General features: G+C 38.5%; 1 protein-coding gene across 3 annotated transcripts; it reads left to right on the top strand.

The window, feature by feature from the left end:
• Nucleotides 1-15,947: 15,947 nt before the first annotated feature.
• Nucleotides 15,948-63,763, top strand: SLC35F5 (solute carrier family 35 member F5). 3 transcript variants are annotated; one of them, XM_033231717.1, is made up of 17 exons: nt 16,076-16,379; nt 17,023-17,074; nt 17,206-17,296; nt 17,445-17,586; nt 21,745-21,888; nt 25,991-26,053; nt 28,517-28,598; nt 29,444-29,631; nt 36,808-36,889; nt 38,047-38,134; nt 39,902-39,966; nt 42,056-42,160; nt 46,008-46,167; nt 48,346-48,436; nt 58,657-58,811; nt 59,927-60,020; nt 62,918-63,763. In XM_033231717.1, exons 2-16 carry the CDS (start codon nt 17,050-17,052, stop codon nt 60,000-60,002), a joined length of 1,557 nt encoding a protein of 518 aa, XP_033087608.1. In that variant the 5' UTR covers nt 16,076-16,379; nt 17,023-17,049; the 3' UTR covers nt 60,003-60,020; nt 62,918-63,763. The 3 variants fall into 3 exon arrangements, with proteins under 3 accessions (XP_033087607.1, XP_033087606.1, XP_033087608.1); XM_033231716.1 differs by lacking the exon at nt 17,023-17,074 and having other exon boundaries at nt 15,948-16,379; nt 63,072-63,763; XM_033231715.1 differs by lacking the exon at nt 17,023-17,074 and having other exon boundaries at nt 15,948-16,379.
• Nucleotides 63,764-72,089: the final 8,326 nt, after the last annotated feature.

The raw sequence follows: 72,089 nt of genomic DNA, 5'->3' as shown, positions 1-72,089 counted from the left end.
CCTATTTCTGGATTCCCTAGATGCTCTTCACAAGTTCTCACATATAAGCCTTCTTTTAAAAGGTGGTTTATTTTTATTAAAATTTTTATGAGGTTAAATTAGCATAACATAATATCAACCATTTGAAAGTGAACACTTCAGTGGCATTTAGTACATTCATAATATTGTGCAACCAATACCTCTATCTGGTTCCAAAAGATTTCATCACGGTAAAAGGAAATCCCATACCCATTAAGCAGTTGTCCTCTTCCAATTCCCTCCCCGTATTCCCTGGAAATCACCAAGTTATGCTACTTATTGTGGATGTTTCACGTAAATAGATCATACAGACTGTGACCTTTTATGTCTAACTTCTTTAACTTAGCATAATGTTTTCGAGGTACATCCATGTGGTAGCAGATAGATGTACTTCATTCCTTTGTGTGGCTGAATGATGTTCCATTGTATTTATGTACCACAATTTGTTTATCCTTTCATCCACTGATGTACACTGATGTAGCTGCTTCCGCCTTTTGGCTATTGTGCATAATGCTGCTATGAACAGTTTGTACATGTACCAAGGCCTTCTCTTCCTGGATGAAGCCACTGTCTTCTGGACGACCACAGAGTCTACCTCTTGGCATCGTTATTGCTCTCCTGGGCACTCCCACCAGTGACCTCGATGGTACCTCGTGGTTCCAGGTTGTGTGGTTCTCGTTTTGTGATTTGGGTTGTATTCTTTCAGAATGCTGTCAGTTCCTTAATTTCTTACAGAATTTTCAAAGGAAGCAGCCCTTTCTTTGTCACTTTCCTCTCTCCACTGGTCTTCAGTGAGCCTGAGACGCAAGGAATGAGACCAACACAACGTTTTACATAGAATTGCTCCTCTTTTCTAAGGACCAAGACTTTCTTACAGGTCACTATTGCTTCCTAGTTCTTTCTTAGGATGAGTCATTTTCCAGCAAAATCTCAGTCTTCCTGTGCCACAGGTGCCAGTTTACCAGCCAATCCCGTAGAATTCTTAGACTCAAGCTAGAGCTCCAGCTACATGGGGAAATAAAGGTTCACAATTAAGCCTTCAGTAAATTCACAAATGGGTACATCTTGACTTGAGATAATTTGACTATAATAAATGTCTATTTATGTATTCGGGCATGTTTTTTGGTTGTGGTGGTGATATAGTTTGGATATTTTCTGCTTCAAATCTCATGTTGAAATTGGATCTCCAGTGCTGGGGGTGGGGCGTGGTGGGAGGTGACTGCATCATGGGGGCAGATCCCTAGGACCTGCTTGGTGATATGAGAACTGCTTGTTAAAAAGAGGTTTGCCTTCTCTCTCTCTCTTCCTCTCTCTGCCTGTAATGTACTGGCTCCCCTTTGCCTTCTGCCATGAGTAGAAGCTCCCTGAAGCCCTCACCAGTTGCAGATGCTGGTACCATGCTTCTTGTACAGCCTGTAGAATTGTGAGCCAAATAAATCTTTTTGTTTGTTTGTTTTTCTTTGACATAGGGTCTCACTCTTCATCCAGGCTGAAGGGCAGTGGCGCGATCTTTGTTCACTGCAATCTGTGCCCCTGGGCTTCAAATGAGTCTCCCATCTCAGCCTCCTAAGTAGCTGGGACTACAGATGTGTGCCACCATGCTTTGCTAATTTCATATTTTTTGTAGAGACAGGGTTTCACCATGTTGCCCAGGCTGTTCTTGAGCTTCTGAGCTCAAGTGATCTGCCCACCTTGGCCTCCTAAAATGTTGGGATTACAGGTGTGAGCCACCACGCCTGGCCCACCTCTTTTCTTTATAAATTACCCAACCTCAGGTATTCCTTTAGAGCAATGCAAACAGACTAAAGCAGATAGTTTAAAAATGTCCAGAAACTCACACCCGTAATCCCAGCACTTTGGGAGGCTCAGGTGGGTGGATCATGAGGTCAGGAGTTCGAGACCAGCCTGACCAACATGGTGAAACCCCATCTCTACTAAAAAAATACAAAAAGTAGTATGGCGTGGTGGCATGCACCTATAATCCCAGCTACTCAGGAGGCTGAGGTAGGAGAATTGCTTGAACCTGGGAGGTGGAGGTTGCAGCGAGCCGAGATTGTGCCATTGCACTCCAGTGTGGGCGGCAGAGCAAGACTCAGTTTCGAAAAAAGGAAAAGAAAAAAACAAAAGCCAGAAACTCGACACTGTTTGCTACAAAAAGTGGAGCCTCATTTTTCTCCTCTTGTATATGGGCCATTCTCAGTGACTTTCTTCTAATGAATAGAATATGATGGTTTGACTTTTAAGGCTAGATCATAAAAGACACTGTGGTTTCTTTCTTGCTCTCCTTCTTATACTTCTTGCTCTGGGGAAAGCCAGCAAACCACCATGTGATGGAGATACTCAAAAAGCGTGTAGAAGGGCTGGGCACGGTTCTTCATGCCTGTAATCCCAGTGCTTTGGGGGACTGAGTTGGGAGGATCACTGGAGGCCAGGAGTTTGAAACCAGCCTGGGTAACATAGCAAGACTTCCATCTCTAACACACAAACACACACACACACACAACCAACTCAGCCAGGCATAGCAGTGTGTGCCTGTAGTCCCAACTACTTGGAAGGCTGAGGTGGGAGGATCACTTTAATCCAGGAGCTCGAGGCTACAGTGAGCTATGATTGCACCACTGCATTCCAGCTTGGGCAACAGGGTGAGACCTTGTCTCAGAAAAAAAAGGTCTGTGGAGAAGCCCAAATGGTGAGGAAATAAGACCTTGTGCCAACAATCAGCAAGGAACTGAGGCCTTCTGCTGACAGCCATGTAAGTAAGGCATCTTAGAATCAGATCCTCCAGCCTCAGTCAAGCCTTCAGATGATAGCAGCCCAGACAACATCTTGACTGAAACCTCCTAAAGAGACTCTGGGCCAGAACCACTGAGCTACACCCTGAATTCCTGGCTCGCATACATTGTAAAATAATTTTTTAAGCTGTTAACTTTCAGAGTGATCTGTTATACAGAAAGATACAATATTTGTTTCTTGAATGAGCTGGACTTTGTAGGGCACAAACAGAAAATAGTGTTATTCTTTATTACTTTTTCTCCTATAAACTTGTTTGCTCTATTTGTTCTTTGCTGTCCCAGGATGAAACAGTAGGAATTTGCTTAACTTTTCTGAATAACCTTAGATATTAGAAAGTCCATTTTAGTCTAAAAGTTATAACTTCAAACTCTTATTCAATTGAAGCTACACTCCTCTGCCAGCCAAGGCCTATTTCAGGCCTAAAAGCCTGCAGTTGGGAAGAAAACTTGGCTCACCTCTTTATTTCACTTCTTGCTCTATTACTTTTCCCCCACTCACAAAGCTATCTCTGATGCTTCCACGGATAGGAGTCAGAGTAGAGAAAGGCCAGGTAAGAATCAGAAAAGGCCTTAATTGACTGCTTTGGCTATAATCTGGCTTTTGTGCCTTCTGGAAATGGTACAGTAGTATGTGGGAATTGGCCTGTACTGACTCACAAGAGCTGACAGTTAAATGAGTTAAATCAGGTATTTTTGCAAGGAGGTTGTTAAATCCAGCCATCATTATAATTAAAAGGCAAGGCCAGGCCTGGTGGCTCACTCCTGTAATCCCAGAACTTTGTGAGGTGGGTGGATCACTTGTGCCCAGGAGTTTGAGACCAGCATGGGCAATATGGCCAAATATTAATATAAAAATTAGCCAGGTGTAGTGGCTGGCACATGCCTATAGTCCCGGCTACTCGGGAGGCTAAGGTGGGAGGATTGCTTGAGCCCAGGGGACAGAGGTTTCAAGAGCTGAGATTGTGCCACTGCACTCCAGCCTGGGTGACAGAGTGAGATCCTGCCTCAAACAAAAAACAAAAAACATCAAAAACAAACAAACAAACAAAAAACAATGAAATTACATATAAACTTATAATTAAATAAATGTATTCAATTCAAAGGTAATAAATACTCATTACCTCCAAATTATTTAACTACATTTACGATTACCTATGCTCTTATCTTGAGTTAACTTAACTGTAGCTGCAGAGTGGAAATACTCTATATAATTATGTCCTATTGTGCATCTTTTCTCAACTCTGTGTTCAGTGACATCACATTAGTAACTTGAAGTTGGCCTTGGTGGGAGTCAAGAACCATGGAATCATAACACAGGGGTCAGAAATACTTCATATATGGGCTGTTTTCCTAGAGATCTGATTGTGAAATCTTTACCGGAATACCAAATGCAGATTTATGTTCTCAGGAATGCTTCTGCTGGGAAATATGGTATATTCCAAATACAGATCTCTGTTTTCACAGAATGTTTCTGCTGAGAAATATGTTTCCTGGAGTTCACTGGACATGGGTCCTGTCTGGTTCTCCTAGCCATTGAGTCATTCTCTGTTAGGGGTACTGCATCCCTCTAGGCAGCCCTAGTGGACAGAATTCCTCATGTCATAAGAAACCCATTATGGCTCTTTCCTATAAGATCCACTTCTGGCCCATGAGAAATTAATCTTCATTTGCCCTGCCTGGAAGTACAGGCTGTTTCCATCCAAGTTCCATTTTCTTACCCGGCTGTCAGAGTAGCAAGCCTCCTGTATCCTCTAGCTGTAGCCTCACCCCAAGACTGGGGCACCAGTGTTCCTTAAACTTGAGAGAATATATACCAAGATCTTTGCATGCTCTCTCGAAGTGCCCACCTCTCGCTTTGCTTGGCTTGAGAAGGGAAGAAGCGTACCACCCAAATCCCTGTGGGGATGTTGATAGGGATATTCAGATCATGTGATAACTCTTCAAATAAATTCATACTTACCCATCTCTTCAACTCCTCTTATGGATTCTTAGTCTACATATACAGGCTGGATATGCATGGTGTGCTGATGGTAAAGCTGGCTAAGACACATTTTTTGTAAGTCCCACATAGATAGTCTAATACCTCACGTTACACTTTGACTAGCTTTGCCTACTATTTTTGTTCTGTGCTTTCATTATTAAGCAAACAGGCTTGGTGCCTGATGCACATGGAAACCAATAACCATGGCACTGGCTTTTGAGAAAAGAAAGGCTTTATTGCATACTGGCCAGTAAGGAGATAAGAGTCAAATTCAATTTCATCTCCCTGATTTGGAGTTTGGGGCAAGTTTACAGGCTCAGAGGGCAAGGGAAAGGATTTAGAAATGTTGGCTTGGCAGGGTCTGATTGGAAGGCTTCAAATTTGACCATTTACCAAATGGTGGCATTCAGGTTCAGGTCATGCCCCAGTCTTGTTGGTCTGAGGAGAGAAATTGTTCGTTCCAGGTATTGTTGAGGTCAAAGCTTTTTCTACTGTGCATTCCCAGGCAACATGACCTTTAGTTTTTGGCTCTGTTATACCTATAAGGTAACTCAACATTTTATTATCAACAGAGTAGACCTAGTTTGGGCTGGTCCTGCCACTATACTTTGAGGGACTCTATTCAAAGCAGAAGAAAAGAAAAGTCATATCTAATAACATGTTTCACATATCATGGCCTCAGTCTTTGTTTTTTCCAAATCTTTTGCCTTGGGGCTTAAGGCAATCTGGGATGTTCACTGGTCACAGGGGTTGGGGAAGGGTCCCAGGGACTATGAGGCTCAGGCTGAGTTGTTCACTTAGTGACAAGGAGCAGATAGGCATTTAAGTACTGGTGCAAAACTTCCCCTTTACCCTCTGAAGGTTCACTGAAAAATCAACTCACGAAAGACAGGTTAATAGATGAAATGGCATACAAATGTATTAACATGCACTAACCTGCCTGCCATTTGAGTGGCCTATGCCAGCGGACTACAGCATGGTAATGTAAAGAATCACAGAGTGATTACCCCAAGCAGAAAATAGGACACAAAAGCTTATAAAACCTTTTAAGGTTACAGAAAGAATGGAAGGTTTGATTGTGGCAAAACAGGTTTTGGTGGCAAAATAGGTTATAGATGGGGAAGAAGACGACTGACTAGAAAAGATGGTCTTGTTATGTAGAGGAAATCTCACAGATAGCAGCCCTCAGAGAGAATAGATGGTAAATGTTTCTTGCAGATTTTTAGAGGTATCAGAATCTCAGTTAATCTTTCTTAGATCTGGACAAGAGAGGACCTCAGAGAAAGCCTGGCTATATCAATGCAGATTTTCTCTACAGATGCAACTCTCCCCAAGAAAAAGACAGCTTTTCAGCTGTTCTCGTATTTCCAGCCCTTCTGAATAGCCATCTTGAAATATGTTAAATAATTCTGTTTCAGGGTGAAATATTTTGGTTTCACTCAATGCAAATTACAAGAAAGAGCCAAGATTGTACTGGGTGAGTGGTATCAGGTATCAGGAGCAGAGTACAAGCCAAAAGATATTGTTCAGATTTGTGTCTCCACCTACATCTCATGTCAAATTGTGATCTTCAGTTGTACAGTGGCCTGGTAGGAAGTGACTGGATCATAGGGGTGGATTTCTCCCTTGTTCTTCTCATCATAGTCAGTGAGCTGTCACGAGATCTGGTTGTTTAAAAGTGTGTGGTACCTACTAGAAGTTCTCCCTCCAACTCCAGCAATGTAAGACATGGCTGCTTTCCCTTTGCCTTCCACCATAATTGAAAGTTTCCTGAAGTCTCCCCAGCCATGTTACCTGTACAGCCTGTGGAACTGTGAGTCAGTGCAACATTTTTTTCTTTATAAGTTACCCAGTCTCAGTAGTTCTTTATAGCAATGTGAGAATGGACTAATACAGAAAATTGGTACTGAGGAGTGAGGCATTGCTATTAAGATACATAAAAATGTGGAAGTGACTTTGGAACTGGGTAATAGGCAGAGTTTGGAACTGGGTAATGGGCAGAGGTTGAAACAGTTTGGAGGGCACAGAGGAAGATAGGAAGATGAGAAAAAGTTTGGAACTTCCTAAAACTTGTTAAATTCTTGTGACCAAAATGCTGAGCGTGATATGAACGATGAAGTCCAGGCTGAGGTGGTCTCAGATGGAGATGAGGAACTTACTAGGAACTGGAGCAAAGATCACTTTTGTTATGCACTAGCAAAGAGGTTGAAAGTATTGTGCCCCTGCCCTAGAGATCTGTGAAACTTTGAACTTGAGACTGATATTAGAGTAACTGGCTGAACAAATTTCTAAGCAGCAAAATGTTCAAGACATGACCTGGCTGCCTCTCATAGCCTATGCTTATATTCATGAGCAAAGAAATGACCTAAAGTATGGAAAATTTGCAGCCCAGCCATGTGTTAGAAAAGAAAAAACAATTTTTTGAAGAGGAATTCAAGCTGGTTGCAGAAATTTGCATAAGTAAAGAGGAGCCTAATGTTAATAGCCAAGACAATGGGGGAAATGCCTTGAAGGCATTTCAGAGACCTTCATGGCAGCCTCTCTCATTACAGGCCTGGAGGCCTAGGAGGGAAAAATGGTTTTACAGTCTGGGTCCAGGGCCCCACTGCTCCCTGCATCCCAGCCGCTCCGGCTTCAGCTGTGGCTGAAAGGGCCCCAGATACATCTCAGGCCACTGCTCCAGAAGGTGCAAGTCACAAGCCTTGGTGGCTTCCATATAGTGTTAAGCCTGCAGGTGAACAGAGGGCAAGAGTTGAGGCTTGGAAGCCTCTGCCTAGATTTCAGAGGATGCATGGAAATGCCTGGGTGTTCAGGCGGAAGTCTGCCATGGGTGCAGAGACCTCATGGAGAACCTCTACTATGGCAGTGCAGAGGGGAAACATGGGCCTGGAATCCCCATGCAGAGTCCAAGTGGAGCCATCTTCCAGAACCCAGAATGGATCCATCGACAGTTTGCATCATGCACATGGAAAAGCTGCAGGCACTCAATGCTAGCCCATGAAAGCAGCCAAGGGAGCTGTACCCTGCAGAGCCACAGGGACAGAGATGCCTAAGGCTTTGGGAGCTCACCCCTTGCATCAGTGTGGCCTCAATGTGAGACATGAATTCAAAGGAGATTATTTTGGAGCTTTAATATTTAAGGACTGCCCTGCTGGCTTTCAGACTTGCATAGGGTGTATAGCCCCTTTATTTTAGCTGGGTTTTCCCTTTTGGAATGAGTTTATTTACCCAATGCCTGTACCCTCATTGTATCCTGGAAGTAATTAACTTGCTTTTTATTTTATAGGTTCATAGGCAGAAAGGACTTGCCTTTTCTCAGATAAGATTTTGGACTGTGGACTTTTGAGTTAATGCTGAAATGAGTTAAGACTTGGGGAACTGTTGAGAAGGGATGATTGTATTTTGCTATGTGAGAAGGACATGAGATTTGGGAGGGGTCAGGAGTGAATGATATGGTCTAGATTTGTGTCCCTGCCCAAATCTCAGGTGGAATTATAATCCCAGCGTTGGAGGAGAGGCTGGGTGGGAGGTGATTGGATCATGGCAGGAGACTGCCCCCTTGCTATTCTTGTGATAGTGTGTGAGTTCTCATGAGATCTGGTTGTTTATTATTTATTTATTTATTTATTTATTTTTGAGACAGGGTCTGGCTCTCTCACCCAAGCTGGAGTGGCATGATCTGGGCTTACTGCAACCTCTGCCTTACAGGCTCAAGCAATTCTCTCATCTCAGCCTCCCAAATAGCTGGGTGATATGGTTTGGCTCTGTGTCCCCACCCAAATCTCATCTTGAATTTTATTCCCATAATTCCCACATGTTGTGGGGGGCACCTGGTGGGAGATAATTTGAATCATGGGAGTGGTTTCCCCCATTCTGCTCTCGTGGTAGTGAATAAATCTCACAGGATCTGATGGTTTTATTAGGGAATTCCACTTTTGCATCCTTCTCATTTTCTCTTGCTGCTACCCGGCAGGAGGTGCATTTCGCCTCCTGCCATGATTCTGAGGCCTCCCCAGCCATGTGGAACTGTATGTCCAGTTAAATCTCTTTTTCTTCCCAGTCTCAGGTATGTCTTTATCAGCAGCATGAAAACAGACTAATACACTGGGACTACAAGCATGCGCTACCATGGCTGGGTAATTTTTGTATTTTTTGTAGAGACAGGGTTTTGCACTGTTGCCCAGGCTGTTCCCAAACTCCTGAGCTCAAGTAATCCACTTGCCTTGGCCTCCCCAAGTGCTAGGATTACAGGTGTGAGCCACCACGCCTGGCCTCTGGTTGTTTAAAAGTGGGTAGCACCTCCCCCATTGCTCTCTCTCTCCTACTCCAGCCACATAAGATGTGGCTGCTTCCCCTTCAGCTTCCACCAAGATTGAAAGTTTCCTGAGGCCTCCCCAGCCATGTTACCTGCACAGCCTGTGAAACTGAGTCACTTAAATCTCTTCTCTTTATAAGTTACCCGGTCTCAGGTAGTTCTTTATAGCAATGTGAAAATGAACTAATACACCAAAGATGGGAGATGAGGGAACAAGTTAGAAGCTGAGGTCAAGACCACATTGGGAAGTAGGTGTGGCTGTCAATGAGCTCCTCATTACCATGCCCTAGTTGGCTGGCATGGGCCACTCAGCTGGCAGGGGGCTTGGTCAGCTGCTTTAAGGCATAGGTTGGGCATAGACAGTGCCATTTTAAATTGCTCAGCAGCCAATCAGATGGGCCTTTCACTTTCTTTTCCAATTCCCTATCAATTATGCCTTCAACAGTAAGATACAATAGGAAGTGATACCCAAGTGAGACTATTTTCAAAATCACCATTGATTTGGTTTGCAGCATGGTACACAGTACCAAGTGATGTAAACCAAAAATAAAATTCCCTGATCAACTGAATCAACCCCTTCTCTCAGCCAAGGACATTCCAAAGTTAACCAGAAAAACTATTTCAGGCCATGATGGGAAGTGAGGGTCAGACATGATTCATTATACCCTCCTCCCCTTGGAATTCAGGCACAGCTGACCAGCATTAACACTAAAATAGAGACCTTAAGACTGATGAAACACATTTTTTGTAGCAATAAGGCACCAAATTTCAGCCTAACTCTAGTATGGCATCACATGACAGATAGTGGGCCTTGAAAGAACTCAAAGTATTTTACCCAAAATATATTACCAGCATTAACACTAAAATAGAGATCTTAAGACTGATGAAACACTTTTGTAGCAATAAGACACCAAATTTCAGCCTGACTCTAGTATAGCATCGCATGACAGATAGTGGGCCTTGAAAGAATTCAAAGTATTTTACCCCAAAATATATTACTGTGACGGAGGATACTAGAGAAGTGCATTAAATTTTGATATCTTTTAACTTAGCAAATACCTGCCTAATTTGATAATCAGTTTTGTCTATAACATGATTTCCCTAAGGGCAGGCCCCATGTCTTTTGTAGTACTTCCACAATACCACCACACTGGTAGACATCAAGTGGACACTCCATACTTTTATTTTGAGACAGAGTTTCGCTCTTGTTGCCCAGGCTGGAGTGCAATGGCACGATCTCGGCTCACCACACTTCTGCCTCCTGGGTTCAAGCGACTCTCCTGCCTCAGCCTTCTGAGCAGCTGGGATTACAGGCATGCACCACCATGCCTGGCTAATTTTGTATTTTTAGTAGAGACAGGGATTCTCCATGTTGGTCAGGCTGATCCCAACCTCAGGTGATCCACCTGCCTTGGCCTCCCATAGTGTTGGGGATTACAGGAGTGAGCCACCATGCCCAGCCAATACTTTCTAATCTACTGAAAGCTTTTCTCCCTTACTTAAATGCCCTGAGGTTTTCATTACATACAAATTAAATACTCTCTTGCCTAGTTTCCAAAGCACGCTTCAGTTTCCCCAGAACTCACCTGACCTGTCTTATTTCCCAGTGCTTCTCTACATATATGCCAAACCAGTTTTACTCTTGCCTCTGAACACACCTTTGTTTTCTTGTTCATCATGGTTTTACTCACTTGGAAAAAAATCCTTTTTCCCCCGTATTAAAATCATGCCCGTCACTGAAATCAAGCTCAGATTTCACCACTTTTTAAAAGTCTTCTCTATCAATATCTACCTGAATAGGTCATTCCAGGTCTCTGGTCCATCCCTTCATGGGCATGGCAATAAGTGGGGTACATAGTTGGCTGAGGCAAAATTAATATAAGTAGAGTTAATTTGGACCAAGCTTGAAGATTGCAACCAAGAAGCATAGATTCAAGTTGCCTTGAATATACGCACTGATTAGCAGCCATCTTCAAGCAAACACTGCCTAGGGATGCTTATTCTATGGAAGTTTGGAACTTTTATTCAAATATCTGTGAATATATTACTCCTCCAACTTGCCAGTAAACCCCTTGAAACTTACGACTTGATTGCATGCAATAACCCTTAATACCTTAGCTATCTCAGAACCGCCCAAGTGTATGACGTTCACTGCAGCATGATTTACTCCATAAAATGTAGTAAGGTGGCCAGGAGTGGGTGGGCTCATGCCTATAATCCCAACACTTTGGGAGGCCAAGGTGGGCAGATCATTTGAGGTCAGGAGCTCGAGACCAGCCTGGCCAACGTGGAGAAACCCCGTTTCTACTAAAAATACAAAAGTTAGCTGGATGATAGTGGTGCACACCTGTAATCCCAGCTACTCGTGAGGCTGAGGCAGGAGAATCGCTTGATCCTGGGAAGTGGAGGTTGCAGTGAGCCGAGATTGAGCCACTGTACTCCAATTTGGGTGACAGAGTGAGACCTTGTCTCAAAAAAAAAAAAAAAAAGTACAGTTCAAATTCAAAATAAGTCTTTTATATACAATACTTTTTAAAAATTGTTAACCTCAATCCATTTAACTACATCTTAGAAGGAAATCAAATCAACAAATATTTGTCCAGCTGATCATGTACCCAGCATTCTGGTAGGTACTGCAGAAAATAAGATGATATAGAGTACTCTTGTGACAGACAGAATATAGAAATGGACAATGACCAGAGCATATATAAAAATAGAACTCTGACCTACAACCTCTCCAGGAGCTAGTCCAGAAAGACAAAAGCTATTTCTGCATTAATCAACCCAGGACTTGATCAACTGCCAGTTTACTTAGTTTTTGTCCTGTTTCCAACTTAGGACCAACCAGAGAAAGCCAAATATGTATCCCCAACTGACCACATAGGATGCTGTGCTTCCACTTAACCTGCCTCCAGCCAACAACATCAAATCAGGGCATACCTGAAGTCTTTCCTTTTTTCTCATTATAAAACTTTCACACTCTCCTGCCTGCCTTCCAGTCTCTGACAAACACAAGTGATGGTGGCTGACTGCTTTGCCACAGCAAGCTTTGAATAAATATCCTTTGCTTGTACTCATTTGAGTGTTCTCCATTTATTTCTGCTCTTGGAATTACAGAATTATTATAGGTGGTTTCAATTATTAATTTATACCCCTAAAGACTCAAGACATAGTCATTTGTAATTTTACTAGGGCTGGAATTTGAATTGTACTATTTGAGACTGATATATGGCAGTTAGTGACTGCCCTGTACACACATACAACTTTGCTTTTATATTCATACTGTGACACATGTACCTTACTGGGGAAATTATATTCTCTAGAGTATATTTTGGGGGATTTTTTTGTTGTTATTTTTATTTTTTGAGATGGAGTCTCGCTCAGTCACCCAGGCTGGAGTGCAGTGGCGTGATCACGGCTCACTGCAAGCTCTGCCTCCTGGGTTCACGCCATTCTCCTGCCTCGGCCTCCCAAGTAGCTGGGACTACAGGCGCCCACCACTACGCCTGGCTAATTTTTTTGTATTTTCAGTAGAGACAGGGTTTCACTGTATTAGCCAGGATGGTCTTGAACTCCTGACCTCGTGATCCGCCTGTCTTGGCCTCCCAAAGTGCTGGGATTACAGGCGTGAGCCACCGTGCCTGGCCGGGAGGATTATTTTTGAAGGTGTCAGACTTAACACCTGATGTATCTTAAGGGTCTACTATTGAGAAATTTCAAAAGAGTGATCGACTTTGAAGAGTAAAAAGGAAATTTAAAAAATTAAAAGATCAAGCCCGTGGGACTTAGAAAAAATAGTGCTACTCTGTTGACCTAAAAGGAAGAAGCTGAAGCAAAATTAATATAAGTAGAGTTAATTTGGGCCAAGCTTGAAGATTGCAACCTAGAAGCATAGATTCAAGTTACCTTGAATATACACACCGATTAGCAGCCATCACAAGTGAATCTTATTCATTTATTTATTTTGAGACGGAGTCTCGCTCTGTTGCCCAGGCTGGAGTCAATGGCATCATCCTGGCTCACTGCCACATCTGCCCCCAGGTTCAAGCGATTCTCCTGCCTCAGCCTCCTGAGTAGCTGGGATTATAGGTGCATGCCACCACGCCAGGCTAATTTTTGTAGAGATTGGGTTTCACCACGTTGGTCAGGCTGGTCTCGAACTCCTGATCTCGTGATCTGCCTGCCTCGGCCTCCCAAAGTGCTGGGATTACAAGCATGAGCCATTGCGCCCGGCCCACAGTTGAATCTTTAAAGGCAAAAAAGGGAACAAGGAGTGAACTGATAATACGTTGTGTACAGAAATTCTTATTGGTTTATGGAAATAACATTTATTAGTGATTGGTTACATTGTTAGGCTATAGGATGTGGGTTATAGTGTCTGATGCGACATTAGGTTAATTTATAGCTACTTGTGGCATAAGCAAGCAGTTTCAAGAGATGAATACATAGCTCAAGGGAGAAGTAGGATGTGATTGTTGTCTCCTTTTAATGTCCCTCTGGGCCTGACAGTTTAAAATAACTACATTCCTCAGATAAAAATAATTTTCTTTTCTCACTTTAAATGACAGAAATGGAGACTTCGGAAAGGAATTAAGTATAACAAAAAGATCAAGAGACAGCAGGATGTTCAAGTTCATTGAACAAACATTGACTGGCAGCTAGAGAATAGTAGACACTATTCTAGATGCTGAGGATAATAGTGAAGAACAAAACAGACCAAAATCCTTGCTCTTGGGGAACTTACATTTGATATTACACAGTTGAAGATTTAGCCTTGGGTAAGACATAGACATAAGGACAAAAAAAGGAATGCCTGAGATGCTCAGGATGGTGCCACAGCACAGAAACACACTAGGGCCTATGTTACAGCAGTCCCGTGGAATTTCTCTTAAATAACCCAGGGAAAAGATATTAATGGAAGTTAAACTAGGTTTTGAGACTAGCTGAAGACAGTCTGCCAGAATTACTTTATCCGTTACAAGAATATCCACAGCTTGTCCTTTAACAGATGGTCTGGAAACAGGTGGTAATAATGGTAACTTACACAGTACTATCATTTACAATATTTTAATTCAGAAACTCATATTTATAGAAGAAACTGAGGCACAGTAGAGAGTAGAATAATCCTCAAGATTACATAACAAATTGTAATCAGATTAAGAATTGGTATCTAGCTTTCCTGACTCTTAAGATTCTGAGAGATATTTATAATGCTATTATTTTTTCAGACTATACATCAAATATTAGCATAAAGAATTCTTAGGCGTCTTACGGGCTGATATCCTAAAGAATGCTAACGAAATACAAAAAGAAACTGGTGCTGGAATAATATGATTAATGTCTGCGACGAAATTTCCCCTAAGTAGTCATACCAAGTAGTTGGTTAAGGTTTTTTTTTTTTGCTCTGCACAATAGGTTTCTTTTTTTTTTTTTTTTTTGAGGCGGAGTCTCGCTCTGTCGCCCGGACTGGAGTGCAGTGGCCGGATCTCAGCTCACTGCAAGCTCCGCCTCCGGGTTTACGCCATTCTCCTGCCTCAGCCTCCCGAGTAGCTGGGACTACAGGCGCCCGCCACCTCGCCCAGCTAGTTTTTGTATTTTTAGTAGAGACGGGGTTTCACCGTGTTAGCCAGGATGGTCTCGATCTCCTGACCTCGTGATCCGCCCGTCTCGGCCTCCCAAAGTGCTGGGATTACAGGCTTGAGCCACCGCGCCCGGCCCACAATAGGTTTCTGAATGATTTATTAGAGGTGTTTGATGCTTATAGTTTATTTGAAACTGATTCGATCAATTAAAATGTTTATTGGCATTGTTTTATTAGTCGCTAGAATATGCATTCCACTTCACTGAAACAAGACTTAAAAGGTAAGAGGTACACTACATCGTGACTGTAAGAGTAAGAAAACTTAATTTCTTCACACGATCTGACCAAGATGTTAAATTACAGAACGCTTTAGTCTTGTTTTTGTCTTCTAGATAGAAATCAGGATGCTGGACAAACCTTTCCCATGGAATAGTCAAAATATTTAAGGAACAAGTCTATATACAGTTTAATAATCGCCAACATTTGGCAGGGCGTGGTGGCTCACGCCTATAATCCCAGCACATCGCGAGCTCGAGGCGGGCGGATCACTTAAGACCAGGAGTAGGAGACCAGCCTGGCCAACATGGCGAAACCCCGTCTCTACTAAAAAATATAAAAATTAGCCTGGCATTGGTGGCTTGCGCCTCTAGTCCCGGATACATTGGAAGCTGAGGCTGGAGAATCGCTTGACCCCGGGAAGCAGAGGTTGCAGTGAGCTGTGATTGTGCCACTGCACTCCAGCCTGGGTGGCAGAGTGAGACTCTGTCTCAAAACAAACAAACAAAAAATTGCTAACATTTGTGAGGTTCTTTTTATGTGCCATGAATTGATCTAAGCCCTTCACATACGTAAACTCATGCAATCCTGGCATATACACAAAAACCGAATGTGGCAGGTACTATCATCATGTAGATAAAGAAACCGAGGGCCAGAGAAGTTGAAGTAGCTTGCCCTAGGATGTAGTTTGTAACTCCTAGAGCTGAGATCTTGTTTATATACAAAAGGTTTCAAGAATCAAAAGTACTCTAAGCCACTTTGCGTTTCGGCTGTGCAGAAAGGGATATCCAAAGTTTCAGGTTCGCAGTTTGTGAAACGGAGCTGCCAGCTTTCGTTCCAAGGCGGGCGGAGGTTTGGCACTCCCTCGTCCAACGCTCTGCCCCAGACACCCACGCTCGCTTTCCTCTTCTTCCTCCACCTCGCCCTACTTCCTTCCTCCTATCTTCGCTCTTCTTTCGCCTCGCCGCAGTGTATCCTAGCTCGGTGCGAGCGCCTCGCATTACTTCCCTAGCCTCTGCCACGCCACGCTGGATGCGCGCCCACGCGCAGTCCGCCGTCGCGCCTCTATGACGTGCCACCGCTTTCGGCTGGGGGGGCGGGGCTGCGCGGAGGGCAAGCCGGGGGCGGGGCCGGGGCCAGAGCAGAACCCCGGGTCTCCGCGGCCATCGCTGACTGAGCTGTCCCTTCCCCTCACCCGCTCCACGCCCTCCTGGGCCGAGTGGAGTTGGGTGGTGTCAGCAGCCTCTCCCTGAGGGGCACCGCGGCTTCAGGAGCTGGGCCTCCAGTGCGGCGCGATGTCAGGCGCCGTGACAGCTCTGTGAGTCCGAGGCCGCAGCCGTGGCGCTGGGCGGCTGCGGGGCCTGGCCGGTCCGCTCATGGTGCCGCCACGACGCCATCGCGGGGCAGGAAGGCCAGGTAGGCAGGCAGGGAAGGGCCCCGACATCACCGGAGCCCAAACCGGGACGGAGTGCCCACCAACAGCACCACCTCCTGCCCTTGGTGGCAGCCGGAGCGCCTTGTCCGAAACCGTGAAGGTCTCCAGGGGTGGAGGGAGCGGGAGCTGACAGGGGCGCACCGAGTCCTGCGCCCACCCCTGGCAATTGAGGAAGCCGTGCGTGCGCCCTCGCCTCGGCTCCTCCGGGAGGCGTCACTGCCTTAGCTGTCTTCCCCGCTCCAAAACAGAAGGAGGATTCCTTTTCCCAGCTGTTTCTTTTAAAATGACTGGATGTTTTGACAGAGGTGGGTGGAGGAGCGTGGAGAATCCTTTTCTTTTACCACTTGAGGATATTGGAAAGGTGCCTTCAAGATCCACAACAAATCACTTACTCTCGGATAACCAAATTCCACTCCAGGAGATCAGGGACAGAAAAGACACGTTTAGAAACAGTGTCTAGACGCTGTCCCCGGGGATGGATTCCTCTGGGTGGAGAGGTGAATGGAGTTCTGTGTTTGTGAAACTCAGAGAAGCTATTTTCTAGTAGTTAACTATTCTTAAATGTGCCTTATGTTGTATATTACTCCTCCTCCCTGCCCGCCCGGTATCGCGTATCTCTCTAAGGATAATCTGAAGCGTACAGTGGATACCATGAAAGTACTGAGAAAGGTGGCAAGTATGTTTAACACATTTTGGTCCTTTTCTTTGATTTGCTTTCAGTTTGAAGGTGAAGAGTAAAAAACGATGTGATGAATCTTACCTTGAGTTACTGACGTTTTCTTAGCGTAATTTCATGGTTGTTTTTAGGGGTGCTGAGTTCTTCACCTCCTTTTAGACTGAGATCTGCCAAGTTTTCCGGCATTGCTCTTGAGGATCTCAGACAGGCTCTTAAGACCAGGTAGATTCCACATGCTTATCCGCTATGTAGCTTTCACACTGAACATTAGCTAACAAATGTTCGATGTTTCTGTTATACTAATTTTCTGATTTTAATGGTTATTTTTCTAAAATCATCTCTAATGTGATCTGTATTTTCTAAACAACAGACTGCAAATGGTGTGTGTGTTTATCATGAACCGAATGAATTCCCAGAACAGTGGTTTCACTCAGCGCAGGCGAATGGCTCTTGGGATTGTTATTCTGCTGCTTGTTGATGTGCTATGGGTTGCGTCCTCCGAACTTACTTCGGTACGTACCTTTGGTCCAGGAATGATGTTACCTTACAGCCACAATGTTACTGTTAATCTGCAGTAACTCTAGCCATTACAATCTCCTGCTTTCTCAAAGCAGTATCTCATATACTATCGAATTTTTAAAAAATATTGAATGATTGCCACTTGAAGTTAAAACTGAAAGGATGATCTTTTTTATTGCTTCATACAGTTTTCTTGTATCTTTTAGGGAGGGTTACTTAGAGAGACTATGCATATTTTCTTATATTTGAAAGTGTTACTCTTGGCTTTTTTTCTAAATTCAAATTCTTTCTGTGACTATTATTTTTAGTGAAATAACTATCAGGATGCAAAACAATGTCACCACTTAGTAGAAAGTTCAGCGTGCTTTTGGACAAATGAGTAAAAATAATGAGTTTTCATGTGTAGGTCACTGTTATGCCCATGAGTGGTTGCATCCACATTTATGCTTGCTGACTCAAACCTTATTATGAGGTGCTTGGTATACCTCATAATTTGCCTACAGTTAAGTTGTATCTTTACAATTTCCTTGAGTTAAATTGTATCTTTATTGACGACCTATTGGTAGTAATGTGGCCTTTTGAATTTGCAAGCTAGTTTTTCTTTCTACTTGTATACTTTCTTGTGCTTGGTTAATGATCCCTATAAAAAGCAACTTTTATTTTCAGAAGTCTGCATTTCAACTTCTATGTTGCAATTTTAAGGCGAATATAGAGCAGGAAACTGGCATTTATAAAATGAATCTAACTTTCAAAAGAAGCAGTTTAATACTCAGGTCTTCTCATATTGTAGCTAAGTAAATATTGACATTGGCATTGTATTCTATGAGTATATAAGTTTTTTTTTTTTTGAGATGGAATCTTGCTCTCTTGCCCAGGCTGGAGTGCAGTGGCGTGATCTCGGCTCACTGCAACCTCCACCTCCCGGGTTCAAGTGATTCTCTTGCCCCAACCCCCTGAATAGCTGGGATTATAGGAGTGCCCCACCACGCCAGGCTAATTTTTGTATTTTTAGTAGAGATGGGGTTTCACCATGTTGGTCAGACTGGTCTCGAACTCCTGACCTCGTGATCCTCCCACCTTGGCCTCCCAAAGTGCTAGGATTACAGGCATGAGCCACTGTGCCCGGCCAAGTATATAAGTTTTTATACTTTTTAGAGTTAGTCTCTGGAATCGAATAGGCCATATATTTTTCGCTCTTCTATAACCTTCTTTTAGGTGAACATTTTGTACTTTTACCTCAAAGAAATGTCTTTGATATTGACAGGGAACTAAATCTACCTTTTAAATTTTATTTTCATTTAAAATAAATAGTTTGTTTTTATTTATCAGTTAATAAAATTTAGGTCAAAATAGCACCTGGTTAAACTATAATTTAACCATATCTAAGCAAAGTAGAAAAGAAAAAATTTGTTGTTTGTGGTAATCATTTCACAGTGTGTACATGTATCAAAACACCATGTTGTAAAAAGTACATATATTTGGTATTTGTCAGTTGTACTTTAATGAAACTGGAGAAAAAAACTCAACTTATCTTTATTGTTTTAAAGTAAAATATTTTAGTAAGAGGATGTTTTATAATCCCGTTATTCAAGAGTATATGTAATGTCTCTACTTCTTCAACCAGATATGCTCATTAAACTTTGGAGATAGGGCCGGGCGCGGTGGCTCATGCCTGTAATCCCAGCACTTAGGGAGGATGCGGTGGGTGGATCACCTGAGGTCAGGAGTTCGAGACCAGCCTGGCCAACATGGTGAAACCCAGTCTCTACTAAAAATACAAAAACTAGCTGGGTGTGGTGGTGGGTGCCTGTAATCCCCGTTTCTCAGGAGGCTGAGGCAGGAGAATCGCTTGAACCTGGGAGGCAGAGGTTGCAGTGAGCCAGATCATGCCATTGCATTCCAGCTTGGGCAACAAAAGTGAAACTCCTTCTCAAAAAAGAAAAAGAAAAAGCAAACTTTGGAGGTAAAGTGTGTATTTCAAAAAGAAAATCAGTCTTTTTATTATGGATATTTTCTAACATATACAAAGTAGAATATTATAATGAATCTCCTTGTGTTCATTACTTACCTTTAGCAGTTAACCAGATTTGCCAACCGTATCAACCTCTCCTCAAAACTTTTTTTCCTGGAGCATTTTAAAGCATATTTTAAAGCATATGTCACATGTCATTTCACCCACAATTTCTTTCCTATTTACTTGAAACTGAAAAGGACTTTTAATTTTCTTAAACATAATCACTATGCCATTAACATAGTTAACAAAATTAACTGTAATTCCTTAAGATCATCTGATATCCAGTTCATGTTCAGTTTTCTCCAGTCCAGTTTTCTGCAGTGGTGTCAAGGACTTTTTTTTCACTTAAGTTTGTTAGGATCTAAACAAAGATCACGCATTGCATTTGTGATATCTTTTAAGTCACTTTTATTCCTTAACTGTATCTTCCCTCCTTTTTTTTTTTATCATATCATTAATTTGTTGGAGAAACTGGGTCATTTTTCCTATTGGATGTATCACACATTCTGGATTTAGCTGATTGTTTCCTTGGGGTATCATTTAACTTGTTATTTTTCACTTCTTGTAAAGTGGTAGTTAGGTGTAAAGTCTTGATTTAGGTTTAGTTTTCAGGAAAGAATACTTTGGGGTACTGAGTACTTCCTGTAACATTCCAGCATAAGATTAATGACTGCAAGTCTCACTTTAGATGATGCCAATTTAAGTACTATAAAGTTCCTCATCAACTTTTAGGTAATAGTTGAATATCCACGTTTAAGTTGTGTAGATAAAGTATTTCATTAGGGGTTGCAAAATTGTGATTTTTTTTTTTTTTTGAGTTATTCCCTCTGTATTTATTAGCTGGAATTCTTTAAGTCTTTTTAATATGGCCTTATTAATCTTTTTTTTTTTTTTTTTGAGATGGATTTTTGCTCTTGTCACCTAGGCTGGAGTGCAATGGTGCGATCTCGGCTCACTGCAACCTCTGCCTCCCAGGTTCAAGCAATTCTCCTGCCTCAGCTTTCCGAGTAGCTGGGATTATAGGCACCTGCCACCATGCTCAGCTAATTTTTGTATTTTTAGTAGAGACTGGGTTTCACCATGTTGGCCAGGCTGATCTTGAACTCCTGACTTCAAGCGATCCACCTACCTTGGCTTCCCAAAGTGCTGGGATTATAGATGTGAGCCACTGTGCCTGGCCAGAGCCATTGTTTCTTTTAGTGTAAAATGGCGTGGACCACCGTTTACATCCTAGAGTTGCATTTTCCTCCTGGATTGTCATTTTTTTCTATGCCTTTTTAGTGGATATAACTAGGAATTTTCTTAGGATATAAAAAATTGTGAGTTTATATTCACGATACACTAAAAACAAACAAACAGAAAACATCAGTCTCCCTTGGGAAACGTCCATAACGTTGAAATTTGTCAGTTTCCTTTTGGTGCTCCCATGGTATCCTGAACCCCTCTCTTGTTACTTGGCACATTATGCTTATTGTCTTCATATATATGTCTCCTCTATTAGATGTTAAGCTCCCCAAGGGCAGGATAACTTCCCTTATTTCTCTCTTTTTTTTCTTTATGAAATAGGGTCTTGCTCTGTTGCCCAGGCTGGAGTGCAGTGCCTTGATCGTGGCTCACTGCAGCCTCAACCTTTGTGAACTCAAGGGATCCTCCTGCTTCAGCCTCCCAAGTAGCTGGGACTGTAGGCGCATGCCACCACGCCTGGCTAATTTTTCTATTTTGTTGCAGAGACAGAGTTTTGCCATGTTGCCCAGGTGGTCTTGAAATTCTGGGCTCAAGCAATCTGCCTGTCTTGGTCTCCCCAAGTGCTGGGATTATTGGCGTGAGCCACCACGCCTGACCCTGTCTTATTTTTCTTTAGCTCCTAGTATAGGCACTGTTTCATAGTAGGTTTCAATGAATGTTAAACCAAACTTGTTTTAGCAGGTTGTTGCTGTTTTGTTTGGTGATATCCTTTTGTATGCAAGGTAAATACAGTATTCAGAAATGAATCTAAAATATTTTTGTAATCCCTTTGACTTTTTCTTTCCAAGTGAACTTCTGAAGAGTTAAAAATCATGTAGTGACTTTATTTTGGAGATGCGTAATAAGGTTTAAGATCATCTCAAAGTTGTCTGTGTAACTTTTTCCTCTGCAGTATGTTTTTACCCAGTACAACAAACCATTCTTCAGCACCTTTGCAAAAACATCTATGTTTGTTTTGTACCTTTTGGGCTTTATTATTTGGAAGCCATGGAGACAACAGTGTACAAGAGGACTTCGCGGAAAGCATGCTGCTTTTGTAAGTTTTTAATTTTAAGTGTCTGTTGGGAAGGGGGTATACGTATATTTTTTCAAAGTTTAAAGATGTATTAGTTTCTTTAAGGAGAGTCATATTTTAAGTTGTTCAGTTAAGTGAGTGAAGATGATATAAGGAAACCTGCTTTTGTCCAGAATTTTAAATTTATTCTTCTAATCAAGTAGTATCAGAATATTTTGTGAGAACTCTTACTCCATGACGTTTCCTGAGTTGTTAAAAATTGTTGAGTTAGTCCAAATCAATTAATGTGGCGATGAAGATGAAAGTAAGGAATAAGCAGAATGTCAAGAGTCTTTGCAGATTGGATGAGTATCCTCTAATTGTTAGGTGGATTCTGGAAACAAAAAAATTCAAAGTTTTATGTATTAAAATGAAAATCTCATATTTCCATACATATTTTAGATGTTTGGCTAATCAAACTATATTCCTTGATTGATGTAATATAACATGCTCATTCATAGTGTTGAAAGAAATATGAGTTTATATAATGATATATCTTCTTTATAGAAGTAGAAATTTTGAATTATTGAGAATGAAGAATTATAAAACTGTTTCTTATATTAATCCTTTTAAAAAATTCTTTATTATGTTAAAATATATATAATGTGAAATATACCATTTTAACTATTTTTAAATGTATACTAGTGGCATTAAGTGCATTCTCTTTCTGTACAACTATCAGCTCCAGAATTTTTTATCATCCTAGACAGAAAGTCTGTACACAGACTTAAAAATAACCCCTATTCATTCTTCCCTCCAAACCCTAGTAACCACTATATTATTTTCTGTCTCTATTAATCTTTTTCTTTCATGTATATTATTTTTTGTGGGTTAAAATAGTATTGTTTGTTTCTTGTCTTATCTAATAAGCACACTCTTTTTTAAATTACTGATTTATATTTAGAGACACGGTCTCACTTTGTTGCCCAGGCTGGAGTACAGTGGTTTAATCATAGTTTGCTATAACCTTGAACTCCTGGGCTCAAGCAATCCACTTGCCTCAGTCTCTCAAGTAGCTGAGTACATAGCCACACAATACCACACCCCACTAATTTTTGTATTTTTTGTAGAGACAGTGTCTCACTATGTTGCTCAGGCTGATCTCAAAGTCTGGCCTCAGGTAGTCCACTGTCTTGGCCTCCCAAAGTGCTGGGGTTACAGGCCTGAGCCACTGCACCCTGCCATCAGGGGCTTTCAATAATTGTATTTTAAAGCTGGGCTTGGTGGCTCATGCCTGTAATCCCAGCACATTGGAAGGCCAAGGCAGGCAGATCTCTTGAGCCTCAGGAGTTCAAGACCTGCCTGGGCCACAGTAGCTCATGCCTCTTATCCCAGCACTTTTGGAGGCTGAGGTGGGCGAATCATGAGGTCAGGAGATCAAGACCATCCTGGCCAACGTGATGAAACCCCGTCTCTACTAAGAATACAAAACTTAACTGGGCATGGTGGCGTGCTCCTGTAGTCCCAGCTACTCAGGAGGCTGAGGCAGGAGAATTACTTGGACTCGGGAGTCAGAGGTTGCAGTGAGCTGAGATCATGCCACTGCACTCCAGCCTGGTGACAGAGTGAAACTCCATCTCTAAATAAATAAATAAATAAATAAATAACATTAAATTTTTTTTTAAAATTTAGGGGAAGCCTGCAAATGTATACTCATGTGCACACACAAATTTAACTTACCAAAAATATAAGTACGTATTTCTTTACTTCGCAAAAGTAATACATATACATTGTAGAAATTATATATACATCATAATATCACATGTAGGGATAAATTGTATGTGTATTAGCATAGGTATGTTGTTGAAAATTTAGAAAATACAGAGAAACAAAAAGAAGAAAATAAATTCTACCATTCAAGGAATAACCACTGATAATATTTTGACATATATCCTACCATTCTTTTCATGTGTGTATTTTTTATTTTTTACAAAAATGGAATTGGGCCTGGTGCGGTGGCTCATGCCTATTGTTCCAGCACTTGAGGAAGCTGAGGTGGGTGGATCACTTGAGGCCAGGAGTTTGAGAGTGGCCTGGCTAACATGGTGAAACTCTGTCTCTACTAAAAATACAAAAAATTAGCCAGTAATGGCAGTGCATTCCTATAATCCCAGCTAGTTGGGAGGCTGAGGCACGAGAATTGCTTGAAGTTGGGAGGTGAAGGTTACAGCGAGCAGAGATTGAGCCACTGCACTCCTGTCTGGGTGACAGAGTGAGACTGTCTCAAAAAAAATAAAAACGAAAATGGAATGTTTCTTTTTAAGGTTTATCCATGTTGTAGTGTTTCTGTACTTCATTCATTTTTTGTTGTTGTTGTTGAGACAGAGTCTCACACTCTTGCCCAGGCTGGAGTGCAGTCACGTGATCTCGGCTCACTGCAACCTCTGCCTCCTGGGTTCAAGTGATTCTCATGCCTCAGCCTCCTGAGTAGCTGGGATTACACGCGCCCACCACCATGCCCGACTAATTTTTGTATTTGTAGTAGAGACGGGGTTTCACCATGTTGGTCAGGCTGGTCTTGAACTCCTGACCTCAAGCAATCCACCCACCTCGGCCTCCCAGAGTGCTGGGACTACAGGTGTGAGCCACTGCACCCGGCCAAGTAATGTCAGTTTTAAAGCTTTTAATTCTTATTGCTAAATTACCATCTGTAATGGTTGCATTAATTCTTATCTCTGTTAGCAGTATATAATTAAACCCTTATTAAACATTCATTAAATCTCATGATTGAACCCTTACCAACATCACAACATTTGGCAACTTGACAGGTGAACAATGATGATAGCTTATTTAATGTGCATGTTTTTGGTTACTTTCTCATATATTTTTTGGAAAGTAGAACTCTTGTATTTGTTGTCTGCGTCTTATTTTTCTACAGTGACTCCCTTTTTGTTATTGATTTTTTAGGGTTCTTTTACAGCATGGGGCTGTAGTGCTTGAATCTTGTTCTATCACTTGCCAACTTTTGACCTTGGGCAAGTTTTTTAACCTCTTCAGACTTTCAGCAGAGATAATAATAGACTAGCTATGGATATGAAATGAAATCATACTTATATAGCATTAGCACAGTGATTCTCAAAGTGTGGTCCAAACCTTGAAATTCATTCAGGGTTTTTTTTTTTTTTCTTTTTGAGACGGAATCTTGCTCTGTGGCCCAGATTGGAGTGCAGTGGCGTGATCTCAGCTCACTGCAACCTCCGTGTCCTGGTTCAAGCGATTCCCCTGCCTCAGCCTCTTGAGTAGTTGGGATTACAGACACACGCCACTGTGCCCAGCTAATTTTTGCATTTTTTAATAGAGATGGGGTTTCACCATGTTGGCCAAGCTGGTCTCAAACTCCTAACCTCAAGTGATTCACCCACCTCAGCCTCCCATCGAGCTGGGATTACAGGTGTGAGCCACCACGCTTGGCCTCATTCGGAGGTTTTTGAGGTCAAAACTAATTTCATCATAATACTGAGATACTGCGATGTTTCTTCCCTTTTCTTTTTTTTTTTTTTTCGAGACGTAGTCTTGCCGCCCAGGCTGGAGTACAGTGGCACGATCTTGGCTCACTGCAGCCTCCACTTTCAGAGTTGAAGTGATTCTCCTGTCTCAGCCTCCTGAGTTGCTGAGATTACAGGCATGTGCCAACACCCTTAGCTAATTTTTTTGTATTTTTAGTAGAGACAGAGTTTCACCATGTTGGTCAGGCTAGTCTTGAACTCCTGACCTCAGATGATCCACCAGCCTTGGCCTGTTACTTGCCTTTTTAACTAACCTATCCCTCCTTTCCCTACTTATCTGAAATATTATAATAGTGTTGTGAAAAGGGCATAAGCTTTGGTTTTAGACTAACTTGGGTTTTAATCCTGACTGTCAGGATTAAAAATCTCTCAGCCTCAAAGTTTTCATCCATAAAATGAAGATAATACCTACCTCACAATGGTGAATATGTGGCATTAGCTGCTATTATTGTTAGTAACAGTTATACTCTTATAGGTTGATTCTGGATTTTTGCTTCTATTTATTTGAGTCATGTCTGACTAGTCCTACAGTGTAATATAAATTGAATTGGATTTTATACCTTGTTATCTGTATTTAGTTTGCAGATGCTGAAGGTTACTTTGCTGCTTGCACAACAGATACAACTATGAACAGTTCTTTGGTAAGTGCTTCTTTTTTTGTCAGGAATGGAGAGGTGGGGTTGAGCCATGGTAGGAAAAACTGAAACAGTTTTGATGTTAGCAAAGCTATGTTACAACATAGATATGGCTCAATATTGGGTGCCTATCATGAGGATTGTAATTTGGTACTTTTTTTCTCCTTAGGGATACCTGGGCCTAGAGGTAAGCAATTTAGCTACCTCTGAAGAGAGAGGGGAAGGGGAAACTGGTTCAGGAGTGAAAATAATAAAGGACAATCGTTTGTTACTAACCAACTTTTTTACTTCATGCACGTTATTATTGTCATTTAGAGACAAATATTTTTGACACTGAGACTATGTAGGCAAATTATTTGTTTGTGTATTCCACAAATTTTTTACAGTGACAAATATGTGTTAAACACTTGTTCTAGGCTCTGAAGATACAGCTTTGTTCTAGTGTGTGAGTGTGTGCGTATTTGCGAGGGGACAGGTAATAAGCAAGTAAAGTAATTGACGTAGTCACTTATTTTAAGCATTTATAGTCTAGTTGGAGAGGTAGTATATAAAAATCTGTTTTTTTTAAGATGATCACTTAGGCACCTCTTCTTTTATTTTTTATTTTTAGATTTCATTTTAGAGACAGGGTCTTGCTCTGTTGCCTGGGATGGAGTACAGTGGCAGTGTTATGGCTCCTTGTAACTTTGAACTGCTGGGCTTAAACGATCCCCTTGTCTCAGCCTCCTAAATAGAAGCATACTCCACCACTAGCTTTTGATTTTTATTTTTTAGAAACATGGTCTTGCTGTGTTGCTCAGGGTGGCATCTCTGTAAAATGTATTTTTAATGATACTTGTTTTCTTTCCAAACATGGCATTTTATCTGAGAAAAATTGTAATTACTCTAAAATTTAATACCAATTTGTGAAGCACTGGCTTGGTGACCTTACTCCCAGAACAGTTTTCTTGTTTGCCTCTCTGTTTGTTAGAGCTACAGTGGCATGCAGAGTAGGTTAATAGGTACTATGAAGAATTTTTTTTTTCCTGGGATTTTAAGCATCAATAACATAATTTAATATCATTTGTCTCTATCAGTACAGAAGACAGAGTTGAGATGACAGCCTGCTCTTCTGACTACTCTTGTACTAATTCTTGCTATTATCTGTAAGATGGATATGTCAAATTGCTCTAGGCCAGATGCTATAGTGAAAACTTCAGTATAACAAAGAGATTATGTCTATTTCCAAACCTACTGTCCCTTCATTTACTGAATATATACATTTTTTAATTGGTAGAGCTCTATACCAGGAGTTAAAAGAGACATCAAAGAAGTAAAAAAAAGTTCTGTTAATTTTAAGGAATTAGCCTAGTTGGAGATTTGTACCTTAAATATAGATCATCTGAAGAACATTTGCAAAAACAGTTGAGGAATTTATAACTACCTGAAAATATGGACCTTTGGAGCATGGTTAGACAAACCTGGCTTTAATTCTTTTGTCTACTACCTGATTACTTTGTATCTCAGCTTTATTCTCTAAAATTGTTAATATTATTATTATTTTGAGATGGAGTCTCGCTCTGTCACCCAGGCTGGAGTGCAGTGGCAGAATCTCAGCTCACTGCAATCTCCGCCTCCTGGTTTCAAGCGATTCTCCTGCCTCCACCTCATGAGTAGCTGGGATTACAGGCACACATCACCACGCTCAGCTAATTTTTGTATTTTAGTAGAGATGGGGTTTCACCATGTTGGCCAGGCTGCTCTCAAACTCCTGACATCAAGTGATCTGCCCGCCTCAGCCTCCCGAAGTTCTGGGATTACAGGCATGAACCACTGCACCGGCCATATTCTATAAAATTATTGTGAGGACTAATGAGAAATATATGTTTAACTGCTCTAGAGTTGGTACTCAATAGATAGTAAGAACTGGTACCTAGTAGCTATTTTGTGTAAAGGTCTTCAAGAATTTTAGTTAATATAAGAGGAGACAATTTAGTAAATATAAATACATACTATATACCTGGTTATCAGTTTGTTATCTGCCTTCCCTGTTAGACTGCATGATCACTGAGGAAGAGACTGCTTTTATTCACCCTTATATCCCCAGGATGTAGAACAGCAGCTGACCTAGTAGGAGGTCAATAAGCATTTGTTAAATGAATGAAAAGGAATGAAAGATAATCTGTTAGCTGAGATAGAATCTGTTAGCTAAGAAAGAGATATGTTTTTATGACATTTAAATATTAGATATCATAATATGCCAATGCTGTTATATTACATTTCTAAACTGTAAACTGGATTCTTTTCTGTCATTGTACCTGTATGGATCTGTTGAGTTTCCTTTTTTAAGTCTTGAAAATTGCTGTTTAAACTTGGTGGTGAACAACCATGTTTTAGATGGTATTTATGTCTACGTACCATTCGTTTAAATTTTAACCAGTATATTAGCTTTTATATTTGTTGTTTATATTCTTTTCTGTTATATTCCAGAGTGAACCTCTGTATGTTCCTGTGAAATTCCATGATCTTCCAAGTGAAAAACCTGAGAGCACAAACATTGATACTGAAAAAAGTAAGCAAAACTTAGAAATGGGTAGGAATTTAGCTTTATTCAAGCCACTTCAGAACTTAGTGATGATGTGGGTTGACTGAAACACCTAGCAATTCTGCTCCATGTGGTGTTATCTCAGCCTAAAGTCTTCTAGAACTTTGACTGGATTGTGAATCTAATATAGTATAATCATTTTTGTATTATTTCAACTGGAAATAATTTCCAAATACCAGAGATCTCTATGGTTTCATCATATATATGTATACACACATATACACACACGCATCACACGCATATATATATATATATATACTTTTTTAAACAAATAATATCCTCTTAAATATGCCCTCAAAGAGCCTAATAGCAAATTATAAGAGTTTTGCTGCTTCTGTGAATTTAGTAAAGAATGCCACCTTTAACATAAGGTGCAGTATTTATCCATAATTTCCCTTGCGAGGAATAGACCTATAGAGAATTGTTCTGTGTGCTTGCCCAGGAAACGAATTCTCATAAATTGGTTATGCATGAGGAAAAATCCAAATAAAGTTTTACTAGAAATACTAAAATAGTAATCAACTAAAATCCTGAAATAGGCAGTTGTGTATATACAGTACACAATTGCAGAAACTTGTTCAAATATTGGTCTCATTTTAAACCTTTTACAACATTTTTGCAGATGAAAACATTTTTCCTTTTAACTCTTTTAAGTGAACAAAGTTGTCTCAGGTAATGATATACCTCTGGTTTACTTTGACTGTCTTACTCTGATCATAGATGAACTTATACATTTATCAGTAAATTAAAACTTGTGACTTTTGTTGGAGAGGAATTATTTAATTTTTTCGTATTATGCTTTTCCTTTTAAGCCCCCAAAAAGTCTCGTGTGAGGTTCAGTAATATCATGGAGATTCGACAGCTTCCGTCAAGCCATGCATTGGAAGCAAAGTTGTCTCGAATGTCATATCCTGTGAAAGAACAAGAATCCATACTGAAAACTGTGGGGAAACTTACTGCAACTCAAGTAGCAAAAATTAGCTTTTTTTTTTGCTTTGTGGTAGGTCTTTTTATGATGTGTTTGCATATGGTATTTGAAACTTGAATTTTAAGACAGTATATATACTAACAATATAGGATGGAAGTGTGAGACAATTAGGTTGTTTAATCATGACTTTAAACTCTGCTGTTTGAGACCTGTAGGAAGTTAGGGTATCAAAATTAGTAAATGCTTGATATACCTCAAAGAGTTGGCATTCAATAAGTCCTATAACACTTCAGCTATTTATATATATGCACAAACTTTTGAACATACACAGTTTGGGAAGTTCTTCAGAATTTAGCATTGCCTCATGGTCAAAATTGTGAATAGAGTTATTTTCCACTATGATATATGTATATACAAAGGTTAGTAAATATCCAGATAAGAGTTTACTGTATGCATTGATTTTTTTCAAATAAGTGTTTTGCAGTTTTATATTCATATAAATGAGGTTAAGTATTATTTTGTCAAGTACTCGGTATATTTCTACAGAATTTCTGGTTGTATTATTTACAGTTTCTTACTTTTTTAAGATAGAAACTGAAAAATGTGCTTAAGATTTCACATAGAATAATGATGGAGTAAACAAAGTATTGTTATTTTGTGCTAAGTTGGGATTAGAAACTTGTCTGAGTTAGTGAGAACTCCAACATGTAGAATTTAAAAAATGAATTTCTGTGCTATTTTATGTATACATCATTGGAAGTAGCCTGATCCAAGGTTTTAAAATATGAGCCTTTAAGATTCAAATTTATACCGAGCATCTTAAAACCCTAAATAATGAAATGCTTATATCAGTGTTATTAGCCTGATTATAAAATTTTTTTAACGTCATGATTTTGCCTTTCATACTCATTAAATAGTCCATTTTTCTCCATTCCCTGGCTCTACTAATAACACTATTCTTTATAGCAGATTTGAGGATATGTAAGATAATAGCCTTTTAAGAATTAATTTTTGAAATTATAATAAAGTATACATAAAATACACCATTTTGATCATTTTTTCTTTTTTTTAAACGGAGTTTTGCTCTTGTTGCCCAGGCTGGGATGCAATGGCGCTATCTCGGCTCACCACAACCTCTGCCTCCTGGGTTCAAGCAATTCTCCTGCCTCAGCCCCCTGAGTAGCTGGGATTACAGGCATGCGCCACTACAGCCAGCTAATTTTGTGTTTTTAGTAGAGACGGGGTTTCTCCATGTTGGTCAGGCTGGTCTCGCACTCCCGACCTCAGGTGATCCCCCCTGCCTCAGCCTCCCGAAGTGTTGGGATTACAGGCATAAGCCACCACTCCTGGCCCTGATCATTTTTAAGTGTACAGTTAGTGGCATAAAGTACGTTCACATTGTTGTGCAACCATCACCCCATCCATCCACAGAATTTTTTCATCTTATAAAACTGAAACTATCCGTTAAACAATAACTCTTCTTTCCCACCACTCCCAGCCCCTGGCAACCACTACTCTGTTTCTGTTTCTGTTTCTATGGATTTGACTACTCATTAGTACCTCATGTTGAGTGGAATCATACAGCATTTGTCTTTTTGAGACTGGTTTATTTCACTTAGCATAATGTCCTCCGGGTTCATCCAGGTTGTAACTTGTGTCAGAATTTCCTTTCTTTTGAAGGCAGAATAATATTTCATTGTACAGATACACCATCTTTTGTTTATTCATTATTCTGTCAATAGATGCTTGGGTCACTTTGACCATAAATTGTCTTTGAAAAATAGCAACTTAAAATACATTGTGAAAGCAGAAAACTAACAGATAGTTTCAGTTTTATAAGATGAAAAAATCTGGCCAGGCGCGGTGGCTCACGGCCGTAATCCCAGCACTTTGGAAGGCTGAGGCGGGTGAATCACGAGGTGAAGAGATCAAGACCATCCTGGCCAACATGGTGAAAACCCGTCTCTACTAAAAATACAAAAATTAGCTGGGCGTGGTGGTGCGCGCCTGTAGTCTCAGCTAGTCAGGAGGCTGAGGCAGGAGAATCGCTTGAACACAGGAGGCAGAGGTTGCAGTGAGCCGAGATTGCGCCATGCACTCCAGCCTGGGTGACTGAGCGAGACTCTGTCTCAAAAAAAAGAGAAAAAAATCCTGTGGATGGATGGGGTGATGGTTGCACAACAATGTGAATGCACTTTATGCCACTAACTGTACACTTAAAAATGATCCAAATGGCCTATTTTATGTATATTATAATTTCAAAAAATAATTTTTAAAAACGCTATTATCTGCACATACCTTTAAATCTGCTATAAAGACTAGTGTTGTTACATAGCAATTTACATAATACATTTCTCTCAGAGTTTTAAGTTAGGAAAAAGTTTGCTGTTTCCAAGGAAGGGAGATAGTTCCTTTTAACAGACAATAAGCTGTGTAACTCAGGTTTTCCTATTGCCTCCCTGCCTTTTTGCCTACAGATAAGTTGTATGCTCGCCTGAAGTAGCTTTCTTCCTTTAAACTGAAGTTTCTGATATAATCATCACATTCCACAGCCAGCTCCCACTCCATTACCCATTTAATCTGGCTCTGATCTTTTTACTCTTGTTTTAATTTTCACCATATACAATTGGTCCTTGAACAACATGGGTCTGTGTTGCGCAGGTATGCTTACACACGGATTTTCATCTATCTCTGCCACACCTAAAACAGCAAGACCAGTCCCTTCTCTTTCCCAGGCTTCTTACGCAACATGAAGATGACAAGGATGAAGACCTTTATGTGATGATTAATTTCTACTTAATGAGTAGTAAATATATTCTTTCTTATGATTTTCTTAATAGCATTTCTTTTCTCTAGCTTTCTTTATTATAAGCATATAGTATACACTACATATAACATACAAAATATCTGTTAATCATTACTTATGTTATTGGTAGGGTTTCCAGTCACCAGTAGTCTATCAGTAGCTACATTTTAGGGGAGTCAAAAGTTATAGCAGATTTTTTTTATTGCCTGAGGGTTGGTCCCCCAATCCCCATGTTGTTCAAGGGTCAACTATAGATGCTTTTATTACACATCTCCTTTGAAAACTGAGTAGCATATAATTAATACATTTTAGTCCTGCCTTACACTCATTTAAAACAAGCAGAGACCCCAACTAATAAAATAACATGAATGTATGAGACTTTAAACTATTTTTATTATATATGTAATTATCATACTGCAAATTCCAAAGATTTTCTTTTGATTTACCTAGCAGAATATTATTAATCAAGTTATCACTAAAATAAAGGCATTCCTTTGGGAAGTCAGAGGAATATAGTCCAGACATACAGTTTGTCCTCCAAATCCTTGAGTTCTGCCTCCTTGGATCCAACCAACTTCAGATCAAAAATAGTGAAGGTGAAAAAATAGAAGAACAGCAATACAACAATAAAAATAATAGAGATTAAAAAACAATAGCACAAAAACTGTTTACGTTGTCTTAGGTACAAGTAATCTAGAGATGATTTAAAGTATATGGGAGGATGTGTGTAGGTTGTATCCAAATGCCATTGCCATTTTATGTAAGGGACTTGAGCATCTTTGGATTTTGATACCTCTGGGGTTGGGGTCCTGGACCCAATCCCCTGCAGATACTGAGAGAAAACTTACCTTTTTAGAAATCTAGCTTAATAAAATGATAGGCTTTAGATAAGGTTAAGAGCAGTGCTGTTCAATAGAAATATAACATGAGCCTCAAATGCAGGCCACAAACATAGTTTTAAATTATCTAGTAGATGCATTTAAAAAAGGAAAAGGAAACAGATGTTATCAATTTCAATATTATATTTGTATTTAACCCACTATATGTAAAAATATTATTTCAACATGTTATTGATGTAAAAATTATTGATGAGATAGTTTACATTTTTTTTTTTGTACTAAAATCTTCTAAACCCAGTATGCATTATACTTAAAGCACTTTTCAGTTCAGACCAGCCAATTTCAATTGCTCAGTAGCCATGAGTGGCTAGTGTCTAATGTACTGGACAGTGTAGATTAAAAGGAGTTAATGATTACTGTATTTACCAGTCTTCTTTGAATATCTTTTGTCTTACTAGTTTTTTTTTTTTTCTGTAAAATATAATTTAGGTGATACTGGCTTTATCAAGAATATCTCTTACTACATATCCAAAGTAAATGAAATCAGTATCTCAAAGAGATGTCTGCACCTCAATGTTTATTTTACAGTATTCATCATAGACAAGATATGGGAACAACCTGAGTGTCTATCGATGGATGAATATATATAGTACATTTTCATGGCTGAACATAATGTAATATTATTCAGCTATAAAAAGAAGGAAATCCTGCCATTTGCAACAACATGGACAAACCTGGAAGACATTATGCTAAATGAAATAAGCTAGGCATAGAATGTCAAATACTCACAAATATGATCTCACTTATGTATGTAGAATCTAAAATAGAAGCAAAGAGTAGAATGGTGGTTGCCAGAGAGTAGAATGGTAGGGAAATGGGGACGTGTTGGTCAAAGAGTACATAATTTCAATTATAAGATAAATAAGTTTTGGGAACTAATGTGTATGGAGACTTCAGATAACAGTACTATATTCTTGTAATTTGATAAGAGCAGATTCTTAAGTGTGTTCATCACATATACACACAGAAAAATGGTAACTACTTGTGATGATGGATGTGCTAATTTGACTATAGTAATCAGTAGACAATGTTATATATATATTAAATCATGTTATATACCTTGAACATACACAATTTTTGTCAAATATTAGTGTTTTATGACACTTTATAAATGAATTACTACTAATGAAATTATGAAATGTATTAATTATTTGCTATAATTATTCGTAAGTTGTTGTCCTCAACTCTGAAATAATGAAGGCAGACGTTGTATGGACAATTTTTATTGGAGGATGGTTGAGATGGGTCTTTTTTTGTGATGAGGGTGCCGTGGAAACAATAGCCAGAGAATGGTGTTTGGTGAGAGGTAGAGAATGGAAAGGTTATTCTGGAAAGAGTTCACAGCTAATGAAGGATTCTTATGATTCTTGAATGCTTCTTATCTAAGTGATCTGTTTTTATTTATTTACCTTGCATTAGCATGGACCAGTGAGGTTGTTTGGAAAATGAGGACAATATTTAAGTATAAAAATAGTAAGAGAAGTGGGTCAAGAAAGCTAACAATCACTCTGAGCCTTTTCTGTTCATGGAGAAAACCTTTGACAGATAAAATTAAGGGTTGGGTCTTCTTTTCTAGCACTTCATCTGCACGCAGATTGTGGCTTCTCTTGCCATATATGTTTGATATTGCCCATCAATTGTTACCTCGTTTTATCTAGATAGGCATGTGAAATTATCTAGGAAATCAAAGGGTTGCAGATGGAATCAGAACCACATTGCCATAATTTCATTCTGGCTTTAGCCTTGAGTACAGTATAGACTGAATGGAGACTACGAGGCTCTCAGCCATCTGCTGCCTTCTGATAGTGCTCTACAATCATGTGTCTCTACTGCTTCTTTGCCGTGTGAATACTAGTGTAATACTACTCAGCCACAAGCTCTGAGAGAGATAGAGAGATGTTCCTGTCTTAATAGAGATAAGTGATTTAGTGGGATAACTCTTCAAGTCAACCAGTGTAAGTAGCAGAGACACCAAAAACAATTAGTCTAGCCGTTAGTTTACTTTACTTGACCCAGCAATCCACCTCTTAGTATATGCTTTGGTGACACTCATGTACTTATGTACCAGGTGGCAGGCATGTACTAGAATTAAGATATTCATAGTTGCATTGTTTCAGATAGTAAAAAAGTGTTATCCACAAAAAATGGATGAATTATCAGTGAAAATTACTGAACTTTGGACACACACACATCCTGCCAGCCTTCATCAAAAAAAGTATTATTTCCTTTTTTTTTTTTTTTTTTTTGAAACGGAGTCTCACTCTGTTGCCCAGGCTGGAGTGTGGTGGTACGATCTCAGCTTACTGCAAGCTCCGCCTCCTGGGTTCACACATTCTCCTGCCTCAGCCTCCTGAGTAGCTGGGACTACAGGCGCCCACCACCACGCCCGGCTAATTTTTTGTATTTTTAGTAGAGAGGGGGTGTCACCGTTGTTAGCCAGGATGGTCTCGATCTCCTGACCTCGTGATCCGCCCGTCTCAGCCTCCCAAAGTGCTGGGATTACAGGCGTGAGCCACCACACCTGGCCAAAAGTATTATTTCTTATTCTCCATCCTAACCTAGATAAGTGGAAGAGAAGAAAGAATTTTTTTAAAAAAAGTCCTGATAGCTGGAAAGCTTCCTTCACTGTATCCAAAGTTATGAGAACTCTTTGGGTTGTGTCTCCAAACTGAGATTCAGAAAAGCAATCACAATTAACTAGTAAATTAACAATTTTCATAGGACATGTCTAAATTTCCAAAGTGAATATAACCTTTTATTTTTCAATCCGGCTAGCTAGCTAGGACCATCCATATCCACGCGTATCATCTGGTTTAATAGATTTCTCATTATGCTGTATTCATCTGTACCTATTCTAATGTCGGAGAATTTTCCCAAATTTAAATAGATTTAGATAAACTTCACAGAGTATCAGCAGTACTTAGATAAAGCAATTTCTTTTTTTTTTTTTTTGAGACATGGTCTCTCTGTCACTTAGGCTGAAGTGCAGTGAGGTAGTCATGCCTCTCTGCAGCCTCAACTTCCCAGGCTCGAGTAATCCTCCCACCTCAGTCTCCCGCGTACCTGGGATTACAGGTGTGCACTACCACGCCTGGCTTATTTTTGTATCTGTTTTTGTAGAAACGGGGTTTCACTGTGTTGCCCAGGCTGGTCTTTCTGGGCTCAAGCAATCCACCCACCTCAGCCTCCCAAAATGCTGGGATTACAGGCATGAGCCACTACACCCAGCCTAGATAAAACAAATTTATAAATTGATTTGATACTTGATTTTACTCTCATTAAAAAAAAAAAAAGAAAAACCTGAATGCTAATTGTTAACCAACTATTGTTAAATTTTAAGGGAAACTGGGTAGCAGGGTCTTAGGTCTGATTGTAAATGTTTGTCTTTTTTGGGAGCCTGTGAGTTTTTCAATACAAAGCAGCTTTTAAAACATCTTGTGAGAACAGTATTTGGGAGGAGAACAAAAGAGGGAATTCTGAATTGTAATGACAGATGTAAACATGTCTTTCATTAGGGTTCACTTTGGTTTTCTTTTCCTTTAGTGGTTTTTGGCAAATTTGTCATATCAAGAAGCACTTTCAGACACACAAGTTGCTATAGTTAATATTTTATCTTCAACTTCTGGTAAGAAATTTGTCTTTAAAACTCTGCATTATAAATCAGTGTATATATTTCTGGTGTATATGTGTGCACATATACAGCATTTTTATCTTGTTATAGCTTCTTATATTAGTTCTAATATACATTAGTCCATTATAACTGCCTTTTAATCTGTATATAGTCAGGTGCCACATATGATGTTTCAGTCTACAACAGACTGTATATACAGTGGTGGTCCCATAAGATTATAATACTGTATTTTTACTGTACCTCTTCTATGTTTAAATATGTTTGGATACACAAATACTTACCGCTGTGTTACAATTGCCTAGAGTATTCAATACAGTAACATGCTATACAATTTGGTAGCCTACAAGCAATAGGCTATAGCATGTAGCCTAGCTGTGTAGTAGGCTATACCATTTAGGTTTGTGTAAGTATGCTCTGTGATGGTGGCAAAAGGATGACATTGCCAAACCACACGCATTTTCTCTGTATTTATCCCTGTTGTTAAGCATGACTGTAGTTTCATGCCTTAGCCTGTGCTGTTTATGTTCCTTCAAATAATTTACAATTTTTTTGTATAACAATATATTACAGTTTTATAGGCTGGCCTTTGTATTGTAGTTGCCTTTCCCTTCATACATACTTTCCCGAGATCTTTTTCTAGACCCTTTGGCTAAAATGTAATTGCTTATTTCAGAACTATAATTTGCCCGATGATAGGTGTTTTATTTTTAAGATTGAATCACTTTTCAAATCTGGAAGACAAAAGTATTTTTGAAACAATAAAAATAACTTTAGGACACAAGCTTGATTATGATGAAGTCAACATGTTACTCTGAATAAGATTTAAGTTTCCTATTAGTTTAAAATAAATAGGACTGTACTTGATCTGTACTGTTGAAATAAACATAGTTTAGTTTGAAGGCTATTTTATGACTGTACTTGATCTGTACTGTTGAAATAAACATGGTTTAGTTTGGAGGCTATTTTATGCATGAACTTTAAACATTTCAGTCCAGTCATTACTTAACTGCAGTCATTTTCTTAGCTAAGAGTGACAAAAATAATTTGAAAGTTAGGTATATAATTTGCTTATTTAAACAATGAAGTTGTTAGTAAAAATGTTGACAGCATTTAAACTCATGTACCATTTTGAAATTCTTTTCTCTTGATAGGACTTTTTACCTTAATCCTTGCTGCAGTATTTCCAAGTAACAGTGGAGATAGATTTACGCTTTCTAAACTATTAGCTGTAATTTTAAGGTAAGAATATACTGTGATCGCTAGTTTACTCTGCTTAAAAATACAATGTCACAATTTCTGATAGTGGCACCAGGGTAGTTTATATTGTAAGAGCAAAGAAAGATGTGGATAAAAGAAGGCTTTAAATGGACATGATGCAACTCAGCCCTGTCACATCCAAATTTTATTGAAACACAGCTACTCTCATCTATTTGCAAATTGTCTATGGCCATTTTAGCACTACAGAGGCAGAGTTGAATTGCAACAATGTGGCCCACAAGCCTAAAATATTTACCATCTGTACCTTTAAAAAAAAGTGTTACTTAGAAATTTTTTGTGTAAGTGAGAATTATGTATTAAACATTGTTTAATACTTTGCTTTGAATTGACATTTTACTAAGAGATTCAATTTCTGAGGATATAAAAAGAATTTTACATAGCAACAATCTTGAAGGAAATCTAAGCAAAGAAATGTCATTTCATCAATTGAGAGACAAGAGTGTGGCCTCAAGCCAAACAACTTGGAATCCAATCGCATCTCCATCATTACTAGTTTTGAGATCTTGGGCAAGTTCCTTACATTTCTGTGCCAATTTTCTCGTCTGTATATTGGGGATAATAATAGGATTTCTCTCATAGGATTATTATGAGGATTAAATGAGTAGAACTTCTAAAGTGCTTGGAACAATGTCTGATACACAACAGGAGGTGCTCCCTATATTTAGCCATTATCATAATCATCATCATCTAAATGGAAACAAAACCCCTGGTTTCTAAATATATTGTGGATACTCAATAAATAATAGCTGAATCTGAATATGAACAATGATTATTACAGAAAATTGTGATGATTTAATTGAAGGGTATGCATATTTAATGTAAGGACTACATTTAAGTTCTGATGACATCTTTCCATAAGGGAATATGTATTTTCTTTCATCTTCTCCCACTGCCACCCTGGTCTTTCTGATCAGGGTGAGAGAATTAGGCTTTTTTTTTTTTTTTTTAATTAGCAATATCTCATCTACTTGAAAACATGTTACAATTTATAAGATTCATAGAAATAGAAAGACAATGTAAGTTCCCTGAGGACAGGAACCACATCTGTCTTGGTCACTTCTGTAACCCAGTGCTTTGCTCATATTAGATGCCCAGAAAATAACAATTGATTTTATGAATGACCTCTGATATCTCTACAACCTTAATTCAGTCTTATTTTTATCCACTAAAATCATGAGATTAGTGAAATTGTTTAAGCACATAAGGATAGTTTTACCGTTAATTTAGATTTTACCAATAAGCAGAGTAAGTACTGTTACATTGCTGGATTTATATGGGTTTGATATATTTGTGTAATCCAAAAGAAAGATTGGAAAGGGATGACAAGTTGGTTAATTCATTCCTAATTGAAAGACAGTTGATAGCATAGCACTTAAGAGCACTGGACTGTGGAGTAAAACTGCCTGCGTTTCAGTCTTGGCTATGTGATCTTGGTCAAGTTAGCTTACCTCTTTGTGTATTAGTTTTCACATGTAAAATGGGAATGGCAGTAATAATACTTCCTTATAAAGCATAATGTTGTATATTTTATGAAGATTAAATGAGTTAATATGAATATAACACTATATTATATTGATATTGTTAGATATTGTTATTGAAATTGCTAAATTATTTGACAGTGTTACCCAAAGTTGAGATTAGTCTTGATCACTTATAAATAATTTTTATCTTTATGATTAGCCTTTTCACAATTGTTTAGCTCATCATTAATGACTGTTATTCTCATAGCATTGGAGGTGTTGTACTGGTAAACCTGTCAGGGTCTGAAAAATCTGCTGGAAGAGATACAATAGGTAAGTACTTGACTCTGCATTCTCTCTGTTGAGAGTATACAGGAAAGTATTTTGTTAGAGTAAACAAGAAAGTCAAATGTGCATGCTCACGCGCACACACGTATAAAGGGTAGGCACTAGCAGGGTGTTTTTTTAAACTTTTCCTTTGGAAATAATGTTAAAAAATGCATAAATATTTTAGTGAATTCTCATAGCCTTCACCCAGATTTTTCAAATGTTAACAACTTACATAACTATTATACAGTTATAAAAATCAGGAATCAACATTGACTATAATACTGTTATCTACAAAGCCTTTTCAAATTTTGCCATTTTTTACACTAATGTTCTTTTTCCAATCTAGGATCATTTATTGCATTTAATTGTCATGTTTCCTTAGTTTCCTTTAAATGCAGAACTGTTTCTCAGTCTTCTTTTATGACCTTGACACTTTTGTAGGGTCCCACCTAGTTGGTTTGCAGAATGTTCCTCAATTTGTATTTGTCGGACATTTTCTTTGGTTAAATTGAGGTTGTGCATTTTTGTTAAGAATATAATGGAAGTGATATTGTTTCCTGATCAGTGCATTCTACCAACAGGCATTGATATTGATTTGTCCTGTTGCTGGGAATGTTAATTTTAAGGTAGTTAAAATCAACCACCTTATTCTAGTGTAAAGTTACTAATTTTTCCCGTTGTAAGTAATAAGCATCTTGTCGGGGATTCTTTGAGGCTATACAAATTTCCTGTTGCTGTCATATCACCCAGGAATATTGTCATTCACCTTGATTCTTGTCTGAAACAGTTACTGCTATGATGAACACTTAGTTTTTGATCCATTGCTTAGACTTAACAAAAACAAAAATAAACAGAACCTAGCTAGGCTGAGCATGGTGACTCATGCCTGTTATCCCAGTGCTTTGGGAGGCCAAAGTTGGAGGATTGCTTGAGGCCAGGAGTTCAAGACCAGCCTGGGCAGCATAGTGAGACCTCATAATAAAAAATAAACCTATATTAATTATTTCTCTTTGGATACTTCTTTAGATATTTGAGGTTTATTGAATAGAACAATGCTTTCTGAATTATTCCTAACTACTACCCAGTGAGCTGTGCTTTGAACCTCCTCACCTCTTTCTCACCCAGAGCAGCTTTGTGTATACAAATACATAAAACAATATATGTATTTGGTATGTGCATGTGTATGCAAGATTTTGTTGACAAAAGCTTTTAAAAAGTTGGAAAATAATAAAAGATGTAATAAAACATTAATCTTTTGAATAATTGATTAAAGTATTAAATATGACCACTTGGCAGAACATTATTTAGCTGTTTTGAAAGGTTGAAATGTTTTTGAGAGAGAGTTAATGAAGAGAATCAGTATTTATTATTCATGTACTGTGAGAGCTGTATTATGTTAGCTATTTTGGAACATTAAAAAGTATAAATTATGTGTTTGTAGTTTTCAAGGAGTTCTTGATTTGGAACAATATGAGATTTATAAAATGAAGCTACTAGGGATTAAACTAATACCATGCTTGACAATAGTAAGTATTGTCTAAAACAGAAGACAGAACAGAAATGCAGCAGATTAGAAAGAGGATGCTTTGTGGAAGAAATGAAACTCTAACAGAGTCTTTAAGATGGGAGTGGTAGTGCAGTACATATTAAGAATGATATATGGGGGTAAGGAAGACAATACAAGTAACAGCTTAGTGATGGAAAGAAACATTTGTTAAGTTGGAAAATGCCAGGTGTCAAGATTGTTTATGTAGGGTAAATAAGAAACATGCATTTCCAAATTAAAAACAAAGTGTTACTTTTTAGTTGTATTATTATAATATGTATAGGTTTTGGTCAGATCATTGAGGTGAATGCTTTTGCATTTGTTTGTTAACACACTAAACTCCTTCCTGTACTCCTAAAAGACATGGATGGGGTAGGCTATACCTTTTCATTATATATCTTTGTATCAATATAATGGTGATTTATCTAATTATATATCTTTTCACTTTTGTATATTCTTGCAATATTATCTGACACATTATTGGATTTTAAGTGTATATTGAATGAATTAATGAGTGGTTGCTTTAAATCATGTTGATTTTTACAGGTTCCATTTGGTCTCTTGCTGGAGCCATGCTCTATGCTGTCTATATTGTTATGATTAAGAGAAAAGTAGATAGAGAAGACAAGTTGGATATTCCAATGTTCTTTGGTAAGAATATGTTTAACTTGTGAGGCTATTTACTGTAAATGTCTAACACAGGGTTTTGCTTTTGTTTTTTTGGACAGAATAGGGAACTCTTTTTTTTTTTTTCTTCTATATGATTCTTTAAAACCATTTAAAGATTATGAAGGCCAATCCCAATGTTTACTTTATCCTGCATGGTTGTGTACCTATGAGGGAATGCCCATCTCCTTAGTGTGTGACAGAAACTCCTAACACCTTTTTTCAAATTGGTGTCTTCAGACTGCAAGTCAGATATTTATCTCATTGATATGACAGAGTTATGCTCTTATAAGCATGTGAGAGTTTACCTGCTGTATTTTACATTTTGCCAGTTTTGAATAGTTAGCAAAGGATTGGGGCGACTGCCCCCAAATTATATGTTTAACGTTCTCGCAGTCTGTGTACTTATTTACATTAAAAATTGTGGGCCATTTAAAGGCTTTTCATTTGCATTTTATCTTTAAGACACAGACACTTTTATAACATAGATTCATTCTCAAATTACCCAATTATAGTTTCTGGATATGGTTTATGAATTTTCCTTTGCCTAACGTCAGTTCAGGAAAGAACTTGCGACATCTATAGGACTGCAGAAGAAGAACACATTGACAAGCTATCTTTAAAAAGATATCTGAATATAAATAGATAAAGAAGCTCAGTGATAAGAGTTCAAAGTGCAGCTTACAAGGAGTCAGGAGACCTGGAATCCAGCTGTTGTAACTTTATTTATCTCATAGACATCTGGAATATGAGAAAATTGGACTAGATGAATGGCCTCTAAACTGTGATTTAGGGAATAGATAGGCTCCTGGGATGGTTGGAAGGAAATAGAGTTGCATGCAGGGGTCTAGTTCTTGGACTCCTTTGCTGCTTCACCTGTGGAACAGCTCTACTTTGTTGAGCATTTTGCATTAGAATTTAATTTGTAGTAAAGATTTTTCTTATGGTTGGGCATGGTGGCTCACTGCTGTGATCTCAGCACTTTGAGAGGCTGAGGCAGGAGGATTGCTTGAAGCCAGGGATTTAAGATCAACCTGGTCAACATAGGGAGACCGCATTTCTATTTAATTTTTTTTAAAAGACTATTTTAAAACTAAAAATAGTTTAAATACCTGTATCTGAAGACTAACAAAAATAAAATGTTTGAAAAGCCATGAGGCTGACTGATTGCTTAAATTCTTTTTAAATACAGAATTCAAGAAATATAGCTTAATAGCCAGGTTTGGTTGCATGTGTCTGTAATCCCAGCTACTTGAGAGGCTGAGGCAGGAGAATCACTTGAGTCCAGGAGTTCAAGTCTGCAGTGAGCTTTGACTGTGTCTCTGCACCCTAGCCTGGGTGACAGAATAAGATGCTGTCTCTTAAAAAAGAAAAGATAATTTTAATGATATTTTATTTGGCAGTCACAGAAAATTTTATTTGGAATGGAATAAAATGCTAGCTTTTTTTAGTGTTGTAGGTAGGTGATTGGGTCAGTGGTACTTTTTAAAAATTTAAACGTTGACAACTTGCAAGAAAAATTGCTTAATTTACTCATATTAGGGAGAGTGCATATAGACTTGTAGCTTATGTTGGTCCTGTTCATATGTGATGTGATATGTAAAGCAGTATTGATCTGCCCTGGGCTTTAGAATAGACAGGATTCGGAGAAGTCAGGATTGGGATATTGGGGGCTCTTCAGGCAAGGGAGTTTGAGCAGAGGCTTAACGGGGAGCAGTAAGTAGATCTGAATGATTGTGCTGGAACTTCGCTTTGTGTGTGGTGCCAGATTCTGGGCACTCTAGGGAACAGGTGGAGTCATTGGGACTTTTGTCTTTAGGTCAAAGTATGTTAATTTATGTGGGATTTCATAGACTCAGCATCTCAGGGACCAGAAAATAGATTTAGTTCTTGGTAATGCCACATTTTGGTGTTTCATTAAAACAACTTTGTAATGTTATTTAAGCATTTTAGGTCATGTGTCCTGTATATGTGTTCTTTTGTTGTTTTTTTAATCAATAGATGTCTGAAGGTGGTGTATTAAGTCTGTTTTCCCACTGCTATAAAGAACTACCTGAGACTGGGTAATTTATAAACAAAAGAGGTTTAATTGACTCACAGTTCTGCATGGCTGGGGAAGCCTCAGGAAACTTACAATCATGGCGTAAGGTGAAGGGGAAGCAAGGCATGTTTTACACACTGGCAAGGGAGAGAGAACTTGTGAAGGGGGAACTGCCAAACACATTAAAACCATCAAATCTTGTAAGGACTCACTATGATGTGAAGAGCATGGGGGAACTGCCCCCATGATCCAGTCACCTCCCACCAGGTCCCTCCCTGACACATGGGGATTACAATTTGAGATGAGATTTGGGTGGGGACACAGAGCCAAACCATAATAGTTGGGCTCCCTAAAACAGGATATGAGACGGGGAATTTGTGTAGGTGATTTATTGTGGGGAGTTCACTGAAGGAAAAACTTGGAGTGAAGGAAGCAAGATAAAGAAGGGGAAAGAACCATGTGGCACACAAGTATAACTGAGGTTTGGCCCAATTCATTGCAGGTGCTGGGGCGGGGAGCAGTGGGAGAGCAGCTAATATGTCTGGGCCTTGAGCCATGATGGCCGGCCTCATAACGCCTCCATCAGTTAGTCATGAGCTGCAGAAGATGGGGTGGGGTGGAGGGTGGGAACTTGCTGGGAAAGGCAGACTTATTTGCCCCTCCCTTCACAGAAGTGGGGTGGCTGTGAGTCTTCAGCATCAGATAGAGAGTGGGTGCTCCTGCCCTGTTAAGATTTAATTAGGCATCCTAATTACCGGTTTATTATTTAGGTGACATAGTAAGTATCAATTATGTATCTACTGTAATTTAATTTTCTTTTAAGAAAGCTAGTTACCACATAAATCATATAGCAAATTTGTGACATAAACTACATAGAAAGTACAACAAAATTTATTATACAGTTGTAATTTTTTTCTTTATAGTCTTTACTTTCACATGTATGTAGTCATATATAAACTTAATTTCTATAGTAATATTTGCTAACTTTTATTAAATGCTTACTATGTGTCAGATACTATGCTATATTTTATGTGTTTAATCTTCTCAGCAACCTAATTACATATTATTAAATATTATGTTTATAGATTGGAAAACTGGTATAAAGTTTTAAAAGAGATATATAAGGTTTGCACTACTATTCAATGATAGAGCTGGGATTGGACCCAGGCAGTCAGACTGCCGAGCACACACTTAACCACTATGTGGGATGGCTTTCCTTAATAACTGATCAGTCTGTACTTTGCTCATATGTTGAATAGTTCTTTGTGTGTACAAACTTTCTCACTAACTAGCTAGAGCTCTGGGAATGCAGGAACCAAGAGTTTTATCTCCTTTGGAACTTCTTCCATTACTGCTCACATAGCACAAGTGTTTTGGACATAAATACTTGAATCAGAGAGCAAACCATCTAATTCCTTAAAATTAATTTAGGCTGAATACACAAACACATACATACCAGTTATTTCTTTTAAGTTCTAGGGCACTATATTGTCAGTTGCTAAGGCTAACAACCCTTCTTGTTGAGTTGTCCTAAGTGGTTTACTCCACAGTAGTTGCTCCCATACAGTGGGATAGTTGAACTGACCGATCACCAGTTGCTTCAGACAGTTTTCTTTTTATGGTTTTGAGCTATTCACAGGACTGACTTAAAAACAAACCAACAGAAGGCTTAGCTAATGAAATCTCCCAGAGTGCTTTTGTGCAAAATCTAATTTTGATTTTAGAGTTAATAAGCTTGGAGAATAGAAATAAATCACGATTTTAACTTTTGTTTCTTTTATACATGTTCAGGTTTTGTAGGTTTATTTAATCTGCTGCTCTTATGGCCAGGTTTCTTTTTACTTCATTATACTGGATTTGAGGACTTCGAGTTTCCCAATAAAGTAGTATTAATGTGCATTATCATTAATGGCCTTATTGGAACAGTACTCTCAGAGTTCCTGTGGTTGTGGTATGTACTGTTTATTCTCCAATTATTAATTATCAGTTGATTAATTTTTGGATATTTTAAGCGTTTATATTTTGTCTGTTTGCTGGTGGCCCTTCCTGTGCACCCCATTCTGCAACACACGTAAAACTGAATACTTTAACTCCACTAGAGCAAGGACTTTGTTTTTTAACTTCTGTGTGCCCATTCCAGAGTAGTGCCTTGTCCACAGAAGGAGCTCAATAAATACTTGTTGAATGAAGGAATGAATATGAATGGTCTAAATCTGTAAAAATGTTTTAGAAAGTGAAGTATTATGCAAATGAAAGTAGTCATTATCTAATGGATATCCGAATGTATGAGTTATGTATGCCAAGTGTGAATGCATGAGTTCTAATTGAGAATCCAGGAGATGGTGCTTATTTAAGAGGCTTTGGAATATCTCTTTGCTTGTTCATAGGTGTTTTTGTTTTATTTATTTTCACGACCTTTCATATGGGTGAGCCAGATATGTAAACCTTAAACTCTGATTGATTTGAGATGTTAACATCCTTTGATATGCTATATATCCAATATATTGATATGCAATAATAACTTAAAATAATTTGAAGACGGTATCATGTATGGAGTTTGAGAAACCTTTCAAATAACAGAGCTTTATATTTAGTCCTATTTTTATTTAATAGAAACTTAAATGAATAGAATGAATAAAACATAAATGAATAAAATGAATTTTATTACATACCCATTGAAACTGTAAACTAGTTTTCCCTTGTGAAAGACTGCAACAGAAATGGACTTTTTTGTGGAGTCTTCCTTAATGCTCTGCCTATACTGCTGTGCCTCCCTGCCCAGTTAAGGAATATCTGTTTTCTTGGATCCCCCATATTCACTCTCTTTTGTGTAATGCTTAAAAATTTACTTTGTATTGTAGTAATTTATGTTCTTATCTAAACTCCTTTGCTGATCTAAAATTCTTTAAAATCATGATCCATTTACTCATTAATTTTTTCATCTTTAATTATGTACATTTTAGATACTCTATTGTTTTAACTTGAACTATTAACAGATGACAAAAGGCTTTAGCCATCAGCTAAATTGGATCCACCTTAAAAGCTGGATTAAGTCAAACAGGCTTTATAATTCTACCTTCCAGGTTTTTTATTATAGTACTCTGCATGACAAATATCCAAGAACATATGCTATATTTGACCCCAAACGCTCTTCTCACAGAGCAGCTAAGTAGTGGGAACCACAAGTACTTAAATTCCCTTTACCTCATCAAAAAGGACTAATTTTTCAGCCTCTGTTCAGTACTTCTAGTGACACTTTATTGAGAGATAGGCCCTTTTATTGCAGGACAGCATTATTAATTCTGACATATACTGAGCTAGATTTTACTTGCCTATAACTTCCATGGATCTGTAGTCCTAACGATATACATTATGGTTTTGTCTTGGCTTATAATTCATGTTCTCCTTATAAACCCAAATTATCAGTCTTTATAAATGGCTCATCTGTCTCCATTGGGTATAATATTTTCTTTCAATTCAACAAAATTATATGCAGATAGATATTTCAAAATTTCATACCCACATTGATAATTCAAGGTGAAATTAAAGAATTTAACTTTTGGTTAGGACAATTGTTAGAAAAACGGAAAACAAGAAGATATTTTTAAAGAATATTCAAGCCTTTCTTTTTTATGCCAAGCCAAATCAAAAGAATAACACACTATTTTAGTGTTCATGAAGGTGAGATATTTTTGCTTGGTGACAGAATCACATGTTGGCTTATCACTTCCTTAAAGTCTATGTGTGAAGTATTGTCCTGCAACATTAGTAATGCTGTTTTCTTTGTTATCTACATATCATCACAAAACTGTAATAACTTCAACAGGTTTTTTAAAAAATTAATGAAATATAAGCTATAAACCCAAAGTTGAATATCTGCAAACAAATCTTGAAAATAACATAAAATATTTTGAGCTTTTTATACTTATATATTTGTATTTTTAATATTTGAAGAAAAACTTTGAGAATCATCTTAATGACTTTATTATATTTTATGTCTCAATCCATCCTAACCTCTTATCTTTGCTTCTGATCTCAGAAGCCTATATTATAAGAAAGTCTTTGTTCAGTGTTTTTCTTTGGTTATTTAATTTTTTTAATATAGAAATGTCTATTTTCTTTTTTTTAGGGGCTGCTTTCTTACCTCATCATTGATAGGCACACTTGCACTAAGCCTTACAATACCTCTATCCATAATAGCTGACATGTGTATGCAAAAGGTAAGGAAACTATTATTCATAGATATTTTAGGTATGTTATTAAAACAAACCTAATGAAAGTTGAGATGTGATTAAATTATAAGGATACAAACATAAATAATACTTGATGCTTTCTCTCCCAAGGTGCTTTACTACATAGAAATATAAAAAGTACCAAAGAAATAGATAATTTCCATTTTTAGCTTTTCCATTTTTTTCCCTAAATTTCTAAGTTAAGGGCATCATCTTCAAATGTAATTCTCCAGTTTTAGAGCTGATTCTGTTCCAGATGTTCTTTGGTAAGTCACATTTTATCATATAAGCATTTTAGTTTCTGCGATGAACCCTATCACAGGTTCCTTAACACTATGCTGATACTACTGAAGATATGAGCAGTACATGAATAATGTTGTTTGCAGTGAATGTTAGCCATCTCTCTCTGGACTCAACAGAGTGGGTGTCCCATCCCTCTTCTCTGAAGGCCTAGTATGGATGTGGGGATTCTTGTAATAATATTGGCAATGCTAACACCCAGAAAAGAGAATCTGGGATGTTTCTCCCAACAGCCTAGAAGGGAAGAGTTTATTCAGTGCTCCTAGGTGTAGCAGGAAGAACAGAGGTATGCTGTTGCCTACACTGAAAGATGGAGCATAGCCATTTATCACACAGTTCAGTAGATGTAGGCATTTAACTACAACTACTAAGTCACAGAAGTGTGTGTGTGTGTGTGTGTGTGTGTTTTAGTCTAATATAATTTGAAGAGGGAAATATTTCAAGGCCTAAATGTGTACAAGCAATAGTCAAATTTTTAAAGCTATTTTTCTTTAGGTCTTTGTGCAGTTTTTAAGATAAAAGTGGCCAGACACCATGGCTCATGCCTGTAATCCCAGCACGTGGGAGGCCGAGGCAGGCGGATCACTTGAGGTCAGGAGTTCGAGACCAGCCTGGCCAACATAGTGAAACCCCGACTCTACTAAAAATACAGAAATTAGCTGGGTGTGGTGGTGTACACCTGTAATTCCAGCTACTTGGGAGGCTGAGGCAGGAGAATCACTTGAACCTGGGAGATGGAGGTTGCAGTGAGCTGAGATCATGCCACTGCACTCCAGCCTGGGCAACAGAACAAGATTCCGTCTCAAAAAAAAAAAAAAGATAAAAGCAAAATATGCTTAGTGCTATATATCCTCTCTATTTATAAAACAATTCTTTACTGATATTTAACTTTGTTTTATGGTTCAGTAATTTCTTACTTATTTGTCATGGTTAAAGAACTGAGATTCTCTCCTTAATTGAGAATTATCTTACATAACTTGCATTTTCATGGAATGTGGATATTCTGTATAACACTAACAGTACACATAATTACAAATCATTCTTTTATAGATTTAAGTAATATCTAGGTCCTTCTTCATCTTCAGGTCATAATCCTGAATATGAACCAAAATGGTTGTGAAACTGGGAAAGTGCTACTTGTTAAAGGATTTTCGTAGGCCACTGTGTAAATCATCTTTATTGTACTGATATTTTAAAAACATAAGCTTTCGTAGATTGAAAAAAAATTGCAGGTTAATGTTCAGGAATTTTTAAGAGAATAGTCACGGGACCTAATTTTATTTAATGATTAGTCATTTAATAATTATCATTTACAAATAATAATGGTTATAATTTGTTTAATAAAGTATTTTAGGATAAAGGCAAAACAGGGGAAAATGTATGTACAAGCAATTAATTATAAAAACATAACTAAACTTTAACTGCTGAGTTCTAGATATGAAGACAATCAAGAAAAATATTTGGTTTTCTTGACTGTCTTCATATCTAGAACTGGGCAATCAGTTAAAGGAGTAGGCTGTGCGTTGGGGTTGGTATTGAGGTTAGGGACATTCCATCTGGAAAAAGCAGCAGAGTGTGTCCAGAAGTGTGACAGAAACATGGTAAGAGAAATCTACTTTTATAGGGTTTTAGGTTCACTTAGCTAACTGTATTTATATATAGCTTCTGAAATGTTAGCATATTAACATTATTGTGCTTGAAACAAATTGGTTATTTAAGTCTATTTATAATTATTTTATATAATAGGAAGCATCCCTGATCATATTCTATTTTATATTCAGATATGTTTAGGAATTAGAAAACAATTTTTTGTTTACATAGGTAATTTTCTTTGTTGTAATAAGTGGCTTCATTTCTTTTGTCTTAGCTTGTTGGAAATCAAATTAGAAGTTTTTTATTATGAGACAACATATAAACAACTACATTGTTGCAAGCGAACTTGCCTTCTAAAGTCTTCTAGGGCTTTATCTGTCTTTATTAAGTTTGCTTTGATTCAGTTACAAAATAAGGTTTTAAGTTGAATATTCATGAAATCATTCTGTCAACTATAGCTACATTTTTAATTACATTGTTTATAACTTCTTAATACCTTTTCTGATCTTGGGTAATTTAAATGCAGCATGGTTTTTCCTGATTATTAGTCATTCTGGCAAATATTCCAGGAATATGTTAAAATATATTGGTAATTTCATAGCTAAATGAACACTTTTTAGTTTAATGACTATTCTTTCTGGGGTGTTCTCAGGCTGACTTAGTCACTGTGGATAAATACCATACAAATAGGGCATGCATGTTAAAAATCGCCAGTTATTATTCTTCTGTTATGCATTGTGAGTTCCCTCATAAAAGACATTATGCTCACAAAACCTCTTTACTCTGACTAATGGTGCTATGAACTGGAACAGTATTATGTTTTCCACCAGAGGGAGTCTTGCCTGTGATTCCAGACTTTTTTTTTTTTTTTTGGAATTATCAAAGAGGGCAAACACAGTTTTCCTTTCCTATTTTACAGATAGAAGTTACTATTTTCATCATTTTTTTAAAGCAAACCTCCTGTGTCCTGCACTTAAGTCTCAGTAGCTGATCGGTGTAGGCTTCTTTGACAATTGTTTCTGATCTTTAGTTGAGTCTAGATGGTAAAAGTTAACTAGTGAAAGGGAAGAATTAGTTTTGTTTTGGTAGCTTTATGGCATCTCATTTTTTTTATTTTTATTTATTTTTATTTTTTAACCGACCTTCTATGTTGTATTTCAAATATTTGACATGGGTGCACCTTTGCAATACATTTATAGATAATTTTTAATTTTCTGTCCCAGATTATATATTTTCATGTAGATAGAATTTTAGCATTCCATTTTAATTCTTCCTAGGTCGCCTCATTGCAATGTGGTTACAGATCATGTACGATTTTGGACTTTATTGATATTATCTTTCTTTTTTTTATTATTATACTTTAAGTTCTAGGGTACATGTGCATAACATGCAGGTTAGTTACATATGTATACTTGTGCCATGTTGGTGTGCTGCACCCATCAACTCGTCAGCACCCATCAATTCATCATTTATATCAGGTATAACTCCCAACGCAATCCCTCCCCCCTCCCCCCTCCCCATGATAGGCCCCGGTGTGTGATGTTCCCCTTCCCGAGTCCAAGTGATCTCATTGTTCAGTTCCCACCTATGAGTGAGAACATGCGGTGTTTGGTTTTCTGTTCTTGTGATAGTTTGCTAAGAATGATGGTTTCCAGCTGCATCCATGTCCCTACAAAGGACGCAAACTCATCCTTTTTTATGGCTGCATAGTATTCCATGGTGTATATGTGCCACATTTTCTTAATCCAGTCTGTCACTGATGGACATTTGGGTTGATTCCAAGTCTTTGCTATTGTGACTAGTGCCGCAATAAACATACGTGTGCATGTGTCTTTATAGCAGCATGATTTATAATCCTTTGGGTATATACCCAGTAGTGGGATGGCTGGGTCATATGGTACATCTAGTTCTAGATCCTTGAGGAATTGCCATACTGTTTTCCATAATGGTTGAACTAGTTTACAATCCCACCAACAGTGTAAAAGTGTTCCTATTTCTCCACATCCTCTCCAACACGTGTTGTTTCCTGACTTTTGAATGATTGCCATTCTAACTGGTGTGAGATGGTATCTCATTGTGGTTTTGATTTGCATTTCTCTGATGGCCAGTGATCATGAGCATTTTTTCATGTGTCTGTTGGCTGTATGAATGTCTTCTTTTGAGAAATGTCTGTTCATATCCTTTGCCCACTTTTTGATGGGGTTGTTTGTTTTTTTCTTGTATATTTGTTTGAGTTCTTTGTAGATTCTGGATATTAGCCCTTTGTCAGATGAGTAGATTGCAAAAATGTTCTCCCATTCTGTAGGTTGCCTGTTCACTCTGATGGTAGTTTCTTTTCCTGTGCAGAAGCTCCTTAGTTTAATTAGATCCCATTTGTCAATTTTTGCTTTTGCTGCCGTTGCTTTTGGTGTTTTGACATGAAGTCCTTGCCCATGCCTATGTCCTGAATGGTATTACCTAGGTTTTCTTCTAGGGTTTTTATGGTATTAGGTCTAACATTTAAGTCTCTAATCCATCTTGAATTAATCTTCATATAAGGAGTAAGGAAAGGATCCAGTTTCAGCTTTCTACTTATGGCTAGCCAATTTTCCCAGCACCATTTATTAAATAGGGAATCCTTTCCCCATTTCTTGTTTCTCTCAGGTTTGTCAAAGATCAGATGGCTGTAGATGTGTGGTATTATTTCTGAGGACTCTGTTCTGTTCCATTGGTCTATATCTCTGTTGTGGTACCAGTACCATGCTGTTTTGGTTACTGTAGCCTTGTAGTATAGTTTGAAGTCAGGTAGCGTGATGCCTCCAGCTTTGTCCTTTTGACTTAGGATTGTCTTGGCAATGTGGGCTCTTTTTTGGTTCCATATGAACTTTAAAGCCGTTTCTTCCAATTCTGTGAAGAAAGTCATTGGTAGCTTGATGGGGATGGCATTGAATCTATAAATAACCTTGGGCAGTATGGCCATTTTCACGATATTGATTCTTCCTATCCATGAGCATGGTATGTTCTTCCATTTGTTTGTGTCCTCTTTTATTTCACCGAGCAGTGGTTTGTAGTTCTCCTTGAAGAGGTCCTTTACATCCCTTGTAAGTTGGATTCCTAGGTATTTTATTCTCTTTGAAGCAATTGTGAATGGGAGTTCATTCATGATTTGGCTCTCTGTTTGTCTGTTTCTGGTGTATAAGAATGCTTGTGCTTTTTGCACATTAATTTTGTATCCTGAGACTTTGCTGAAGTTGCTTATCAGCTTAAGGAGATTTTGGGCTGAGACAATGGGGTTTTCTAAATATACAATCATGTCATCTGCAAACAGGGACAATTTGACTTCTTCTTTTCCTAACTGAATACCCTTGATTTCTTTCTCTTGCCCGATTGCCCTAGCCAGAACTTCCAACACTATGTTGAATAGGAGTGGTGAGAGAGGGCATCCCTGTCTTGTGCCAGTTTTCAAAGGGAATTTTTCCAGTTTTTGCCCATTCAGTATGATATTAGCTGTGGGTTTGTCATAAATAGCTCTTATTATTTTGAGGTACGTTCCATCAGTACCGAATTTATTGAGCGTTTTTAGCATGAAGGGCTGTTGAATTTTGTCAAAGGCCTTTTCTGCATCTATTGAGATAATCATGTGGTTCTTGTCTTTGGTTCTGTTTATATGCTGGATTACGTTTATTGATTTGCGAATGTTGAACCAGCCTTGCATCCCAGGGATGAAGCCCACTTGATCATGGTGGATAAGCTTTTTGATGTGCTGCTGAATCCGATTTGCCAGTATTTTATTGAGGATTTTTACATTGATGTTCATCAGGGATATTGGTCTAAAATTCTCTTTTTTGTTGTGTCTCTGCCAGGCTTTGGTATCAGGATGATGTTGGCCTCATAAAATGAGTTAGGGAGGATTCCCTCTTTTTCTATTGATTGGAATAGTTTCAGAAGGAATGGTACCAGCTCCTCCTTGTACCTCTGGTAGAATTCAGCTGTGAATCCATCTGGTCCTGGACTTTTTTTGGTTGGTAGGCTATTAATTATTGCCTCAATTTCAGAGCCTGCTATTGGTCTATTCAGGGATTCAACTTCTTCCTGGTCTAGTCTTGGAAGATTGTAAGTGTCCAGGAAATTATCCATTTCTTCTAGATTTTCTAGTTGATTTGCGTAGAGGTGTTTATAGTATTCTCTGATGGTAGTTTGTATTTCTGTGGGGTCCGTGGTGATATCCCCTTTATCATTTTTTATTGCGTCTATTTGATTCCTCTCTCTTTTCTTCTTTATTAGTCTTGCTAGCGGTCTGTCAATTTTGTTGATCTTTTCAAAAAACCAACTCCTGGATTCATTGATTTTTTGGAGGGTTTTTTGTGTGTCTATCTCCTTCAGTTCTGCTCTGATCTTAGTTATTTCTTGCCTTCTGCTAGCTTTTGAATGTGTTTGCTCTTGCGTCTCTAGTTCTTTTAATTGTGATGTTAGAGTGTCAATTTTAGTTCTTTCCTGCTTTCTCTTGTGGGCATTTAGTGCTATAAATTTCCCTCTACACACTGCTTTAAATGTGTCCCAGAGATTCTGGTATGTTGTATCTTTGTTCTCATTGGTTTCAAAGAACATCTTTATTTCTGCCTTCATTTCGTTATGTACCCAGTAGTCATTCAGGAGCAGGTTGTTCTGTTTCCATGTAGTTGAGCGATTTTGATTGAGTTTCTTAGTCCTGAGTTCTAGTTTGATTGCACTGTGGTCTGAGAGACAGTTTGTTATAATTTCTTGTACATTTGCTGAGGAGTGCTTTACTTCCAATTATGTGGTCAATTTTGGAATAGGTGCGATGTGGTGTTGAGAAGAATGTATATTCTGTTGATTTGGGGTGGAGAGTTCTATAGATGTCTATTAGGTCCGCTTGGTGCAGAGATGAGTTCAATTCCTGGATATCCTTGTTAAGTTTCTGTCTCATTGATCTGTCTAATGTTGACAGTGGAGTGTTGAAGTCTCCCATTATTATTGTATGGGAGTCTAAGTCTCTTTGTAAGTCTCTAAGGACTTGCTTTGTGAATCTGGGTGCTCCTGTATTGGGTGCATATATATTTAGGAGAGTTAGCTCTTCCTGTTGAATTGATCCCTTTACCATTATGTAATGGCCTTCTTTGTTTCTTTTGATCTTTGATGGTTTAAAGTCTGTTTTATCAGAGACTAGTATTGCAACCCCTGCTTTTTTGTGTTCTCCATTTGCTTGGTAGATCTTCCTCCATCCCTTTATTTTGAGCCTATGTATGTCTCTGCATGTGAGATGGGTCTCCTGAATACAGCAGACTGATGGGTCTTGACTCTTTATCCAGTTTGCCAGTCTGTGTCTTTTAATGGAGCATTTAGTCCATTTACTTTAAGGTTAATATTGTTATGTGTGAACTTGATCCTGCCATTATGATATTAACTGGTTATTTTGCTCGTTAGTTGATGCAGTTTCTTCCTAGCCTCGATGGTCTTTACATTTTGGCATGTTTTTGCAATGGCTGGTACCGGTTGTTCCTTTCCATGTTTAGGGCTTCCTTCAGGGTCTCTTGTAAGGCAGGCCTGGTGGTGACAAAATCTCTAAGCATTTGCTTATCTGTAAAGAATTGTATTTCTCCTTCACTGATGAAATTTAGTTTGGCTGGATATCAAATTCTGGGTTTAAAATTCTTTTCTTTAAGAATGTTGAATATTGGCCCCACTCTCTTCTGGCTTGTAGGGTTTCTGCCGAGAGATCTGCTGTTAGTCTGATGGGCTTCCCTTTGTGGGTAACCCGACCTTTCTCTCTGGCTGCCTTTAAGATTCTTTCCTTCATTTCAACTTTGGTGAATCTGGCAATTATGTGTCTTGGAGTTGCTCTTCTGGAGGAGTATCTTTGTGGCTGTGTATTTCCTGAATTTGAATGTTGGCCTGCCCTACTAGGTTGGGGAAGTTCTCCTGGATGATATCCTGAAGAGTGTTTTCCAACTTGGTTCCATTTTCCCCCTCACTTTCAGGCACCCCAATCAGATGTAGATTTGGTCTTTTTACATAATCCCATACTTCTTGCAGGCTTTGTTCATTTCTTTTTCTTCTTTTTTCTTTTGGTTTCTCTTCTCGCTTCATTTCATTCATTTGATCCTCAATCGCTGATACTCTTTCTTCCAGTTGATCGAGTCGGTTACTGAAGCTTGTGCATTTGTCACGTATTTCTCGTGTCATGGTTTTCATCTCTGTCATTTCGTTTATGACCTTCTCTGCATTAATTATTCTAGCTGTCAATTCTTCCACTCTTTTTTCAAGATTTTTAGTTTCTTTGCGCTGCGTACGTAATTCCTCCTTTAGCTCTGAGAAGTTTGATGGACTGAAGCCTTCTTCTCTCATCTCGTCAAAGTCATTCTCTGACCAGCTTTGATCCGTTGCTGGCGATGGCTGCACTCCTTTGCAGGGGGAGATGCGCTCTTATTTTTTTTAATTTCCAGCTTTTCTGCCCTGCTTTTTCCCCATCTGTGTGGTTTTATCTGCCTCTGGTCTTTGATGATGGTGATGTACTGATGGGGTTTTGGTATAGGTGTCCTTCCTGTTTGATAGTTTTCCTTCTAACAGTCAGGACCCTCAGCTGTAGGTCTGTTGGAGATTGCTTGAGGTCCACTCCAGACCCTGTTTGCCTGGGTATCAGCAGCAGAGGTTGCAGAAGATAGAATATTGCTGAACAGCAAGTGTACCTGTCTGATTCTTATTTTGGAAGCTTCCTCTCAGGGGTGTACTCCACCCTGTGAGGTGTGGGGTGTCAGACTGCCCCTAGTGGGGGATGTCTCCCAGTTAGGCTACTCAGGGGTCAGGGACCCACTTGAGCAGGCAGTCTGTCCCTTCTCAGATCTCAACCTCCGTGTTGGGAGATCCACTGCTCTCTTCAAAACTGTCAGACAGAGTTGTTTGAGTCTGCAGAGGTTCCTGCTGCTTTTGTTGTTGTTGTTGTTGTTGTTTAGCTGTGCCCTATCCCCAGAGGTGGAGTCTACAGAGACAGGCAGGTTTCCTTGAGCTGCTGTGAGCTCCACCCAGTTCGAGCTTCCCAGTGGCTTTGTTTACCTACTTAAGCCTCAGCAATGGCGGGCGCCCCTCCCCCAGCCTCGCTGCTGCCTTGCGGTTAGATCGCAGACTGCTGTGTTAGCAATGAGGGAGGCTCCATGGGCATGGGACCCTCCCGGCCAGGTGTGGGATATATTCTCCTGGTGTGCCCGTTTTCTTAAAGTGCAGTATTGGGGTGGGAGTCACCCGATTTTCCAGGTGTTGTGTGTCTCAGTTCTCCTGGCTAGGAAAAGGGATTCCCTTCCCCCTTGCGCTTCCCAGGTGAGGTGATGCCTCGCCCTGCTTCAGCTCTCGCTGGTCGGGCTGCAGCAGCTGACCAGCACCAATTGTCCGGCACTCCCTAGTGAGATGACCCCAGTACTTCATTTGAAAATGCAGAAATCACCGGTCTTCTGTGTCGCTCGCGCTGGGAATTGGAGACTGGAGCTGTTACTATTCGGCCATCTTGCTCTGCCTCAATATTTTTTATTTTCTTTTTATTTATATATTTGTTTTCTTGTTTTTTTGTTATTTTTTTCTTTTTGATTTTAATACCTCCACCCTACTTACAGATATTTTTTATTTTCTTGACAACCCTGATAAATGATGGATTGGAGGTTCAGACTTGCTGACATCAGAGGGCCCTTCACTGATGAGGCTTGTCTTGTTGCTTGTCTTCTCTGGCTAATATTCCTTAGTAAAAGTATTCCTTTATTTTTTTCTTTATTTTACTTAGTCATTATTTCATTTTGAGATTTTTTCGTTTATTGCTAGTTTTGAGTGTCATAAATTTGCACTTAATTTGTTTTTAGTACTGTCATAAGAACTGTAGCATACACAGGATAGCACAACTATAACTTTTTACGAAAATGTACATTTTTTGAAGATGACTGCAGAAACTGAAGAAGAGGGAGCTATTTGAGACTAGGCAGCAAACAGTGAAGAAGGAATGAGCAACATGGTGTGTAGGACCAAAGTTTCATACTGTGTATCTCTACTCTCAGTGTGCAATGCCTATAAATGGAAAGTATGCTTTTTTGGCTTTCCTTTAGCCTGTTTTCCAAGAAAGAACTATTTTTGTTGGTAATTTAGGTACATGGAATTGTAAGTTGAAGTCTTGAATTCTTTCTTAATAATAATACACTTAATACGCTGTCAGTGTTTGATTTTGTCTTCCCGTTGTTCTTATTCCTGCTACTTTTCACAAATAGAAAACTTACATTGAAGGGGGAAATTACCTTAATGATAATTGTGGGTGTGTTTTTTCCTCTATCTTTTATTTTTAGGTGCAGTTTTCTTGGTTATTTTTTGCAGGAGCTATCCCTGTATTTTTTTCATTTTTTATTGTAACTCTCCTATGCCATTATAATAATTGGGATCCTGTGATGGTGGGAATCAGAAGAATATTTGCTTTTATATGCAGAAAACATCGAATTCAGAGGTAAGTTTAGTCCCAATACACATTTTTAAAAATAGTGTTTGCTAGATAACTGAGAATTGCATCATGCTGGCCTAGCTTTTAGAGATTTTGTGAGGAATTATTGAAAGATGATAACTTATATGTTATGGCAGATAAAAATAAAATAATTTGTTTAGATCTTGTGGGTAATAAGATTCTTTCTCTTTCTCTCTCTCTCTCTTTCCTTTCTCTCTTTCTTTCTGCTTTTCTCTTTCTTGACAGAGTCTTGCTCTGTAGCCCAGCCTGGAGTGCAGTGGCATGACCTCAGCTCACTGCAACCTCTGCCTCCTGGGTTCAAGTGATTCTCTGCCTCAGCCTCCTGTGTAGCTGGGATCACAGGCACGCACCACCATGCCCAACTAATCTTTGCATTTTTAGTAGAGACAGGGTTTCACCATGTTGGCCAGGCTGGCCTTGAATTCCCGACCACAAGTGATTTGCCTGCCTAGTAACTACATTTTTTAAAAAAAGTTTTGATTCACAGGTAATACCAAAAGGTTTACTGTTTTGCCATAACGAACTTAAATATAGAAAACTTTTATTGGTTTGAACATTATTCGTGATAGAATAGTATTGCCTCAATTTTTATTTCCAATTCCTTTCTATTTAAGAATGAAAGCTTTTTACATTTTGCTATGAAAAGAACTTGATTCCAGTGACTCTGGAGGCTGAGGTGGGAGGATTGCTTGAGGTTAGGAGCTCAAGACCAGCCTGGGCAACATATCAAGACCCTGTCTCTAAGAAAATAAAAAAAAAATTACCCAGACATGATGGCATATACCTGTAGTCCCAAGCTATTTGGGAGGCTGAGGTAGGAGGACCACTTGAACCCAGGAATTCAAAGCTGCAGTGAACTATGATAGCACCACTACACTTTAGCCTGGGTGACAGAGTGATACCCTGTCTCTTATTTAAAAAACAAACACAAAAACCGCTAACTTGGTACAAGTTCTTGGGAAATTTTATCCTAGTGTTAGTTCTGCCACTGACTTGCATCCTGCCCACATAGCTTCAGCCAATGGAATAAATAAGGTTTAAGGTTCCTTTTCAGCTCTAAAGCTTTCCTTAATTATTGCCTTTTTTTTTTTTTTCTCAAGAGTTCCAGAAGACAGCGAACAGTGTGAGAGTCTCATTTCTATGCACAGTGTTTCTCAGGAGGATGGAGCTAGTTAGCTGTTGTCTGTAGCCCAGGTTTGTATGTGAGCTGGGTTTAGTATTGAATATGGTTCTTATTTGTGTAATATTCAAACAAAGGATTGATTTTTTTTTTTTTTTTTGAGATGGAGTCTCACTCTGTCGCCCAGGCTGGAGTACAGTGGCGTGAACTCGGCTCACTGCAAGCTCCGCTTCCCGGGTTCATGCCATTCTCTTGCCTCAGCCTCCCGAGTAGCTGGGACTACAGGTGCCTGCCACCACGCCCGGCTAATTTTTTGTATTTTTAGTAGACCTGGAGTTTCACCGTGTTAGCCAGGAGGGTCTCGATCTCCTGACCTCGTATCTGCCAGCCTCAGCCTCCCAGAGTGCTGGGATTACAGGCGTTGAGCCACCGCACCTGGCCAGGATTGATTTTTATAATTAGTTGTTTGAGAGGCCATACAGCCTTAAAGGCTAAAGGTACTAAAGCCTGGGCTCCAATTCTATCTTCTGCACATACTAGCTGTGTGGCCCTATGCAAGATTCTTAATCCCTTGGTGCTCTGGTTTTCTTATTTGTGAAATGGGATTACAATAGAACCTCCCTTATAAGGGTGTTAAAACAGTAAATACTTGGTAAATATAAAGTATGTACAATAGTGCCTGACTCAAATGATCAGAAATTTTTAACTCTTATTTTTATTCATGCTAAGGGTCATTTTATTTAATAATATGCTTTAGAAAAATATTTTTTCTGTGATCATAAAAGTAAGAAAAATGTAATATTCTGGTGTACAATATACTGGTTGGAAAATACTAGTCTTTTATGTGTGTGTTTTACATAACTGGCACAGTGTATATCCTTATTCTCTGACATTGCTTTGTCATTTAACAATGCTTCTGGAATATTTTCCCATTTTTTACATTTTAAGAAATAGTGTCTTTTATATGTCTTCGATGGTAGAGTACATGACATTTTGCTGAATGGATGCTTGAATTAAATGCAACATACATATTTTGCAGGTACAAAAGTGATTATTTAGAATGAAAGATCACAATAAACTACTAGAATTCTGAAGATCCAGGCCTCTTTTTCTGAGACATCTTTAGGCAATTTATATTGAAATATTTCTTGATTGCTACTGAGTTTTCCCTCCCTTCTAGAACATTGTACAACTCCTGTCAATTGTTAACACTTACGTTGGGCTTGAAGTTTAAGTTTCATTATCCTCATGGTAAACTGCTTCTAACCTACGGCTAACTGTCCTGGTTTTCTATTTTTCTTGAGTGGGCTGTTTTTAAATCTATACTGTTTTTAAATCTATACTGCACATGGTTTAAGCTGTAGTTCTCCAAGACTTTTTGTACAAGGCAGCTACCCCTGCCCTTCCCTGCCCTGCCCATCCTGCTTTCATTCTCTTCCCACTCTGAGGAAATTAAACTCTTAGCTGATTACTTTGGTATTTTCCTTCTTGTCTCCCTAAGTATCATGCTTATGACTTCTGTTCCATGAGTTCTCAGTTTTAGGCATCTTCAGCTGACTTTTCCACTGAGATCAATGAAGACAGATTATTTTCAACTTTACTCCTCCTCTGCTCCCACCTCACATGCCTCCTGTCTCCATATCAGTTCTGTCTCCTCATCATCCCTGTATAGTTATTGCATAATTTTGGATAGATCCGTAGTCAGTGTTTATATTGCTGTCACTAAAAAATTGTTACTTATAACTGAGCCATGTAGGATTTGTCCTGGTATTTTCCTTATCCAGAGATCCTGTTACTACCCTTTTTGGAGAATAAACCTTAAGTCTTCTCCTGGGTTAGAGAAAAAGCACTTGGCCAACTGTGAAAAGTAAGAGAGGGCATCTGAGTGTCTCTCTGCTTTTGCTATAGACATTATACCAGTCTTCCTGTTTTTGGTTGTTTCTTCATCCCTCCTTACAGAGATATCTGGTCCTATTTTTCCATTGCTAACTAAGAGTTGGCTGTTATTTTCTCATCTCTCTACTTTTCTTTTTGTCCATGTGGTTTATTCCTTTTAAGAAAAAAATTCCAAGCTGGGCACAGTGACTCATGCCTGTAATCCTAGCATTTTGGGAGGCTGAGGAGGGAGGATCACTTGAGCTGAGGAGTTTGAGACTAGCCTGGGCAACATAGTGAGACCTTACTTCTATTGAAAAATATATTTTTTAACCCTTTATTTTCTTTTTAGTGAGGTTTTGGAGAACAAGTGGAACTAAATATGTGTTTATGCGCCATCTTTAAATTTAAAAAAAACCATAAACACAATTATAGTAAGTCCTCACTTAACATCATCAATAGGTTCTTATAAACTGTGACTTTCAGCAAAATTACAGCAAAACCAATTTTTTTTTTTTTTTTTTTTTGCATCAAGATTGTAATGTAACAACACTGAACAAAACAATGTTATTCGGGGAGCTAAAGTCAGTTTCTTAGAACCTGTGACATTAAGTGAGGACTTTGTATTCTTGAAAGCTTTTTAATGCTGTAATTTATGCATTATTTTTCTTGGGTATGCTGTGCATTGTTCTCATACTCACACTTAAACCCACCCATATCCAGCAAGGTTTCAGTATTTTTAGAAGTGAGAGCTGGGTAAAGAAGAAAGAGTGAAGACTAAAGAAGATGGATTGCAACAGAGTAGAATAGACTGGGCAAGTGTCTTTGTCTTTGTAGGAGTAATGGTGGAATATACCAGGAGTAAAACTAACTGCTAATACACAATCTCTAGTGTCGATGTCAGCTTTTGACATTGCTATAGAAGTCACATTCATAAGTTCTTAGTACTCCAAATTTGAGTATCCAGTTATTAAGTATGTATACCGTGAAAATAGGTATTTCATTTTAAGATAATTTGCTTTTTAAAATGTAAACTGTAGAAAACTAAAACTATGAAATTATAATCTAATCACATTTCTGTGGTTTTTGTCTTTAGCACGATAATGGAACTATACAGCGAAGAGACAATCTCTGGCAAGTTTTTGTAGAAAAAATGTTTCAGTGCCTAGTCTGAAAAATAACAGTTTCAGTTCTTTGAAACTCTAAAATATATTTTTCTCATATCTGTTTTCTTCATTTTCATAATGAAGCACTTTGCTATGTAGCTGTGTACGTATCACTACAGTTCTAGGAAGTTCCAGTCTACAGTCCATCCAAAGGACCAACCTGCCTTACACATCTCAAGGAATTCAGCTGTTGAAATCATTTGAACTAATCAAGGAATAAATCCTAATGTTCCGGGACTTTATTTTCACATACTTGTTAAATGCTGGAATATATTATGAAAATGTTTTCAAGAAATCACTTAAGTGTTCATAGACCAGTGTTTCTGACAGGTAAAATGCTAAAATAGGCTACCTGTAGTAAGTATGGATGATATTTTTGGGTTTTGTTGAATATTGCAAATTAACCATACAAAAAATGTTTAATTTATGCAACAAACATGTTTGTGCAAATTTTGTGGGACTTTAAAAAGAATAAATATTTGAGAAAATATCTGGTTCACTTACACTACATTTACTGTATTATTCTTTTATAGCATTAGGTGCCTTGTATTTTAAATCTGTGAGAAACCATGGCAAATTTTTAAAGGGGAAGTATTTTATAAAATGAAGAAATATGTATTTCTAAAGGCTATATTGCTGTAAACTTAATTGATAAAGCTCTGTTTAATTTAGAGTTTTGAAGAAATAGTCTCCCTTCAATTAAGAAATTTTCATAATGGAATGATTTAAATTGAAGTGACAAAGAGTATTATTAAAATACAATGTTTATATGTGTATTTGTGTATTATAGATGTATCAAGTGATTTCTAATTTTTTCTCATATGAATATGCCAGATTACTCTAGAACTAGATGCCTCTTCTTTAAATAATTTTAGTTTTCCTGAATAAATTTGTAATGGTTAAAGTACCAAGGAAGGAAGGCGAGAAGGGATTCTGTTTTTTTTTTTTTTTTTTTTTTTGAGGCGGAGTCTCGCTCTGTCGCCCGGACTGGAGTGCAGTGGCCGGATCTCAGCTCACTGCAAGCTTCACCTCCCGGGTTTACACCATTCTCCTGCCTCAGCCTCCCCAGTAGCTGGGACTACAGGCGGCCGCCACCTCGCCCGGCTAGTTTTTTTTTGTATTTTTAGTAGAGACGGGGTTTCACTGTGTTAGCCAGGATGGTCTCGATCTCCTGACCTCGTGATCCGCCCGTCTCGGCCTCCCAAAGTGCTGGGATTACAGGCTTGGGATTCTGTTTTTAAAATCACATCTGAACTGTTCCTCTACTAAGATTAAATTAAATGTAAAATACTCCTAATTGCAATTCTTAAACTTAGGCACATGTACTCACTGTGCAAGTGCTCCTGGACTCTATTCACCATAGGTATCAGTAAACGTGTGTCCCAGGATTCACAGGCTTTTGATTAATCAATATTCTTTTCAAGTTTCTGTGAATAGTTTAGTTCTCTTCAAAATTTCTTAACTAATCTGATTTTTAAGAATTCATTTTGCAGTGTTTAGCTTCCTATTCACATTCTTAAAATTGCTTTGGTGTTACCATGAGTCGAAAATGAAGTTTAGCCTTCCTTCTGCTTCATTCTGAGAACTTCTTTATTACCTTTAAAAATTGTTTATGATATTAAATTTAAAATACAAACAGCTCTCTCTCTCTCTTTTTAATCATCCAGCCCAAAATGGCAAAAACAGCTCTTTTCTCATGTGGCACCACCAATAACGCAAGTTAAAAATAGTGTTGAGTGGCCGGGCGCGGTGGCTCAAGCCTGTAATCCCAGCACTTTGGGAGGCCGAGACGGGCGGATCACGAGGTCAGGAGATCGAGACCATCCTGGCGAACACAGTGAAACCCCGTCTCTACTGAAAAAAAAATACAAAAAACTAGCCGGGCGTGGTGGTGGGCGCCTGTAGTCCCAGCTACTCGGGAGGCTGAGGCAGGAGAATGGCGTAAACCCGGGAGGCGGAGCTTGCAGTGAGCTGAGATCCGGCCACTGCACTCCAGCCTGGGCGACAGAGCGAGACTCCTTCTCAAAATAATAATAATAATAATAATAATAATGTTGAGTTTATTATACTTTTGACCTCTTTAGCTCAACAGGATGAAGGCATGTAAAGAATGTGGACTTCTGAGGAATTTTCTTTTAAAAAGAACTTAATGAAGTAACATTTTAATTACTAAAGGACTACTTTTGGTTGAAGTTTATTATCTAGATACCTCTACTTTTTGTTTATGCTGTTCGATAGTTCACAAAGACCTTCAGCAATTTACAGGGTAAAATAGTTGTAGTGGAGGTGAAACTGAAATTTAAAATTATTCTGTAAATGCGATAGGGAAAGAAGCTGAGCTTAGAATCTTTTGGTTGTTCATGTGCTCTGTGCTCCTCTCATCACACAGGTCATGTGTTGTCACTCAGGATTCTGGAAGTACTAAGCCGTAGTTAACAGGCTGGATAGATCTTCAGGCAATCTTCTTCCAGTATACTGCTGCTTTTCTGTTTCTTAAAAAAAAAAAAAAAAAAAAAATCAAAGAACAGCTTCTTTAGAAGGAAGCACCACCATTCAGTTGTTAACTGAAAGTATGACTCACTGCTGCTTTGCTTGCCCACCTGTTCTCTTTTTCTCACAGGTTTTATTTCTCAGAATGATTGTTGCATTTGAATACTGTAGCCATGGTGAGTGAGCAGTTGAAGACTTCCTTTCTGCACCTTCATAGTTAAGGGTTCATCTTCTCATGAAATGAAGTTGTGCCGGGTTGCTTCAATTCTGTGGATTGCCTAGAAACTAGGTAACAAGGCCCTTAGATCACAATGACCACATTGCAGGTCTTTGGAAATGCTGGGAAGGGGTTACATTCAGGTAACTGCTGACATCCTTCCTCTCTTTTCTTTTTTTTTTTTTTTTTTTTTGAGACGGAGTCTCGCTCAGTCACCCAAGCTGGAGTGCACTGGCCAGATCTCAGCTCACTGCAAGCTCCGCCTCCTGGGTTCACGCCATTCTCCTGCCTCAGCCTCCCGAGTAGCTGGGACTACAGGCGCCCGCCACCTCGCCCGGCTAGTTTTTTTTGTATTTTTTTAGTAGAGACGGGGTTTCACTGTGTTAGCCAGGATGGTCTCGATCTCCTGACCTTGTGATCCGCCCGTCTCGGCCTCCCAAAGTGCTGGGATTACAGGCTTGAGCCACCGCGCCCGGCCGACGTCCTTCCTCTCTATCAGAACCATGTTGGCCTGTAATTATATTTTTCTGAATCTAAAAACAAATAGAAATTTCTGGTATCTTTTCAGTCTCCTACTTTTCTTTCTATTCATCACTTAAATCTCATTATTGTATACTGTTTCAAATTATGACCTGGATTGAAGGAAGTCTGTTTTGTCAGAAAGACTTTGTTAGGTGAACATCAGAATCTCAACTACAACAAAGCTGAAAAATGAGGCAGCCTTAAAAGTGAATGCTTTTGAAATGAATGCTTTTTGGAGCTTAGAAGAGCCATTAGGTGTATGTAATGCACCCATACTTATTCCTTTAAATAAATTTTAATTTAAAAACATTGAGATATTGGCTTCTGTCAGCCTGATTTAATTAATTCTTTACATTAAACTGATTTTCCCTCTGGCAGCTGAGAAATAAGTTCATTGTTCTTGTAGAAGTGAGCTCACAAGGTTAAATGTCAGTGTTCTCAAAGGTACACAGCCCTGTTACAGAAGAATTTTAATGTCCACTTTAAAATCAATCATGCAGAGCCAATTTGGGGTTGCAAGGTATGACTCCTCTGGAAGCCAAGTTTTTTCATAAAGCACTGTGGTAATACCTATAGCACTAATCCTGAGTGTGCTGTTGAAGAAATAAAATGTCTTTAAAGAAGGATAAAGGAGAAATTAATTAGAAAATGTTTTTTTTCCACATATTAGCAAATAAATGAAATGTTATTTTCATATTAACTATAGTTATGATCTTACTTCATTTCTCCCTCCTCTCCTTTTGAAATATTCTTTATTACTAAGTAATATTTTAGGAGGAATTAACAGAAATAATTACCTGTAACATCTGCAGATAAACTTACATAGCTAACATTGTGTGCTGATTTTTTTTAAATTGTGAAGTGGCATTAATGAGATGTTCAGTTTACAGAATTTGAAGTTTGAGTTCTATTTTAATAGTCTGCTGTGTCCCCAAAATCCCATTTAGATAAATTGAGGTTCATTTTTCACATAGAATTGCAATTTTTAGACACCATGTTTCCTTTTTTATAGTAACAGCCTCATTTGCCTGTACAATAAGTAATAATACAGTATTTCATAGGTACATTGTATGTGCACAGGAATTTTTTCTTTAAATCTTAAGAGCCTTTAATAAACTGGGGATATTTAAGTATTTTAATGTTACTACATTTAAAAAATAGTGTTTTCCTACAAAAATTTCTGTATAAAGTGTACGTTAACTATGAGAATGTCAAACAGTGAAATCATTGAAATATATTTAAGGAAAAATTACCAACCAAAAGTCATGAGTACCTTCTATATGCATATTTACTGGAATGTTCATGTGAAATGCCAGCATCTCCAATAAGAGAATTTTGAGTCTGGGGTGACACAAACATAATTTTTATTTTTGAGCTAGGGATTTTGATCGAGAAGCACCTAGATGAAGACACCATTTCATTGATGATATTTTAAAATTAGAAAAGTAAAGCTTCTAATTTGAAACTCTTATCAGGTCACTTCATGAAATTTTTAGTTTTAAATTTAATTTTACATTTAAATTTACATTTCAGAAGAGCTACTTTTATTAACTTTCACTTAGATCCTTGTGTGCTAGGCATTCAGTATTTCTCTACTTGATTTTCCTGTACCTAGTTTTGATTACAGCAAGTATTTAATAATAAAGTCAGTCATGTGAGAGTATCCATTAATTTCAGTGGGTCCTTGCAAGGCAGGCAGAAGATTTCTTTCCAAGAGTCTTATTTTTGACATGAGGTGAAAAATCTTTTCTTTTCTTTTTGTTTTTTTTTTTTTGTTTTTTTTTTGAGATGGGGTCTCACTCTGTCACCCAGGCTGGAGTGCAGTGGCAGGATCTTTCTGCAACCTCCCAAGCTCAAGCCATCCTCCCACCTGAGTCTCCTGAGTAGCTAGGACTACTGGCATGTGCCACCATTCCTGGCTAGATTTTGTATTTTTGGTAGAGATGGTGTCTTGCTATATTGTCTAATTTTTGTGTTTTCAGTAGAGATGGGGTTTCACCATGTTGGCCAGGCTGCTCTTGAACTCCTGAGCTCAAGTCATCCACCCGCCCTGGCCTCCCTCCCAAAGTGCTGGAATTACAGGATGAGCCACCATGCCTGACTCAAACCAATTCTTTAGATTGTTTTTGCCACCTTGGAATAAGAATTTGCTTACTTGGAATAGCTTTCATATTTATTTTTCTTATGAAGAAATCCAGTGTCAATCAGATCGTGTAACATCAAAGCAAAATTTCATTGAAGGCTATCCTTGTCTTAATTATTCTAAAATAAAGTACAATAAACTAAATTATTTTGACCTTTGTAGTAGCATAGTGTTAAGTTATATATATATATATATAAATAAAAATATGCATACAGCCAAGTAAAATTTCAGAGACAACATGCTGGAGAGCAGTGGCTCTCAGACAGCATCAGTATTACCTGAAGGCCTTGTTAAATACACATTATTGGCAGAGAGGGGAGAACACAGTGACTCATGCCTGTACTTCCAGTGCTTTGGGAGACTGAGGCAGGAGGATCACTTGAGCCCAGAAGTTCAAGATCAGGCTGGGCAATACAGCAAGACCCCTGTCTCTACCAAAACAAAAAAACAGGCATAGTAGTGTATGCCTGTAATCTAAGCTGCTTGGGAATCTGAGGCAGGAGGATCACTGGAACCCAGGAGTTCGAGGGTGCAGTGAGTTGTTATTGGACCAGTGCAGTCCAGCCTGGGCGACAGAGTGAGACCTTGTCTATTAAAAAAACGAAAGCAAAAACTTGATTGCTGGGCGCCACCCTAGAGTTTCTGATTCAGTAGGCCTGGAGGTGGGGGTGGTGGGCCTGATAATTTGCCTTTCTAACAAGCATCCAGGGAATGCCCCAGCTGCTGGTCCCAGGACCACACTTTGCAAATTATTACTCTGAGAAGAGCACTAACTTTGACATTGGATTCCTTCTGTTCCTCATTAGTGAATTTATTTGGAGGAGATTATTCAATCTGGTAGATCCGCATTTACTTAGCTGTGAAGTGGGGGTTAATGCAACCTGCCTGGGACTGTGAGAATGAGAAACTCTATTTGAAATACCCGGCCCAGCATGCCTGGGTGCTTGAAAAATGCTGACTCCCATGGTCCGTCCTCCCCTCACTCTTCTCAGCTATAAAGTGAGGAGCGAAATTCAGTATCTTCTAAGATTCCTCTTAGGTATAAAATGCTGTGATTTTAAAAGTTTTGTAGTTCCAGAGACAATGCCAAACACCTATGTGTACTTAGTGCTTTATAAAGAGTGGTAAGAACAGTGATATCACATAGGCCATAGTTTTGTTTTTACTTTTGTTAAGGCGTTTAGCATCTTGACTCCTTAAAAGTTTTCAGTCAGATTTATAAAGCAGCATTGAAGAAGTTGTATTATATTTGAGTACAGTTTGAATCCATGGCAGTTTTATGGAGGCCGAGTATATCAGATGAATAGGCTAATTTCCCTGAGTTGCTGACCTTATTAGTCCCTACCATGTTGCCCCCTGGTTACCTAATGCATGTTCAAAATGTCTAGTTTTCATCACCTGCTTGATCTTGATTTTCAGACAGCATCAAATCAGCTGCAAAACAAATCCAAGCTAAAATTGTGAGCATATGATTAATTTAATGTAGCATGTAATTATGTAGTATTTTATTTATTTTTTGAGATGGAGTCTCACTCCCTTGCCCAGGCTGAAGTGCAGTAGCATGATCTCAGCTCACTGTAACCTCTGCCTCCTGGGTTCAAGTGATTCTCCTGCCTCAGCCTCCCAAATAGCTGGGATTACAGGCATGCACCACCATGCCCAGCTAATTTTTTGTATTTATATAGAGACGGGGTTTTACCATGTTGGCCAGGTTGGTCTTGAACTCTTGACCTCAAGTGATCTACCTGCCTTGGTCTCCCAAAGTGCCGGGATTATAGGTGTGAGCCACTGTGCCCAGCTATCCAGTATTTTATTTAAAAGTTGTCACTAGGGTGTTAACTATTGTGAATTTATAATCTTAAAAGTTGGGGATGCTAAAAGCACCAGGCTAAAATACTATTAGGTTTTCTCCTCTTTTAATTCCATTTTGTTAGAAAAAAATAATCACAACCAGGGTTCTTTTGCCTTTCCCCAGCCATCTAGACTGCTTTACTGCAATGTCGGGAAGACTGCATACAATGAAAAGTGTAACTAGTTGATTGGGATTTGGAAAAATTGAATCAAGCATTTGCATTCATCCAGAATGGTCTTAAACTACTGACTCGGGGGTGCCCACAGGATGAGCACTGGTGGCGTAGGTGGGAGGAATTTCCTTGGGTACTGCAATTGCATTTGAAAGATCTATTTTCCGAAACCTGAGCAGGGGGAGGCTAGGAGGAATGCAGACAGGACATTCAAAATGCTAATTCCCTTTACTAGTAGAACATGAAATATCTGATAATGGTTTTAAAAAAATAAGTGCCAGGATTCATTGTAGTATAAAGGTTCAACTAGTATAATTTAAAATGAGTCTTTATATTCAGGCCAGGCACGGTGGCTCATGCCCTTTAATCCCAGCACTTTGGGAGTCTGAGGCGGGTGGATCACCTGAGATCAGGAGTTCAAAACCTGTCTGGCCAACATGGAGAAACCTCATCTCTACTAAAAATACAAAAAATTAGCCAGGCATGGTGGTGCGTGCCTGTAGTCCCAGCTACTTGGGAAGCTGAGGCAGGAGAATCACTTGAACCCAGGAAGCAGAGGTTGCAGTGAGCTGAGATAGCACCACTGCACTCCAGCCTGGGTGACAGAGCGAGACCCTCTTTCAAAAAAAAAAAAAAAAAAAGTGAGTCTTCATATTCAAATTAGTATATGAGGTTAGACAACCATTCTTATGTGGGACCAGGTATATTTAATTTGCCTTTCTTTGTAGTCATCCTAGTAAATCCTTGTAAAGGGTTGTTTTATATACAAATTTTGTAGTATATTCTAAATCCCCTTTGGCAAATAAAGGTGAAGTTATCTAGTGTCAGCATATCGTGATTTGTATACTTATATAAGACAAGATTGTATCATTCTGATCAAGTTGCAGCATTTTAATTTTATATGATAGGTCTGTACTGAGTAATCAGTACCTATGTGCAAATATTAAGTCGACTTAATTACCAGACCCAGAAGGCCAGAGCTAATCAAAGAGTACTTTAGGAAGATGAAATATTTATAATGAGTTATGGAAACAATGTTTTAGATATGTTTTCCTTGGTGTAATTTAATGCAGATTATTACCTCAATTTTGTTAGAAAACGTGATAATTTTATCCCTCCATCTATTTAATATTTAATATTTTCAGATTCTAGAGTATTTAAAATTTAAACACAATTATAAAATTAATTATAATTCCTACTTATGTTAGTAGCTGTGATTTAGGGCCAAAACTATCCTGGTTTTGTCTGCAACTTGAAACATTGTGTATTTTAAACTATTTAATTTGGGAACATTATTTTATAGACTGTGGATAACCAAATATAGAGTTTGTGATTTTTTAATGCTTTATTTGTATAAAATCATTTGTATATTCTATTTATAGTATGCATTTTCTAGCTCATTAAAAGTACATAAAAACTTCAAATCTATCCTTATACAAATATTTGATTTCTAGTTTCCTTTTATTAAAACATTTTCACTCATTCATTCTTTCACACCTTAATCTCTAAGATGTGTCTTGGGTATTTGATAAAGTAGGTCTTCTTGTGGAGCACATCACTCAGCTTTGGAGACCAAACATTAAACACACGGAGTTGCATCTTATGCATGTTAAGGTCTAAAGTCCACAGAAAAGGTGAAATTTTTGAATAATCAGATTGCCCTTGGGAGGGTCCTGAATAAGAGACCTACATCCATCATGAGATGG

This window comes from Trachypithecus francoisi, unplaced genomic scaffold, assembly GCF_009764315.1.
Source record: "Trachypithecus francoisi isolate TF-2019V2 unplaced genomic scaffold, Tfra_2.0 Lachesis_group13, whole genome shotgun sequence".
Classification (NCBI taxonomy): Eukaryota; Metazoa; Chordata; class Mammalia; order Primates; family Cercopithecidae; genus Trachypithecus; species Trachypithecus francoisi.
This window is presented reverse-complemented; position numbering and strand designations above follow the sequence as displayed.

Excerpts from the sequence above, each read along its gene's own strand:
- SLC35F5 (XM_033231716.1), top strand. The coding sequence starts at position 16,340 with ATGGTGCCGCCACGACGCCATCGCGGGGCAGGAAGGCCAG. Across the intron at positions 36,890-38,046 it reads TATTTTATCTTCAACTTCTG|GACTTTTTACCTTAATCCTT; the intron begins GTAAGAAATTTG and ends TTCTCTTGATAG. Across the intron at positions 39,967-42,055 it reads TGCTGGAAGAGATACAATAG|GTTCCATTTGGTCTCTTGCT; the intron begins GTAAGTACTTGA and ends TGATTTTTACAG.